The 72,089-nt window shown below is 43.5% G+C and overlaps 1 protein-coding gene across 1 annotated transcript; it reads right to left on the bottom strand.

Moving 5' to 3' along the window:
• Positions 1-28,887: 28,887 nt before the first annotated feature.
• LOC124962126 (L-selectin-like) lies at positions 28,888-65,194 on the bottom strand. Its single transcript, XM_047521283.1, has 8 exons — positions 65,107-65,194; positions 64,245-64,323; positions 62,162-62,545; positions 61,822-61,929; positions 43,913-44,098; positions 42,318-42,452; positions 38,476-38,494; positions 28,888-29,098 (listed from the first exon to the last, which is right to left on the bottom strand). The coding sequence occupies exons 1-8, from the start codon at positions 65,107-65,109 to the stop codon at positions 29,032-29,034; spliced, it is 981 nt and encodes a 326-aa protein (XP_047377239.1). The 5' UTR covers positions 65,110-65,194; the 3' UTR covers positions 28,888-29,031.
• Positions 65,195-72,089: the final 6,895 nt, after the last annotated feature.

Below are 72,089 nucleotides of genomic sequence, written 5' to 3'. Positions count from 1 at the left end.
GCTGGGAGACAGTACAGACACCTCAGCTTGTCCCAGCAGGGGCAAGAGGGCAGTCTGGGGGAGGGCTGCTCCTGCAGGGCTGGTTCCCTGCCCTTCCAGGTGGAATCTGTGGCCAGAGGAAGCGCTCCCCAAGGAAGAGCCGGCTGGAGTTTGGCGGTGATGTCACCTGCACGTACTCTGAGGGACAGACGTGGTGGGCTCTCTGCTTCCCATCATCCGGAGCAACCTCCCACACCTAGACCACACGCATTCACCATCTCACAGATTCCGGGCAGGGAGGGGAAGCTGCCGGCCCATGGCAAACTAAAGACACTCTAGTGGGCCGTGGGTGGCAGAGCGGGCCCTGGCCCACGCCTGCCTGCGCCCAGTCTGTGCTCCGGCTGCCGCTCGGCTGCTTAAGAGACCTGCGGCTTGGCCGCCCTGCCCGCTGCGCAGCCCTCAGGCCGGAGGCTGCAGGGGCTCCAGCGGCACGGCCAGCGCACAGAAGCCTGGGCCCGGCCCACGCAGCGCTCTCCATGCCGAGGCCGCTACGGGCCACCGCCCTCCCTGGTCGCTGCTGCCCTAGTTACGCTGAAGTGCGGGCACGATTCGGGGAGTCAAGACGCCGGCTTCGCAGAGGGCATTTGCTTCTCCCCAGCCCCTGACCCAGCCTGGCTTTCAGCGGATGATGCAAACCACGTGCTGACCGCACCCGGGCTGGAGTGCGTGAGGCTGGCTCCGCTGCTGGGCCCTCCTCACAGGCTCAGGCCCCTGGCAGCCCGAGAGGAAGGCTGGCGCTCCTCCTCCCGCTTTCTCACTGCCAAGGGACGCGCCCTGGGGAAAGCTGCCCAGCTACCCGAGGGTGGGCTCGGGGACGCAGAGCCAGGGGCTGCGCGTCCCGCACCAGGGGAGAGCCAGTGGTGTCGGCCCACAGGACCACGGGAGGCCCCGGGCACACAGTTGCCCTGAACTGATGCAACTCAGACTCCAGAGACAGAGCTGAGCCCTGAAGACCTGCTCAGGGAGGAAGGCCTACTTAAGCACAGAGCCTCCGCAGGGCTCCCAGGGAATAGAAGGGACCACGAGGGAGGGACCACCAGGGAGGGCAGGCACGGAAGTGCTGGGGACTGGATCCGCCAAGTCGTGCTTCACCCAGGTACCCACAGGCCACCTTGAGGAGAGCTTTATGTATGATTTTAAAACATGATTTAAAATAATAATAATAAAATATAAGGGGCAGCAGTAGAGTAGAGCAAGAGGATCCTGGGAGGACGGGAGAGAGAAGGTCCTGGGGAATGAGCCTGACCAGTTTATGCACGTGCTTGTCCACCCATGGCGTAATGATCCCCACCATTATGTGCAATGATAATGACCAATAAAACACACGAATGGAAATAACCCTCCTTAAAATATCTGAGAATTCTATGAGACGTGAAAATGGAGGCCGGCCACCATGCCAGGAGGTTATAACCTTCTACTAAAACTGGTCCACGCTAGCACAAAAGCAGGAAGCTGACCTGTCTTCTGATGAGGCCGATAGACAGAAGGGTGGGCCTGAGCCAATTTCTTGGGTAACCAGAGGGCATCTATCAGGGGCACAATTTCTTCCTTGTTTTTAATAGATTTCCCCTCTGCGGTTAGCATTCCCCTTTCCCTGTAAATAGCCCCATGAATATGGGCAGTTGCAAAGGCATAACGACTGTCCATGTATACAGTCAAATTTTTTTTTTGTCTTTTCCCATCGTTAGAGCCTTAGTCATGGCTATCAGTTCTGCCTTCTGGGCAGAGGTGCCTATTGGTAGAGGCTCAGCCCAAATTACCTCTGTCTCAGTCACTACTGCTGCACCCGCATACCTTTGACCCTGATGTAGAAAGCTGCTCCCATCTGTGAACCATACTGCATCTACATCAAGCAGCGGATGATCTTGCAGGTCTTCTTTAAGCCCATGAACCTGGGCTAGGATTTCCGAGCAGTCATGTATGGGTGTGTCCAGGTCAGGGTCAGGAAGCAGTGCAGCAGGGTTGAGGGCTGAGGGTGCCTAAGTCCTCATGTAGAGCTTCGTCCAACAAGGTGGGAGAATTTTGAATCCCTGCGGCAATCTCGTCCAGGTAAGTTGTCCATTGATACCCTCATCAATGTCTGTCCATTTAAAGGCAAATAGCTCTTGGCTCTTTGGAGCTAGAGGCAAGCTGAAAAAGGCATCTTTTAAATCCAGCACCGTATACCATTGTCTGTAAGGAGGAAGTACACTGATTCCGACCCAGATCATGCACTCTGGAGTTCCCAAGTTGTGGTCGATTACTCGGGAGTCTGTTTCCTTCTTTTTCTGCTCTCCCTCCCTGCACTGCTACTGCTAATGCTTTGGTTATTTCTCTAGTAGCCCTAAGCTGCTTTTCCTCTGGTGCATCTCTGTTATTGAATACCCGCTGGGCTATTCTCATTAAGTCTTGAATACTTTTCCTCTATTTTTTGTAACTTACGCCTTATGTCCGGTGCTGCCTGGTTAACAAAGCTCGTTACTACTGCTGCCTGATTCTCTGGGGACTCTGGATTCATAGGAGTATACCGTCTAAATGCCTCCATTAATCTTTCTAAATAAGCTGAGGGTGATTCCCGTTTTTCTTGTATCCAAAGTTACTGTAAGGTGGGCAGGAACTAGAGAAGGGAACTGATGAAACACTGGTTATCTAGCAAAACAATTTCTTTCTGCCCAAGAACTGTGTGCCTGAGATCAATGTAAGAGCTGATAGGACTCCTGTACAGAGCCTCCCCAGGGAGGTTACTGCCACAGCAGTTAGGCATCTTGTGCTCCTACACAGGAACACTCCCAGGTACCAGACATGCTACAGTCATGAAGTCAGGGACCCCAATCTCAGTCATTGTTGTCCCATTTTTGCTATTGTACATTATACTTTTTCTTAAATGTCATTTTAAGAAGTTTACATATATTGATTTCTGAGTCCCTATGAATATTAGTTAACACAGTCTAACATTATATCCAGAACAGGAATCAATCAAAGAAAGGCTGAGAGAGCTTTTAACTTTTTTTGTGTGTAGCAATATGTTTTTACCTTTTACAATGTGAACCGTTAAACAAATCAGGCTGTCACTAACTCTTAGATATACATTTACATTTAAATTTTTATCTCAGTGAAATAAGTAACCAATTTTACATATACCTTACTGATAATATGTCCCATAATAGAACATTAAATGATAGAAATAAATCCCCAATAAAATGTACTCTTTAAGTTTAATATTACCAGTACAGACAAGTTTATTCTGGAGAATAGCAGCTTGACAAATTTCCTGCTTAAAAAAACTTGTATACCTGGAAAATATGAATACATTTAATATACAAGGAGTGACCATTTTACGATTACCTTGACACTTTAATCTTACTAAATTTAGTTTTTTTAAGAAAAATGTAGACTCTGTAACACAGTACAATACTTTAACAGTTGTTAAACCATAATTGTATACACCCCAATTTTTAAGACTAATTGTTCTAAAGAATAAATCTTAATAGACACAAAGTTAAGAGTAAATTAGTGTTTCTAAGAAATCCTTGCCATTTTACCATGTCATTTTACCATGTAGATTAAACTTTGGCTTATATCAGAACATTAGTATTTCACCTTAGGAAACACCTTAAATAGCTTTAGCTGTCTCACATACACACAACCAACTTAGTTACACACAGACTTGTTGAAACTTGCCCTTTACTTACACACAGACTTTCTTAGCACTTACTTAGACCCTCATGTGTTCCATCACACAGGCACTTTCTTACCCAGAAACATTTTTTTTTCTTTTTATTAAATATATTTTTAAACCCAGAACCTTTTATTTTTCTCTTTCCTATCTGTTGACCCCTTTTTGTCCACATTCTGAAACAACTCTTATGAAATTTTTGAATTTAGACAAATTACTCCGATTTAACAAGATAAAATACTTTGTGGTTTATAGTACTCTAATTGAAACACAGTTGAAACTTTTGGGACCCTTTGTATATAGAATTCCACTTGTTAGGACATAACTCTTAATAACCTTGTTTTTAGTAATGACACAAAGCAATTTTAAACTCTTTTTAATTTACCAACTTATGAAAACACCAATAATGTTTAAGTATGTTACCCCATGTAATTTAAGGAGTTAAAAGTACTTGATGTTATTTAACAATGAACATTTTAACTTTGCAAATTAATCAGATGTCACCAACAAACACATTTGAGTAATCCCATACATGTTAACTCTAATTCACTTATTCTGTAAAAACCAAGATATCAGACAAGTGTCCTGAACAGTATTTGCTGTCTCTTTCCTGTTGAAGAAAAGTCCTAGAAACAATTGATATTAGACATTGTTTAACATCAACATTTCATTAGTTTGACCACCTGGAGACTTGCAAGTTATTTCTAAAGATATTTTACTTTTATTAGTTTACCCAATTTAAATTGAACCTTTTTAAATCACGTGAATAAAAGTATTTGGATCCATTTTTAAATTTTAATTTTAGGAGCGCTCAGTTTTGATACGGACAAAACATGACATTAGTACGACATACAAATAACACAAAATCAAAGGCCTTGTAACTTTATCTCCATTGCAATGTAACAGATGTTCAAAAACTCTAGTTGAATAAAAATAGAACTGATCAAAAAGAAAAAAATCATTAACCTAGGTATGCAGGATCAAAATTATGAGCTCAAAAATACAGCATTAGAGAAAAAACAAAACAAAACAAGAATCCTAGAGAATGAGTTAGTTCTGTGTAGCGACCCAGGAGTTTAAAACGAACACTTTTTTTTTTTTTTTTTTTTTATCTTCAGGTTACTCCCCTTTCCTGCTGAGACTGCTGCAGCCTACATTCCAATGCAGGCTTCAGCAAGGCCAGGCAGGGGGGAGGGAGGATCACCCAGGACTCTTTTAACCCTTTTTTTTCCTGGTTGAAAAATCAGGTTAGGTTTGAATGCAGAAAATCACAAAACATTATTTCTTACTATTTTTGAGGAATGGAGCTGCTGAGCTCTCTGCCTAGGGGGATTGGAGTAAATAAATCTCTCAGGAACAAGGAGAAGGACTGCAAAGTACCCTGCAATGAGTATCCCTAAGCCTAAGATTGGATTAACACAATGAAGAATTTAATAGAAGGCAAGAGTAAAGACCATATAGTACAATACACAAACAGACAGACACATAGCATGCTAAATCAAAAATTGGCTAGCTGGTACTTTGTCAATAAAAACAAACAATTTCCAATTATATCAAAGAGTTGCCCAGGCGCAACACAATGCCCAAATGGGACAAAGAGTTAACCAGATGTGACAAGTCACCCGAATGCAACAGAATTGCCCAGATGCAGTGCAAAATCTGCTCAGATGCAGCGCAAAATCTTCTCAGATGTGACAAAGTCACCAGATGCGATGAATCGCCAGAATGCAGAACAAACTGCTCAGATGTGACAAAAGTCACCAGATGCGACGAATCGCCAGAATGCAGCACAAACTTCTCAGATGTGACAAAAGTCACCAGATGCGACAAGTCGCCCGACGGGTCGAGGGGACGTCTCCCGAGACCCTGCTGGGGTCCTATAGTGCGTCCACCAGGACTATGCCAGCCCAGAACCAGAACCTGCAGGCAATTCAGACCAGAAAACACACGGCAATGCCTTACTCACCGGCTGAAGGTGTCACTTATGACTCTATGATCAGGTGTCTGGGTGGGCTTGGGGATCCCGGACGAGCCCCCATATGTTGTGCCCAAAGGCTCGAGACCCCACAAGGACCACCAGAGACCATGATCAATGCAAGCAGCAAAGAGTCATTTATTAGCAAGTTTGAACCCGGTCCTCTGCGTCCTTAACCAGTGACGCTAAGAGAGGCCCTGAGCCCTTGTCAGCAGGGTTTTTATAATCAAAGGCAAGCAGTTTTACAGTGTTCTTTTAATTGGTTAACATTTGAACAGCTAAACCTCCTCTGGTTGGGTCCGGCCAATCTATTTGATTTTCATTGGGTCCTGTCAGAACTGAACGGTCCTAGTGGAAGAAGGGAGGAGGGAAGGGGTGAACTATGTAGGAGATGAGTCGGGGCTAAGCCCCACTCCCGTTCTTGACGGATAAGGTCTCCAGGCAACCGCACATTCCTCGGACAAATATCTCTTAACAACCTTGGTAAGCACAGGGGCCCAGCAGTCCTGTTTGTCCTTGAGACAGTTAGCAGCACAGATACCACCCTGCTCTCAACAATATCTTCCTGTTGAATTGTTCCCTTTGCTAATATGAAGTGACCTTTGTCTCTTCTGATTAAATTTTGTTTGAAATCTGCTTTGTTGAATATGAGAGTAGCTCCTCCTGCTTGCATTTAGAATCCAATTGCATAAAATATCCTTCTCTATCCTTTCACTTTTATCCTTTTATCACTTTTGTCTTTGCCTGTGAGACAAGCCTCCTGCAAACAACTTATAGTTGGGTCTTGTTTTTTAATTCACCCAGCCAGTCTGATTTTAATTGGAGAGTTGAGACCATTTAAGTTCAGAGACGATTATTATTTCCTGCCATCATGGTTTATTTATTTGTTTAATTCAGTTCTAGTTCTCATTTGCTTAACTATTCTTCCTGTTAGTTTTTTACTTCTAGGAACTGTCATTGTTGTTTCCTTCTATGTATAGTATTTCTTTCTTTTTTTCCAGTCAATTTTATTTTATTTTTGTTTTTATTATTTTATTTTATTTGTTCTAATTAGTTGTACATGAGTAGAATGCATAAAATTATACATTTTATAGATCATACATAAATAGAGTGTAATCTCTCATTTTTCTGATTATACATATTGCAGGATCACACTGGTCATGCATTCATACATGTACATGAGGTAATGATGTCTGTTTCACTTCACTATCATTCCTTCCCCCATACCCCTTCCCCTCCCTTCACTCCCCTCTACCTAATATGAAGTAACTCTATTCTTCCCTATTGTGAATTGTGAATTGGCTTCCACATACCAGAGAAAACATTCAGGCTCTGGGTTTTTGGGTTTGGCTCATTTCACTTAGGATGATATTCTCTTATCAATAATGTGAAGAGAGAGCCTACAGATTGGGAGAAAAATCTTTACCACATGCACTTGAGAGAAAGCATTAATTTCTAGGATATATAAAGAACTCAAAAACTTAACATGAAATAAACAAGTAACCCAATCAATAAATGGGCTAAGCAACTGAACAGACACTTCACAGAAGATTTGCAATTGATCAACAAATATATGAAAAAATGTTCAACATCTCTAGCAATTAGAGAAATGCAAATCAAAACTACTCTAAGATTTCATCTCACTCCAATCAAAATGGCAATTATCATGAATATAAGCAATAATAAATGTTGGCAAGGATGTGGGGAAAAAGGTACACTCATACATTGCTGGTGGGACTGCAAATTGGTACAACCATTATGGAAAGCAGTATGGAGATTCCTCAGAAAACTTGGAATGGAACCACCATTTGATCAAGCTATCCCACTCCTCTGTTTACACCCAAAGGACTTAAAATCAACATACTACACTGACACAGCCACATCAATGTTTATAGCAGCTCAATTCACAATTGCTAAACTATGGAACCAAGATAGATGCCCTTCTACAGATGAATGGATAAAGAAAATGTGATATATGATGGAATATTACTGAGCTTTAAAGAAGAATTAAATTATAGTATTTGCTGGTAAATGGATGGAGTTAGTATTTCTTAAACTATTTTATGTAATGCTGGCTTGATATTCTTGAGTTCTTTTAGTTTATGTTTATCTCAGAAGGTTTTTTAAATTCTTCTTTGATTTTTAAGGATAGCTTTCCTGGACATAGGAATTTTGGTTGTCCTTTATTTTCTTTCAGGACTTGGAATACTTCATGTCTACCATCCTGTATTTTATAGTTTCTGATTAGAAATCATAAGTTACTCTTATTGGTTTACGTATAAATGTGACATGACATTTTTCTCTTGAAACTTTTAAAATTCTATTCTGGTTCTGTAAACATTTTAATTTTAAAGCATCATGGAGAGCTTCTTTTTTGATCTTGTCTTTTTGGGATTCTATATGTATCCTGTATTCAGATGTTCCAAGACTTGGAAAATGTTCAGCTATTATTTCACTACAACCCCTAACCTTTAATGCCCCTAGCCTTTAATCTTCAATTTCAATGAGTCTTAAATTTGGTTTCTTAAAGATGTTCCAGAGTTCTTGCATATTCTGAACATTTCTTTCTTTATTGCTTAGTAAAATGTTTCAGGTTCATATAACTTATCCTGAAGACCCAAAGCTCTGTTTTCTACATGGCCTAAAGTATTAGTGAGTGTTATGGTTTAGATATTAGGTGTCCCCGCGAAAGCTCATATCTGAGGCCATGCAAGATGATGTAAAGGTGAAATGATTGGGTTATAAGAGTCTTAACCTAACCAGGGCATTAATCACCTGATAGAGATTAACTGAGTGGTGACCCTAGGCAGGTAGGGTGTGACTGGAGGAGATAGGTCATTGGGGGTCATGCCTGTGGTATATATATTTTTTGTGAGCTGAGCTTAGTCTCTGCTCTCCCTGGTGCCATGTCTCCAGCTGCTTTTCTCTGATCCACTCTTCTGCCATGATGTTCTGCCTCACCTTGACCCCTGGGGAATGGAACCAGTCTATGGACTGAGACCTCTGAATCCATGAGCCCTCACACTATTCCTTCTTTAATTGTTCTTGGCAGATCTTTTTTATCTCAATAATGAAAAGCTGACTAAAACAGTAAACCTTTCAAATAAATTTTTATTGGATTTATTGTTTCTTTAATTTTCAGAATTTTTTGACTCCATTTTAGAATATCCATCTGTTTATAGAAATGCTCTTTCATATCCTATATTTTCTCTCTTTATTCATTCCTTAGATCTTTTAGTTTATTAATCATTTTAATAATGAATGTTTTATATTCTTTCCTTGGAATTTCATCCCTATCAATATCTTTAGATGCAGTTATCAGGGGTTGTAAATTTTTGGTTGGCCTGTTTCCTCATGTTTTCAGAGGTCCTAGATTAGTGCATCTGTTGAGATTTATTCTTCCTTTTTTGTGGGGGTGCTTGGGAGAAGTTATCTTTTTACAATAAGTCATGGGACTTGGGTATATCTTAGCTTCAACACATCCAATCAGCATAATCAAAGTATTATTTTCAACACCCAATATCTCTTTGAAAGGAAAGAGTGCTTGAAAGTAACAGTGGTAGCAAACCACATATCAACATGCACTATAAATGTCTTTACTAGTGATCTCCACAACTCTATTAAGCAAGGAGAAACATGAGGGACCAGTAATATAGAATAGGATGAAAACATTAATGATTAATGATTGTACACTAAATTGAACTGGAAAATGTGGTTTAAAAATAGAAAAATCAGAAAGGAAAGAAGAAAGGAAAATGGTGGGTGAAGGGAGATAGAAATTAAAATGGGGAAGGTAAAATGGATGCAGGAGAGAGGCAGGGACAGAGACAGAGGAGAGTGAAAGAGTATCTATCTAATTGACAAAATACACAAAATCAGATAGAATTCTGACAAAACACAGATTGTTAGGAGACACTAGGAATTAGTTACTATCAGTAAATATAATTACTATTATACAGAGGTTTAGTTTTCTTCTTTCTGGAGTTTTTGAAAGAGTGATCTCCCAACTCTGAGGAGGTTTCTATAATGCAAATATCCTGCTGTTGTTTTCAGCTGTGATCCAAACTGATCAAACTTGTATGGTGAGGCTGGGTGCAGTGGTACACCCTGTAATCCCAGTGACTTGGGAGGCTGAGACGGGAGGATTGAGAGTTGAAAGCCAGCCTCAGCAAATTAGCAAGGCCCTAAGCAACTTAGTGAGGCCCTGTTTTAAATAAAATACAAAAAAGGGCTGGGGATGTGGCTTAGTGTTTAGGTGCCCCTGGATTCAATCCCAGGTACAAAAAACAAATAACAACAACAACAACAACAACAACAACAACAAAAACCTGTATGGTGAGTGTATGCTTAGTTCAACCTCCTCCTTGCTTGGCTACCTCTGCTGGGGAGAAGTGTAGATGGGGAGAGAACATTGTCTGCTTCCCAAGAAACTTCACTCTAGAAATAGCTTTGTTGTTGTATCCAGGGAGAGACCTCAAGTCTGGACGTGCTGCTGGCCTTCAGTTGCTCCATCCGTAGACCACTATGGGTTGAACTACACCCTCATTCTGAGAGCCCCTGTCCATGTGCTCTGGGGAGACATGTGAATCAGTGGGTCATCCAGCTCCTGCTGGGTCTGGGGAGGTGTCATGGAGAATGTCCACTTTCTTCCTCATCCTGATCAGACTGCCAATTTCAAATGAAAGTGCTTTTTGCTATTCTTCATTCTGCAAACTGATCAACTGGCCATCTGGGTTTCTGTAAAGACTGAGTCCCAGTCTCTTTTATGCCAAGATTAATTCATGTTAGGGGCACCTGTCAATTCAGGGAAAAGTAGAATCTGACTGACTGTTTGGTCTTAGATATTTAAAAAGTGAGTATATCAAGAACAGAACTCCTATGTATGTGAGCAAAACTGAGAAACAAAGGTAAACAACAGGGATTCCTAGTCTGCTTCAGAGAGGGCAAAACAGGGTCCCTTCAAACTATCAGTGCTTCCCTAACCCAACCCCCTCTGCTGGGAAATGTGGGGTCTCTCTCCAGAGAGAGAGCTGCCCAACAGTCTCCCAGGCAGCCTCACCTAGCTTCCCTGAGTGTACCATCTGCTCAGATTGCAGATGTGTCTTCCTTAAGTGGTGGAGTGGAGGGGAGCTCCGTCCCCCACGGAGCCATAGCATGCCCAACACTGCCACCATGTGTTGTCTTTTTTGATTCTCCTTCCATCGTACAAATGATGGGTTTTTCGTTTCTCCTGGGTGATAGATCACTGAGTTGCCTACTGGCTTCTTCCCCACCATCTTCTTACTTGGGTTTGCTGCTGCAGAACTGTGTTCTCATTCACAGCCGGGGAGTTGTATGGCACTGAGCTCCTGGAATCCGCTGTAGTGCAGAGGGTGTACAACGAACCATGGAGCCCCAAACACTGATCCCTGGAATTTGTGATATGCTACATTTTATAGTGAAAGAAAGTTTGCTGGGGCTGGGGTTGTGGCTCAGTGGTAGAGCACTTGCCTAGCATGTGTGAGGCACTGGGCTCGATTCTCAGCACCACATATAAATAAATGAACTAATTAAATGTCCAGCAACATCTAAAAACTATTTAAAAATCTTTACTTAATTTGCTGATAAGATTGTATATTTTGAATTTACGAGATCATCCTGGACTCTCCATGTGGACTAATGTAATCACAGGAGACTTTAAGAGCAGAACACCTTTCATGGCTGTGTTAGCGAGAATGAGAAAGAAAAAAGAAAGGGAGAGATCTGAAGCATGAGAATGGCTCTTCATTGGAACTCATTCAAAGATAAAAGAAGGGGCCACAGGACAAGGTTTGAGGGTAGCCTTGGAAAACCGGGCCAAGTCCTCCGCTGAGAGCTGCCAAGAAAGTAGTCCAATGAGCGTGATGAACTGAATTCTGCCAACATCTCAAATAACCAAGGAAACGGATCCTCCCCTAGAAGGTCCAGAAAGGAACCCAGCCGACTGACACCTTGATTTCAGCAAGGAGGGACCTGCACAGACTTCTCGCCTACAGAACGAGGAGTCAGGGGCTCCTCTTGGAAGCTCTGCATTTGTGGTGACGTGCTACTGCAGCAATGGAGAGCCAATGCAGCTACGGGGGAGGGAGGGGCAGGGAGGGGCGCTCCTTCTGGATCATTACCCACGTCTGGCCCAGGAGGCCAGGCCTCACAGGCTGCTGGCTCTCTAGAAGATGACCACGTCTGGTCCTCCTGCTTAGGCTCCTCACACGCCAGCCCTGTGCAAAGCCCAAGCCTGACCCTGAGGAGCCAGAGGAGAGATGGAGCGCACGTGAGCCGACCCCAGGTCAGGCGGCAAGTGGCGGAAGCCCTCGCTGCTCGTGTGTCTCAGGCTGAGTCTTGGGAGTTTTTCCCTTTGAGACTGTCAGTGACGGTCACAGTAACCTGATGGAACTTGGCTCTAATGAAGGGAAAAACAGTGTCAATGGCTCCATCTTCTAGTGTCCCAGGGCACCAGCTGAACAAAGCCCATTGGAAATGAGCCTAAATGGGGAATTTCCTGAACATCATCCCTACTGTAGGGCCCCGGTTTGACTTCCTCACCTCCATCTAGGCCAAGAACTCACACTACACAGTCTCTAGGGACGGGATTAGTGATTTATTTCAACACAAGCAACGTCTTAATGACCCTTTATATGAAGAGCAACAGGGCCAGCGGCTTAGGCTCCACCAGAGTGGAACCGGCTACCCAGATGAAGGAAGGCGGGAGAGGTGGTGCTCAGGGGCCACTACACGGATCCACACCTGACTCTGGAGGTGCACTTCCTCACTTTGCTTCTCAGCACTGGCAGGGTCTTTGTTTCAGCACGTCAGCGGGACGAATATTAAGTTGTGTCTCTGGAACTTGATTGAAAGACACTTTGCTCCTTAGTGGAGGAGGACCTACTTCGGGGTCTGGAATCACGTGGTTGACGTACCTAGTTATGTGCAGTTAGTCAGTAAAGGTTCTAAATCTCAAAGTTCTGACCAGAAACAAGCACATGAGCTCATCAGATCTTCAGGGAGAGACTTAGCTGCTAATCTGATAGGGCACAACTATTAATTCAATGCCTAGATGACTTCTAGAGGCCAGTCTACAAATTATCTTAACCAACAATGGATCCGCACTGTGCCTCCTGAGGCCAATGGATGGTATCCGCACCGCCAAGCTGCTTCCTAGATGCATCGACATTCATTTGCCCAAAGCCAGGGCTCTGCCCAGAGTAGGTCTGGCCTCTACTCTCAATCTACCTCTCCATGCAGAGATTGGTGCTCACTTGGCCCACAGGCCTGGCTGTGCATGGTCAGCTAGTCTCTCTGTGCCTTACCCAATAATGTGCTGCCAACAGCCTGGTCTCAGCTTGATAAAATAGGCACATCAGGAAATCCTATGTGAACGCTGGGCATTGATGATTGCAGAATGACAGTCTATCTCCTCTTCTCTTTCAGACAGGAGAGAAAACAAGTGACAGATGGAATGTGGGAAGAGCTGAGAGAGGAGTCCAAGATGGCTGCCAGGGTCTGGCGTGGGCACTAACAGTCCTGGGGTCTAGACAGAAGTAGCAGAGGAAAGGGTGGCATGTGGGGAAGAGGAGCTTGGGTTCCAATGAGCTGAGGGCCAGGCGTGAGCCCTTCAGGTGAGTTTTCCATGCAGGCAGCTGGAGCTAAGAGATGTGGGACCAAAATCTGGAGGGACTGAAGATGGTCAGCAGCCCTGGGACTCATTTGGCAGCTTCATAAGAACCGCCATGTGTATTCACCAGGCCGATGGCAACTGCGGTTAGCATTTGTCCAAGAGAAATGGGTAAAACACGAACCGTGCGTTTACACAGAAACCTGCACTTGAATGTTTTCTGGAAGCTTTGTCCATAAACTCACTGGATGCACCTGCGGTGTCCTTAGTGGATAAACGGTTAGGAAGCAGCTGTATGGACACGAGGAGACGCCACCTGCAATAAAGAGACAAGAAGGATGGGCTTGTGCAGCAGCGTGGCTGCACCTCGGGGGAAGAGGGGAGGGAGTGAAAGGGAATCGGCCCCTCCTGCGGCCCATGCATCCCCATGCGTCCTGCTCTCCACGGAGCGGTGGCTGCGGTGGCTGTGGACGGAGGAGAGGAGGCGCCAGGGCCTCGATGTGGGGGCTGTGTGCTGTGGCTGTGGTGTGGTGGCACAAACAGCACCCGGGTTGGAATTGCAGGGGACCACACACACCTGTGCACAGCAGCGTGTGAACCCCGGGTCGACAGAGGAGGCTCTGTGACTCGTCCAATGTGGCCCCGGGGTTTCCTAGTGCACTTGGGCTGTATGGATGTCGTCTTAGAGGAAGCCCGGTACAGTGGACACAGGACGCTTTGCATATATTTCGTCTTCTTGTGAAAGCATGATTAGTAATAAATGAAACATTAAAAATAATGCATATGTCCTAAAGTTAATGCCACGAGATTGATAATAGTTACACGTTTTCTCTTACTATAACTTAATACAAAAGTCTAGGTGAATTTTAAAAATAAAGGTTTATTCAGCTTTTAATTCTGTTGGCCAGCATTTCTAATGTTAAGGAGCCACATTTGGTGGGCCTTCTTGCTACCATAGAGCCTGCAGAGCCGTGAGGCAGCACAAGTCCTCACAGGGCCACAGAGATGTGAGAGCCAAACTACAAGAGAGCCAAACTAGCTTTCATAACAAACCTGCTCCTAGATCCCCATATCCACAGATCCATGAATGCATTGATCCATGTATGAGGGCAGAGCCCTCGTGATCTATTGCCTCTTAAAGGTCCTACCTGATTCCACCTCTATGCCTCACAATGGGGGTTAAATTTCAGCAGGAGTTTTGGTGGAGACATTCACACCACAGCAATAGGTTCGTTGAAATCCGCTGTATTAAGCAAGTATGAGCTCAGAGAAGTCCCCTCCCGCTTCTTAGCTGGGGAGATAAAGCAGTGGCCAGCAACAGCACGGACAGCAGGGAAAGGTCCTCTCCCCCAGCACCCCACCAGTGACTGCAAGAGCCACTTGTCCGCAGCAGTCTCTGCAGCAGCTGAGGGAAAAGTCTGGAGTCATTATGAACTTCCACTAAGAGAGGGAGACAAGTACATTTTTGAAGAAATCTCACCAAAAACCCCTCCTCTTATTCTAGCTCTGTAAAGGCCTGGAGGATGCTGAGAACCTAGGGATAGCCACAGTGCCTGAGAGAACATTCTAGGTCACTCAAGGCCTGAGCCTGGGAGCCTAGGGACAGCCACCATGACTGGAGGGCACAGGAGGAGGCTGGAGAGGCAAGAGGGCTTGGCCCGGACATGCTAAGTGTTTTCATGTGCACGTCTGTTGTCCATCAGTTCAGAGGAGGCGATTCCTCAGGAGGGTTCAGCCTGCACAGCTGGTGGTAAATTCAACCTCCCCATGCTTTGAATGCCCACACCAAAACTTCCCAGACAAGGGGGTCCTCTGGTCTCTCTGCCTGTAGCGTCTGGCCCTGTCCTCATGTTCCCTCCCTCTTAAGCGGGACAGAGGTGCCAGCTCTCTCCATGTGGCTTTAGGAAGATATCTTGCTCAAGCTTCATGAACTGCCAACTCTTCCTGTTGAGAGTCTATTTAAATTGGTCTGTGGTGAGATGCTTAAGCATTTCTATCTCTGCCCTGCAGTCTTTGAAAGGGAAGGAAAGTCAAGGAAATCAGTCAGCTTGGCAAAGGTCCCAAGCAATAAACATGAGCTTTCACAAGAACTTGCACCCACGTAACCTTAAATGGAAACAGGATCCCAGCTCCATGTTCACACCCACGTATCCCACCTGAGGATCCTGTGTTCATCCTACATATTTTGGTGAGAGCAGCTCCATGCTATAACGTAAGCTACTCTCTGACACAGTCCCTTTCCTGAAGGGGCTCCGAGACCAGTGGAGAGACAGGCACATAAAAGCTAACTATAAGCCATGTGGCAGCACCTGCATGGCTGTGTGAGACCTGCAGGAGGGTGTCTGATGGTCTGATGGTGGGGGACGGTTCTGGTCAGACGGCTGCTGGAGGAGATGACCCTCGGCTGAGTGGAAGAAGTCAGAATCTTTTGTGCAAGCTCAGTGGAAATGCTCCAAACACAGTCGATGAGTTAGGAAGTAAGTGGTTTTCCTTATGAGCAGTATTTTTACTCCTCCAAAAGCACATTGGTTCTGGGCCCTTTGAGAACCATAGGCTGTGGTAACCATAAAAGGGTTATCACCTACACCAGAGCACTAGAAACAGCTAAATGGGGTGACCTGTTCACAAATAACACCATGAGTCAGCTGTTTAAAGCCACTGAGGAAGTGAAGCAGATATACTCTTTGTTATATTTTTGAACTACCATTACTGAGCATTTATTGGGCCAGACCCTGTGCTAAGCATTTTAAAAGTTGTATTTCATTTAATGCTTACAACGATTCCATCAAGTAGGCCCTGTCTGCACCAGTCCATTACTCAAAGATTGTTAAGATGTGCCTTTTATTAAGAAGGAAATTCAGGACTAGAGACTTCAATGTTTTGCTCAAGGTGACACAGCTGATTAGTGGAGAAGATGGGATTCAAATTCAAGTTCACCTGCAATGACTTTATGACGTACTAAAGTGGATAGGGGTCATCAGACTCATTGATAAGTGCTTTCTGAAAGAGAAGTCCTTCTGACCCCCTTCTCCTTATTTCTGTATGGTATTCTATGCAAGAAATCTCTGGTGTTTGGTTACATGCACTTGAAAGGACCATTGGGACCCTGAAGCATCCTCTTCCTCACTCTTTATCTCTTGGTTTCCACAAGGTAAAGGGTTTCCTCCCTCATATAAGCCCTGCATCAGGTACTGCCTGGCCAACAAGCCCAGAAGAAATGGAACCAACTGACCATGAACTGAGAACTCTGATGCTACGAGTTAAAATGAACCTTTCCTCCTTAAAAATTATTTCAGGTATTTTGCCATAGTAATAGAAAGTTGACTCACACAGACCAGAGCAGACATTTCTCCAACCACATTTCTCCAAAGGCCTTCAGGTATATGAAGAGGTGTCCAACATGCCTGCACATTCGCTTTGTGTATATGTGTATGTACTCTTTCAACTATAATGACTTTCTGATGAATTTGGTAAACACTGATTTTTTTTCATTTGTCTGTAACATTTGCCCTGATTGTCGGTTCCTAGGACTTGTATGTTCTGAAAGCCTGAAAGGGACACAGAAGTGGATAAAGGTGCACGTGGGCAGCTGCAGGCTCTGCCAGGACTGCAAGCATGTGCTCTCACCTGGTGCCAAATGCCCTGAGCACCCACGACCCTGCTCCGTCACCAGGCCCCGCCTGTGGGCCTCCCTCGGGGGGGTGGCGGGTTCCTTGACCACTGGATCCACGTCCTATTTTTATATTCTCTGCCCTGCCTACACTAAAAGCCAGTTCAAGTTTATCCGGTGCTCTACCCCAGCTACCCTTCCTTCCAAGGAGCCTTCTGTTCAGGGCAGCGACGTGCTCCCTACTGCACAGCCCAGTGGGACGACGCCTTTTCACTGCAGCTCAGGAAATGTCCTTGCGTTCAGGTCCTGCTGAACCTGAGAAATGTCCACCTCCCAGGTCCTGCTGTCCCCACCACACACACCTCCCCAGGGATGTTACCCATTCCACAACTTTCCAATTTGAACAAAAAAGTAACGAAACTGGAGTAACAAGAGAGTCTGTCCGGAGAGACCTGGAGCAGAGCTTTGGAGGCGGCCTCCCGAGCAGCGGCTCCCGCGGCTCCCGCAGAGGCTGTGGTCAAGTCACCCGGATGCCGCGGACCCCGCACGGGCCTCCAGAGCGCAGGCGCCCTGCCCGCAGCAGCCTCCGCCCCAGCGGCTCCGCGTCCTGCTGGGGAGATAGCTCGTGGGTAGGGTGCTTGCCTTGCAAGCGCGAGGCCCTGGGTTCGATCCCCAGCTCTGCAAAATAATTAATTAATTAATTAATTAATTAAATAAAAGCCGTGACCTTGGCTGTACCTGGGTCATAACGCGGTGGTCTGTTGAAACACCCGAGCCCACCTGTGACGGCGAGCGGCGGACCGCGGTGAAGTAAAGAATGGAAAAAGAGCGACGTTCGATCAAATCCAGTCCAGGTGTCAAGTCCTCGAATGATTCTGTGATCGTGGCTGCCGATAAGACGGCATCGTGCCACCAAGAGGAAGAGTAGCCTCCTGGGGACACGCTTTCCTCTGGGCCATCAAGAGGCAGGAAAAGGCGCCCGCGGAGCCCTGGGGACCTGCTTGAGCTCCAGCTCCTCTTCAGGCGCTTTCTCTCTCTGGAACCGGGTCTGTTGTTATTAAAGCAAAACTCTGTCATTAAAATAAAAAATTCATTTTGTAGCTCCTCTGTCAGTTTAACAAAACCAAATTTCCACAAGGAAACATTCTTAATTGCTAACTTGAGTATATAAAAGTAGTTTTTATAAAAGATCCATGCCATAGAGAAAGGCATAAAGAAAAAATAAAAACTACATATTAAACCCTCCCCAGAAACCACTCTTAATGCATCAGCATATCTTCAAAGTTTTAAATTTATATATTCTTAAATAAAATTCAAGAGAAGTCATTTCAGTCTTATTTTTGTGCTTTAGTTTAAAACTAAGTCATATATTAAGGACTCCATTTAGGTTGGTGCATTAAAATTAAATAGAAAAGTGGGGCATCAAGGTGCATACTCACACAGCACATAACACAAGTCCACCAGTTCAAACCCCAGGGCCTCCCCTTCCTCACCCCTCCTCCCTCCCCCAGTCCCCTTCCACTCTACCAAGCGTCTCCCTCCATTTTTAATGAGATCTCTCCCCACCTGATTTTTCACTAGTACCCACGCACAAGGAAAAAATCCATGACCCTTGTCTTTCTGAGTCTGACTTATTTTATTTTAACATGCTGCTTTCCAGTTGCATCCATTTTCTGCAAATGACATAATTTAGTTCTTCTTTATGACTAAATAAAACTCCAAATGCCACACTTTCTTTATCCATTCTTCTGTTGATGAACATCTAGGTGACTTTCATAACGATTTTTGTGAATTGTGCTGCTCTAACATGGGTATGAATGTTTTTCTATAGTATACTACCCTTAATTTTTTTAATAAATATTAAGGAGTGAGATAGCTGGATCATATTGTGGTTCCATTCCTTGTCTCTTGAGGAATCTCCATACCGATTTCCACAGTGGCTGTACTATTCTGCAATCTTACCAAGAGTGCATACGAGTTCCTATTTTCCCACATCCTCGTCAACATTTCTCTTGGTATTCTTGATGACTGCCATTCTAACCAGAGTGAGATATAATCTCAGTTTGTTTTCATTTCCATTTCCGGGATGGCCAAAAATGTTGAATATTTATTTTTTCATATAAGAGTTGATCATTTGTACTTCTACTGAGAAGTGACCATCTAGTTCATTTACACTTTTATTGAGTGGGTTGTTTTTTGAGTACGTAAGGGAAACACTCCAATGTATAAGCACACCCAGCAACATCCTCAGTAGAACTTCAGAAGCTCAGGAAATCAAACCAAGTGTCAGTAAACAGGATGGCATCCAATTTTAAAAGTTTTTGCACAGCCAAGGAAGCAACAGTACAAAGAGAGAACCCACAGAATGGGAGAAAATCTGCCAGCCACCCTCTGACAGAGGATTCATATCTAGAATATATAAGGAAATTAAAACAACACCAAAAAAGGACAGTTTTCACGTTCATGAATATGTCAGTATCATCCTTAATAATGGCTGCACAGTGTTGTACAATGTACCACAATTTATTTAGGACATTCCATATTGATAAATATCTTGCTCTTCACGATTTCTTAATACTATAAAAAATGCTGAAAAATATTCTAGGCTATTTATCTTTGCCTATATAGGCCTCATAATTTCTCTAGGAAAACTGGTAGAAGTGGATTTATTAGACCTAAGCATATATGCACTAAAAGCTGGGCATGGTGGTATATACCTGTAATTCCAGCTACTTATGAGGCCCAGGTAGGAGGATGACAAATTCAGATCTAACTTGGGCAACTTTGTGAGGCCCTGTCTCAAAATAAAATAACAAGAGCTAGAGGTCAGGTTCAGTGGTAGAGCATTTGTCTACTCTGTGCAAAGCCCTGGGTTCAACCCTACACCACAAAAAGAAAAAGAAAGAAAGATAAGTATATGTACACTGAAAATGCTGTTAGATATTTAATTTTCCTCCAAATAAGAGTGAAAATTTGAACTCTTGCCAAAACTGTGTGGAGAGGCCAAAGACCAGGACAACCAACAAAACCTGGAAGGAGAGAAACAAAGCCAGAGGACTGGTACTACCTGACTTCTAGATTTGTATAAAGCTTGATTTATCAGGCCATGCCATGCTGGTGCAAGAATAGATAAGTAAATGAAGCAGAACTGAGAGCTCAGAAATAGACCCATGAGCACAGTCAACCAATCTCTGGCAAAGAAGTAAAAGCAGAACCAAGGAGCAAAGATAGTCTTTTTAACAAATGGCACTGGAACAACTGGACATCCATAATTCTTTAAAAAATTATACACACAGTTGACACCCTATGCAAAATTTACCTCAAAGGGATCACAGACCCAAACATCAAATACAAAACTATAAAACTCTGAGAAGATAACAGGATAAACCTAGATGACCTTGGGTTTGGTGTTGACTTTTTTGGTGAAATATCAAAGGCTTAACCCATAAAAGAAAAAATTGATAATCAAGACTTCATTAATATTTTTTGTAAAAATTTAAACTATTCTGTGAAAGACAATGTCAAAAGAATGAGAAACCAAGCTACAGACGAGGAGAAAATATGTGTAGACAACACATCTGATAAAGAACTATTACCCAAAATATACAAACAACTCTTAAATCTCAACAATAAACATAAACAAATCCATGTAAAAATTGGCCCAGGACCTTAACGGACACCTCATAAAATAAGAAATGCAGATGGAAAATAAGCACATGAAGAGCTGTTCCACATCACACGTCATCAGGGAAAGGAATTTCTTACTAACTCCGTATTTATTGAATACCTAGTCCTCACCTGCCACCGTCCTAGACAAGGATATGGCAATGAGCAAACATGAGGTCCCAAGCTGAAGGACGTTAGAGTGGTAAGAAAAACTATCTTGAAATAGCAATTATTAGTGTGTTATGAAGATTATGAGCTGCGTGATTGCCATTGTACAGACGATAAAATTGAAGCTTAAATAAGTGAGTTGCTTTATCAAAATCACAGAGTAAATATCACAGACAAGTTTTCACACAAAGTTGATAAGTGACATAAAAATCCATTTCCTTTCCATGTCCATCAGGCAAAGTTCCCAGACTCCATTCGACTAAAAACTCAGTCAGATTTTGGTCTCTTTGGACCCAAAGCACAGTTCATTTCTAGGTGTGCCTCCATAAAGCCATGGATGTCCCTGAAACGCCAAGAAACACACACCACGTGGGCACAGAGCTGCAGAAGTCAAGGGCAGCAGCAGTGGCATGCAGGGTGTGTCTGTGAGGCCAGCGTCCCCGGGCTCTGTGTGGAGTTCAAGATGGCCAGCTGTGATGTGGTTCTGGGCAGCTGGTCCTCTAAAAGCTGGTCTCCCTGCCCTGTCTCAGTCTTGGAGATTCAGACTGCAGGGTTTCTGGGAAGACTGTGGAATAAGTGGCAATGACAGCAACCTTCTTGTCTCCAGTGCAGTACTTTAAATTTTTCAGTAACTACAGTGATGTGGACATGAAGGCCCTACACCACCCTACAACCTAGTCAATCTGCCACCGTCCAGCCAGGCTCCTGATGTGACTGACCCTAGTAAGCAGATGTGCCATGGACAACACATTCATGCAAACCTCAGAAATGAGGCCCAAGACCGTCCCTCTGCCTTAGCAGATGGAACCCTGGTGACCCACTTGGCCAGGTCCCTGCCTGCCACTCCTTATTGCCTCCTCCTGTGGCCTTGTTCTAGGAAGCTTCAAACATGTTGTCCAAGAGGAATGCTTAAAATTCTTTTTCAGATTTGTGAATAACAGCAAGGATCAACAAGTTAAAATCATGGAGACTGAAGAGTAAAGAAAGCAAATGCTTAGTATCAGAGAAGCACAAAGCCATGAGCTGAGGAATGCCTTCCCTCCAAGGTGTACATATGAATTGGGACAATATTTTACACAACTACCTATTTGCAGGGCACAATGAAATAATAAAGAAATGACATCAGAAGCAGGTATAAGCAATTGCAGTTTTAATGAAATATATGACATAGCAAAAAAAAAATAAAGGCTGTAAATAGTAAAAAACAGAATTGTTAATGCAGACAAGTGAATATATGATATAAGATAACAGTCTCTATAGTGTGATGATTGAAAACTCACAGGCAGACAGACTTGGCTCTGAGTTACAATTCTGCCACTTTTCCATTGTGTGAGCTTAAGCAGATTATTAGAGTTCTATGATTCATCCATGCAAAGAGAATAATAGGAAAATCAAACAAGAAAATGCCTTTATGGTGTTTAATGTAGTACCTGGCACTTAGGAAATGCTATATAAAATAATGCCTATTCTTATTTTTTATTCCAAACAATAAGTTTGATATTTATTCTTTGTATTGAGGCAAATGGAATCCTCATTACAATGCCAATATCTCTAAGTGATATAGAAATGGCAATAGCATGGTTATTGCTGAGCATATGCTTTGTGTAAGGCACATACCAAAAAATGAAGTAAAGGGAAAGACAGCCAATATTCTGAAGTGAAGTAAGATAAGTTTCCCCACCGTGACCTTGAGTAGACCAGGTCAAGGGACACACAGAAGCGTCAGGTTGTGACTCTTCCCACTGGCATGAGCATCCCAGAAGAATGGTGACGATACCAGCAGACCCTAGTCTTTGGCATGGAATTGCATTTGTCAGCTTTTCTTTACCAACAACCTAACAAGAACTACTTAGAGGAGGAAAAGTTTATTTTGAACTTACGGCTTCAAAATTTTAGTCAGTGGTCACCCAACTCCAATGCTCTGGGCCTGAGGTGAGGGAGAACATCGTGGGGGAAGGGAGGACAACAGGAATGACAGAGAGAGAGAGAGAGAGAGAGTGTGTCAAGGACAAAATAAAGTCCCCAAAGTCACCCCTTGTGACCTACTTCCTCCGCCAAGTCCACCTGTCCACAGTTACCACCCAGTAGTTCTTTCAATTTGTTAGTTCATCCAATGGATGGATCTGCAATCTGCCGATGAATCTACATTCCTGATCACAACCTAAAACATTCCCCTCTGAACTTCACTGCATTGGGTATCACACGTTCGAAACATGAGTTTTTCAGTGGACATTTGTACATCTAAACCATAACAGGAATTACACATTTCATTGCCTATAAAAATTCAATTACTAGGATTCCCTATACATTACTAGGTTGGTCAACTTATATTCCCCTCTTTTGAAGATGTTTGATCTCCAGATATTTCTAAAATGAAGAAACACTGCGTACAAAGGGTCTAGGAAATTAGCCTCATTTATACCACCTGTGAGATGCCAAGGGGGGTGAGACATGGTGGAGAAACTCTCACCGAATTGAGTCCCTTGTAGGTGGCCTATCCCTGTGGATGAAGAAGAGGGCCATAATCGCAGGCTCAGCCTCACAAAGCCCTAGGAGACAGACAGCAGCTGGGGATGCAGGGAAGAGAGTGGGAGACAGAGACAGTTTAATCATGCCGTAGGGGGCCTGGGCCTGGCTTTGGTTTGGGCACCAAGACAGGAGCAGCCGGCAATAGCATCCCTTCCTGTCTTCAAGCACCTAGGGATTTACACGGGAAGCCAGCTGACTGGCATGGCAAACTTGAAGATAAACTGAAGAGACCTTTCTCAGGCCTCCCATTGTGGAAAAATCCAAACACCAGGACTGACGGGAATCCAGCATCTTCCTTCCTCAAGCAGAGTCCCCTTGCCGAACTTTTAGGAAACTCCACTTGGGGGTGTACGAAATTGGAAAAAGAGATCCTTAGCCTCAGTGCATATCCATCTTCAACGATGAGTGTTGAAAATGAATATTTGATCAAAAATTACAAAAACAATAGGTTACTACACAGCAAGGATGGTAGGTGGTCCACACACAACAAGATAGATGATCCCATATATAGAGTGTTCAGTGAAGGAAACCAGCACAGAGGACATTCTGGAAGTTGACATAAGTAAACCTAGAAACCAGTGGGCCAATCAAAGGTGCTGCTGGAAAGCAGAGGAGGGCTGCCTTTGGCAGGCAGTTAATGATGGGAGAAATGGCAGGGGAAGCCCCTGGCAGGTATGGGATCTGTCTCTTAACCTGGGTGCAGGTTACAGATGGGTTTGGACCATAAACCCTTATATAACTACATGCTTTTGCCATGAGCCCCTTCTCATGAGTATAGGAGACTTCTTAACTTCTGTTAGAATGTTGTATATTTTTTTGTGGTCCTTTTTTTTGGTTGGGGAAATTGAGTGACAGGAAACTCAATTCAGCTACCATGCTAATGTCACCATGATTATCATTTGACAGGTATCAAAAATGAGACATAAACTGTTGACCTGAGTTTAGACACAAGCCTTTTTTGAAATTGTTTTGTTATTTTTTATTTTTACAGACTGCATTTTGATTCCTTGTACACAAATGGGGTACATAATTTCATTTCTATGGTTGTACACAATGTAGATTCACACCATTCGTGTAATCATACATGTACATGCAAGTCTTTTAAACTCCACATGCATTACGCTCTAAAACCCAGTCAATACAACGAGAGCAGGGAGAAGGTCATTCAAGTAACCCCGGAATAAACAAGTCGGGTGCCCGTCCTGCTCTCAGCCTACTTAGCGTTCACTCACTATCTGGGACAAACTCAGGGCCCAGGAACTGACTTCATCCCATGCCCCATCTCTACCCCGTATCCAGGTTGGATTCGGTCCAACTGGTACTTTCTGAGCAGAGATAGACACAGCAGGACGGAGACACTGGGTACAAACGGAGCCTCCTCTGGTTGATGAACAATGGATGAATCAGCGTCTAATCAGATAGCAGGAGTATTTGGTGATAACAAGTTGCTGCTAAGGAAAATGAGTTTCTTGGCAAGTTGCTTGTCGGCATTACAAAGCTGAAGCCAAGCTTATCTTCCATGTGTGCTAGTCCACCCATGGCACCAGTGTCCCGTCTGTTCCCGTCTGTGTGACTACTGGCTGATCCATGATCAGGGCCCAGGTCACAGCTTCCCTGGGCTTTCTTCCCCAAGCCTGACTTACAGGCAGCATCTTCCTGCGTTTGGTGAACAGGCTGGTTAGTACACAAGAGGGTCAACCTGGGGAACTGCTCGGGCTTGTCCCTGGAAGCCTGGCCTGGTCACTGCATTTCAGCAGAGCAGGAAGGGGAGTGGTGCCTGTAACCTCAGGGAAGCCTGCCAGAGGCCCACTCCCTTCTCTGTCTGCTCTGAGGAAGTGGCCCAGCCTGGAAGAGCCCCACACAGGGCAGAAACGCAAACCTGCACCAGCAGAAGCCACTGCCCCTGTCCCAAGGGACACATTTTCTGCATTACCCCAGCTTCCGTTAAAATTGTTGAAAGACTTAAATATGGTCAGGAAAAAATGCTCATGGGATCATGGTTCCTAGAGCGCTGGCTGTCCCTCCATGACGGCCGGCCAGTCTCATCAGCCTGCATCAGTTCCCCCAGAGAAGAACATTCGGGGTATGGCAGCAAGAGGGATTCGAGCTAGGTAAACAAGAAAACAACTTCCTGAATGCCAGGTTAATCACATGTTGAAACCATTCTGGGGGGAAGCCTTCTGTAGGGTCCTTCCTGAAGAAAGTAGAAGGTTAAAATGATATGGAGGTTAAGTGGAACTCGGAGGGGTGGGATCCACCCTGGTACTGTGTTCGTTCTAGCATCCCTGCAACGAAGGCTGGTGGGCTGAGAGAGAACGTTCCTATTGGTGTGTCTCAGGGTCAGGGTCAGAGATTGCTGGGTAATGCCCTGGCAGACGCCTGGCGCCTAATGCAATGTTGGACAGAAGCAGTTACCGTTAAGGTGTGTTATCATCTGGTCCCCAGGGCAGTGGTGTTTAGAGTTGGGGTTTTGGGAAATGACTGCGTAATAAGATTTCTGATTGATCTGTTGATAGACTTGTACTTGGATGGCACTGGATCAATGCATTGATGAACTCCTAATTGGATGGCATTATTGGGAGGTGGTAGAAACTGAAGAAGGCGGGGCTTTGTTGGAGGAACCTGGTTTCTGGAGGAAGGCCGTGGGAGAGCATATGGGGCCCCTGGCCCCTTCCTTGCTGTCTCTCTCTCTCTCTCTGTCTCAGACTTTCTCCTTCCCAGTCTCCATGAGGTGGACAGCGCTGCTGCAACAGTCCCTCCCAGTCTGATGCTCTGCCTTCTCTCAGGCCCAAAGCAGTGGAACTTATTGATCTTGGACAGCAACCTCTGAAGCCATGAGTCAAAATAAGTCTTCCCCCCTAAGTTGTTCCTCAAGTATTTTGTCACAGCTGATCAATACAACGTGCTGGTTCAGGCTTTCTAGAAACAGGCATCAGCATTACTGGGCACTGAATAAATGTGCAGGGAGATATGCCAGTGAAGGACAGAAGCAGTAAAGCAGGGTGACCTTCCGACTGGGCGCATGCGTGACGCCTGCCACGGGAGGAGAGGAAGGAGCAGGAGGCTGAGGAAGCGCTCCATTGTCCTGCAGTCCTGAGGCGGTTTTGACCAGGCCGCTGGGAAGTCCTTGAGGTAAAAGGTTCACTGGAGGAGCTCCTCGCCCACACGAGGGGCCCCTGCTGGCCTCCCAACGGTGCCTTTCACGGCCAGAAACCGCCTAAAGAGAGGTGCAGCCTCCGCTGGAAAACGGTGGTCGACCACGGGGTAGTCCTGGGCTGTCAGTCCCTCTGCTCCCAGGGCACGAGGTGGACTGTGCGTTTCATGGCCGCCATGGTGGGCCGGTCACCGAGTCGCTCCTGACGCAGAGGCGCAGATTCAAGCAGACCCTGTGCAGGGTGATGTTTGCTGCAGTTTTGGGAGGAACCCTTGACTGGCTAAGGAAATTCCCTCTTCTGACTCGCTAAATGCTCCTTCCTTTTTAGAAATCACCAATTCCTTTTTGGCAATATTGAGGTGATTATGCTTTTTTTTCTTCTAACCAGTTAACATGATTATTTGTGGTCAGCAGTTTTCTAAAAAGTTCCTCTCTTCTATTCCAGAAATAAATCTGAACTGAGCATCATGGATTATGCTTTTTTATTTGCTACCATGTTTGGTTTACTACCTATGTTTAATATTTTTCACAAATATTCATAAATGAGATTGGAGTGTTTATCTGGTTTTTGGATCAAGGGTATTCTTGACTCATAAAAATTGAAAAATAGGTCTTCATTTTCTCTCTCTAGAATGTGTGAAATATAATTGGAAGAACTCACTTGGAAAATTATCTGAGCCTGATGTTTAACTCCAGATTCAAATTATTTCATTATTATAGGATACCATCGTTCTTTCTATTTCTTCAGTAGCAACTTTAATAAAATTTTTTTTTATTATTGTAAACAAATGGGATACATGTTGTTTCTCTGTTTGTACATGGCATAAAGGCATACCATTTGTGTAATCATAAATTTACATAGGGTAATGTTGTTTGATTCATTCTGTTATTTTTCCCCTTCCCCCCCACCCCTCCCACCCCTCTTTTCCTTCTATAATAAAATATTTTTGACAAATGTATTTATTTTGTCTATTATCAAAAATATTTTTATTGTTTTCAATGTTTTCTTAATTAAAAATTATCTGTTATATGTTTGACACATTCTTTAAAAACTTTTTATTTGTTCTAATTAGTTGTATATGACAGTAGAATGCATTTATACAGTTTGATAAATCATACATAAATAGAGTGTAATTTCTCATCTATGGAGGTAGGAAGGATAGGAGAGTGATATGTTCTTTTCGTACCATAACATTTTTTTGTTCTACATTTCTTTTGCCCTCATTGAGTCTTGCAGAGATCTGCATATTTCTTTGACTTCTTTGATCCTCTCTTGTTCTTTGTTTCTATTTAACTTCTGCTCTTAAGTGTATTACTTCCTTTTTTTCTTTTAACTTTCTTCAGCTTCATTCTATCATTGTTTTTTTTTTCAACTAAAGATGAGAGCCTGCTATCTTTCAAGTGGGCTCCTAAAAGTACTGCAGAGCGTAGGAACAAGCAATGGTTTCTAATCTCTGGACCTTAAGTTTTCTTGTTTTTAAAGCATACACATTTGTTTGTTAGCGCTCTAAGCAGGACTCAATCTCTGGAAACAACCGCCTTAGGGAAGGCAGTAGGTCAGAAGCAGCTCTCCTGCATGTGCACTTTGCTCTTCTCTGCTGCGGACTCTTCCCGGCTCCCGTAGGCCTTCTGCAGGAGACCTGTGCTACAGGAGGGGAGCAGGAAACGTGGAGGTCACACAGCACGCCTGGCTCCTCCACTTTCCTCAGTAACTGTGTGGTAGCATTCTTTTACTTTAATGAGTGTTCCTCATGGTAGAGAAGCTCGGAGACCACTGCTGCGGGTATGTGCTTTCTAAGGAAATACTGATTTCTCTAGAACATTCCCATAATGCTTCAGAAGTGATAAGCAAAACTGTGCAGCTCACATACATGGTCCGCCAGGCGCTCTGCCTGCTTCCTCTAAATCCAGGTGAAACCAAGTGTATCTGAAGGCGATGGGTTTGCTTCTTGGTGAGTCCAAGGCCAGAGCGTGAGCAGAGGACCAGCGTGGAGAGAGACTTACTCTCCCACAAGTAGGAAGACACCAGAGTCATCAGCAAGAGCAGAAGGCCGGGGGTTCACTCGGGAGCCTGCAGATACTCACTTTAGGAGCAGATGTGTTCCTGAGCATGCTTGGCTTAAGGTATGCATTTCTGGGTGAGCTCATCTTGTTACTGGGAATGACGTTCCCATTACTTGGCTGTACAAAAATTGGGAAACAAGGTGGTAAAGGAAAACAGCTTTATTTAAAGCCAGCCTTGAGGAAGCTAGAAGAGGCCATTGTTTCTCCAATCTCCATCTTAAAGGGGCTCAGGTGTGCAACAGCTTTCATAAGAAGAGAAGTGGATGGGGGGGCTAAGGGCAGGAAATGCACCTGTGTAGATTCAACTGGGCTGTGCTAATCAGAAACATGTCACAGTTGATTTCATTAGTACCTGCTGGGGCTAGACAGTAGCTTCCAGTGTCCATTCTCAGCAGGAGGAAACTCCAGATGCAGGAAGCAGTTATCAGGAAGTTCCGTTTAAACTTTTTTTTTTTAATTTTAAAGGGACTGTTTCAGTTTGCCCCTGTGTGGTATCCCTCAATCCTGAGGGTCTTGGGGTGCCATGTCACCTGGCCCCAGTTTATTGTTGTATTGGTGTGTAGATCCCATCAAGGAACTCCAACGTGTAAGGATCCAGATACTTGTTCCTAAAGGAGGCAAAGTCTAAAATATTTAAAAGCTCTGAAAGATAGAAAATAATAGGAACAAAGCAAACCCAGTTGGCATAATAGATTTGAAATAATAATCTCTTTCGTTCTATTGTATTTATCAGATCAAAGAAAATCAAGTTGTCTCTAAAAGTAGTTCTGTCAGAGATTTGCATTAAAGAGTGTCTGTTAGCCAGAGACCTGATGCACACAAAGGTCAATTTCCATTTGTGTAGAAAACTCGAAAACTCATCCTCATATTTATATCTTCAGAATTTAGGTACATTACAGAATTGCAAAGAAAAAAAAAAGTAAATACAGGCTATAAGAATCAACATTTATTTACCAATTAAGAATACATATATATGTCATATATGTGCATAGACATATGAGTATATATTTAAATGTCCTTTGTAAACCAAGTTTCAATGGAACCAGTATAACTGAGAAAACCCTTTTAAAATAGCCAGTCTCACACGTCGTATACCAAAACATTTAACCTTAAATTCTTCTTGAGATCGCAGATGAATAAAGATTGCCCCTAACTCTAGAGACATGGCTCATGTTATCTAAAATGACAAGAATAGTACAGAAGATTATTATTATTATGTAGAGAGCTTAGCAACCTACCAAAAAGATTTAGTTGCCCTACCAGTATGTTAACAATCATGATTTACAGCATTATATCCAGACTATGGGGTTTTTAAAGTTTTAGAATATTTGTTTCAACAAAACCTATCCCATCACTATAAAAATAGTAGTTCATTTGACTAGAGTCTATCAAAAAGAGACTATCAGACAAATAAAGATGAATAAAAAACTCTTAAAGTATTTCGTTTTTCTTGAAAGCAATTAAAAATTTGGAACAAAACCAGTAGGAAACATAAGCAATTAAAAGCATTGTTCTTTAAGTTTTGTTTTGTTTTGTTGTAAACTTTGTCAAGATCGGGCCAATATTTTTAAAAAATTCTTATTGTTTTAATTATTAAGAACTAGCTGGGTGCAGTGGCACATGACTGTAATCCCAGTGACTCAGGAGGCTGAAGCAGGAGGATCACAAGTTCAAAGCCAGCCTTAGCAACTTAGCAAGACCCTAAGCAACTTAGTAAGACCCTGTCTCAAAATAAAAAATAAATAAATAAAAAGGGCTGGGAATGTGCCTCAGTCACTAAGTGCATCTGGGTTCTTCTACTATTACTACTACTAATAGCAAATATAAAGAACTAGTTTCTGACTATATCTGTACATTACATTTTAATTTTAGAAAGTCCTATAAATAACTTTTTATCTATGACTGACTTCATTACCTATAAACCTCAAATGAAATTCTTTTGGTCTAACGTATTTTTCCTCAAATTGACTATCTCTAACCAGAACATGTTTGAATGTTTTACATGAAAGACATATGTGACTGTTACATTGTTTTTATAGTTTTACAGAAATATCAGTTTTCTCTGTCTGTTATAACTGCAGGCATTGCCAACCTACTGAATACTACCTATAACTGCATTTTAAAAGTTTCTCTAGTATTTAAACATTAATCAAACAGACCAGAAAGATGAACTCTTTTCTACATTTTTCACTCAATGATTCTACATTTTTCACTCAATTTTTTTCTCAAATTTCCCCAGAAATTCCATATCCAACATGCTTATCTGTGACAAAGTATGTGTGTTCTGAGCTTAGATACTCCCTAGTAACACGTCATAAGCTCTCATCACTGCTTTGGGAAACTCCAGTTGTTTTAATCCAATACTTACTTGTGTGTATGTGGTTCTGGGAATTGAACCCAGGGGCTCTTTACCACTGAGCTGCAACCCCAGACCTTTTTGTTCTTTAATTTGAGACAGGGTCTCACTAACGTGCTAAAGCTGGCCTTGAACTTGCAATCCTCCTACCTCAACCTCCTGAATCACTGAGATTACAGGTGTGTACCACCACAGCTGGCTAATACTCATTGTTTTTGAAGTCTCATGTCTATAAGAGAGACATACATCAACCCTTAAAACTCTATTAATGTAAGATTTTAGCAAGAAACTCCAAAACCTAGGAGATTTGAGAAGGTGGATTAGAGGAAGGCTGAATTTCCAGTCTATCTGTGGCTCAGAATCCAAACAGCAGGAGTATTACCTGTCAGTGAGGTGGGGTGAAAGAGGGAATTCATTGAAATTCAATATTGGAGAGAGACTCAGGGACCCAGAAATTCAGTTGCATTGAACAAAGGACATGAAAGATTTGCTTATGCAGTTATATAGCTATATATGTTTCCTTTTTACTCATTTTTTTCATTTTTTGTTTGCTGTTTTTCTTTGTTTTGTCTTTGGGGCTTAGAGGTTTTATTTAATTTTCATTTACTTGCTTCTCTTTCTCCTCTTTCTTCTCCCTCTAATGGCCAAATGCTCTTGTTCTCCCTTTTTCTTTCTCTTTACTTATTCTTTTCCTCCTATTTATTTTAATTTTTTCTCCTCTGTCTTTATAGCCATCACTTGCTACATCTCTTCGGCTTTCTCTGTTCACATTCGGAACATTCTATACTTTAATTTACCTTCCTACCCCATTTTCTTTTCTCTTAATGAGCTGTACTTTTACCCTCTTTTAGAACTATTTGGCTTATGTAAGTCCTGCCCCACCATCCATGCTGTTGTAGGTATTAGTATGGTGGATGGCAGAGTTGACAACTACTGTTCACTCTGCTGCCGGATCTAGTTCAAAACTATTATTGTTTCTGTTGTCAATTTCTGACCCTCCATTCCTGCTTTTTTTTGTAATTAGTGTTATAGGTGTCATAGTAGGCACTGGAAATTTATTTTAATTATGTTAAGTTATCTGCTGCTGTTGTTTCTGTTATTTGTTTCTTTCCACTCCTATGAGGTGCTAGGCATCTACTGGGACACTACAAGTTCACAGGGTAGAGACTCTGCTGTTGAACTTCACCCAAAACCTATCCAAGAGACACTGCACCCTATTCCCCACACAAACTAACCATGCTCAAATTTCAAGGATACTTGAATACAAGGAATAGGTGAGACAAGACCCCAAACCAATGACCAGTCCCCAAGTAAGAATTGCCCAGTGGGGCACTCAGGTCCCACTCATGGACATGACTCATACAGCAAAACAGAATTAGTACAGCCTGTGGAAACCATACCTGTGAGCAGTCTCGGTTCAGACTGCTACCCCCTATAATACACAGAGTATTGTTAACCGAAGAAGAGTAACCATGAAGGGTGTGCCCTGTATAGCCTACTGTATACAACACAACTGCCAGATCAACAAGAAAGACCCCACTCTGTGAGACCAGCAGGAAAGTGGTATCTTCAACTCTGACACAATACACATTGTATCAAATACACTAACCATCACCAAAGAAACTAGCAGGGAGACTATACTACAAAATCTACCTGGAAATATATTGAAAATTTCACACACATACATCCCAGAACACTTTGCCAAGAGAAGACTGCGCCCCTAAAAGGTCTACACCTAAGAGTAGAAGAGAAATGCTTTCCAACAGATGCACAAAACCCAACATGGGAATATAAGAAATGAAAATACAAAGTAACATGGCATCTCCTAAAGTTCATAATTCACCAGTGACTGGCTCCAAGGTATTTAACTGGAGGAAATACCAGATAAGGAATCCAAAAAAATGGTTATAAAAATGATCAATGAATTCCAACAGAATGTATGAAAACAACTGATTGAATTAAGGAGTTACTACAGGATATGAGTGAGAAATACAATGAGATAGAAATATTAAAAAAGCAAACAAACAAATCTTGGAAATGAAAGGCACAATAAGTCAAATAAAATGTTCAGCTGAAAGTCTGTCTAATAGAGTAGACCACACAGAAGACAAAGCGACTGACCTTGAATATTCAGACAGTATTAAAGAAAAGAAAATAAGCAACCATGGCCTAAATATATAAGAACACTGGGATAATATTAAAAGACTGAATTTAAGAATCGCTGGAACCAAGAGGGTTGAAAATGTAGGCAAATGGCATGGGTAAATTTCATTTTTAGCAGTAACAAATATAGAGTCTTTATATTAACATGAATCTTTTCTAACAAGGGGGTTTTGAAAATAAAACAAAATAAATAATTTCAGTTCACAGAATCAAAAAGTGTATTAAGCAGAGTCAACAAAACAGGAGTTCAAACTAAAGTGACCACAGATATCCCAGCTAGAGATATTCCCAGGACCCTGGGGCTGTTTGCTCTGGTATGTTTTAATTACATTTTGCCACCCCCCCTTTTTTTTTGATAGAGGCTTTTCTGGTGACGGAAGCAAGAGTCAAACTCAGGCAATGTCAGAAGTCTTGGGTCAGGTAAAGGTGCTGCTTCTAGGAATTCCTTCCCAGTGTGTCTCCAGGGCTGGCGATTCCTTCTCTGCCTCTAAGAAAGCCCTACACACAGAGGGGTACGTGTGCTGGCCCAGGTGTCGGGGACCCCTCCTGGATGAGCAGCCAGAATCTCCAGAAGCTTTAGGTGGACAGCTATGTTGCCGCCGCCGTCACATGTTGGCCCCTTGCAAGGCACTCAAGGTGACAACCCCAGCAGCTGCCTTCCATCAGAGCGCCCTTTTAGACACCAGGCCACGCAGAGTGCAACGGCCTACGGACTCCTTTCTAACCACGGAGAAAAACGAAAAATGAACCCCAAATCAAACCTAATGGGTACTCTCCAAGAAGACGAAAGAGCTGGGAAGGCAGCGTGGGCAGTTTATGCCACACCAACAGGCAGCCCCAAGACGCCCTGCCCAGTGGAGGGAAGGGCTTATTTCAGGCCCTAATGGTGGAGATCCAATTCTCAGGTGCATCCTAGAGTGGCTACCCGACTGGAACCCACCAGTGTTCCGAAAAATTTTCCTCTGACCAGCCAAACTGTATAGGTATTGGATGCTTCGGCAGGCAAGAAGGGGAGAACCCGGGATCAGAAGTGGTCGGGCAGCTGCTGGGATTTCCCCTGAAATGCCCACTGCAGGTTCCTCTGGCCATGAGCAGTCCCTCCCCTTCTTCCTGAAGTGTCACCATTGATCTCCTCTGTGGAGGCTGGTCAGGGGCCAGGAGGCGGGGAGCTCTTTCTCCCTGATGCTTACCAAAAACTGTTACTGGGAACCAAGTTTCTACCACTTGACTAAAGGTTGGTGAGGGAAAGAGACTTATTCAAAGCAGACCTTGAGGAAGGTAGGGGAGGGTCTGTCTCAAACCTCATCTCTCTGGGTTGGGGATATGGCTCAGTTGGTAGAGTGCATGTCTAGCATGCACAAGGCCCTGGGTTCAACTCCCAGCACCACCAGGAAAAAAGAAAAAAAAAAAAAAAAAAACTCATCTCTGGGGGCTCAGGTGTGTGGGCATCTTGTGTAAGAGCAGGGGAGCACAGTGGGACCAAGGGCAGGAAATTCCCATACATAGTCCACACTGATCAGAAATGCACCCCAAGCCCTGTCCTGGGCACCTGCAGGGGTTACCTGGTAGCTTCTCAGTTTCCATTCTCAGCAGGAGGAAACTCCAGATGCAGAAAAGCAATTGTCAGGAAGTTCCCTTTCATTTTAAAGTTGCTTTGAATAATAAAGGGCTCTGTTTCAAGCTCAAGGTCATAGAACACAGAGTAAAAGGTTAAAATGACAGACACATTAATGTAGTGGACACCGACACTTCTGGGCACGATCCAAGTTTATCCGAGGAGCCCAAAAGGAAAAGTTAGAGTGATCTAATTCTCAGGATCTTGGAGATCATGGCTGGATCTTCATGTTTTTCCACAAAATTTTAGGTGAAACAAAGGAACAGACCCTTTTAAGGTGCGTTAATATGTGAGCTTACCCTGAAGTTGCCTGTCTGGCTTAGTGGCTGACACAGCCACATGGTCACAAGTGAGACCAGTGGACAGGCACTGGGCTCCTCATCACTGACCTGGGCATGAGGGTTTTAATCAAAGGGGCACTGGCAAAACTAAACTGAGTTTGCTTTAAGGGGTCAGAATTGAATCAAACCCACACCTGTAGAAGCATTTAGACACGGGCTTTTCCTATTCCCAGTCTTGGCTAGTTCTTGGGCATTTTGATCATATTCTTGACTCCATCCTTTGTTAAGAATAAAAAAGGGGCTGGGGTTGTGTCCCAGTGGCAGAGCAATTGCCGAGCATGTGTGAGGCACTGGGCTCAATTCTCAGCACCGCATATAAATAAATAAAAACAAAGGTTCATCCTCAACTAAAAAAAAAAAAAATTAAAAGAACAAAAGCAATAGGTTCACGCTGAAGAAAAACAGCAAAGGATGGGCTTTCCTAATAGATCTTTGAAACAGGAACATTTGCATATGCCATATTTAACCATAATCTTTGTTTTGTTTCTCGTTTCTAAATGCCTGTGTCCGCCCGCCCTTCAGTTCTGTTCACCTGTGCCTGTTTCTTTCTTTTCTTTCTTTCATTTTTCTTTCTTTCTCGGGTCCTCAGAGAGGCAGAGGCTAAGTTTTCTTCACTTTGTCACCCAGAGCACCTGAATTCTGTACTTGTAGTTCATTGGCTCCAACACTATGGGCTCTTTCTTCCTGTCGGTTCCATGGGACTTGTGAGCAGGAGGCAAGAATCAAGTGGCCGAGTCAAGAGGGAGAGCTTAGGAAGCTTTGGGGAAGAGAGGCAGCCAGAGGCACGTCAGCTGGCAGAGAGCAGTCAGCCTGGAGGATGGCTTTCTAAGCCACGCGTGGCACTCCCAGCACGCAGTCTGCACTTGCCCTGCGTCCTAGTGAACAAGCGCTCACGGTGAGGGCAGCGAGCGTGAGCGGTGAGTCTGTGCGGATTGGGCCCCGCACAGCCTCAGGGATGCACCGTAGGCCAGGTGAATGTGATGAGGAGGTGGCGCGGGGAGGGCGCCTGCCAGGAGCCAGAAGGACTGAGTCTAGGAAGGTGGGTAGGAGACCTGGGGGCGGGGGCAGGGGAGCATTCAGCAGGGGCCAGGGAGTCCCTCTGCCTGCTTTCCCTCGCCTGATAGCCCTGAGGGGTCGTCACGTGCAGCCAGCATTTCAGGATGCTGCTTACTTATCAGCTGGCAGTCATAAGAAGCACCGACCCAGAGAAGGGCGGGTGGGTCTCACAGGAAGAGACAGCAACACCCACAACCTCAAAAGAGCACCACCATCGCTATGTGCTGTCCTTTGGTGCCTAGATGCTGCGTGTGGAAGTTAGCCAGCGGAGAAGGGAGGTGGCCCAGGAGGTGGGGAGTCTGCAGGTGGCTGGATAGGGTGGCTCTGCTCACACAGGCAGAATACAGTGCAGTGGGGCCCTTCGGCTTGAGCAGAGCCCTCTGGTTTACTGCAGTGGGAAAGCAAGGCTAACACCAACTCGATGAGTTTTCTCTGAGTGTACCCCACAGTGTATGGAAGACAGAGGAGATAAAGCTTGACCTGCAATAAGCTGAGACAGTAGTTACACATGTATCAGATTTTTACTGTACTGTTTGTTGTCATATACAGCACGGAATTGAAGCTGGAAACAAAGAATTAGGAATGAGCAAGTCAGGTATCTTTACATTCCATAGTCACCCTTTACCCCACAGAGGAGATAACAAAAGACTGAGCTGCCGAGGTGGTAACACATGGTGGTAACCCCAGTGACTCAGGAGGCTGAGGCAGGAGGATAGCAAATTCAAGGTCAGACTCAGCAACTCAGTGAGACCCTATCTCAAAATAAAAAATAAAAAGGACTGGGGACATGGCCCAAGAGTAAAGCACCAGTACCAAAATCTCCAGCACCAATACAAAAGAACAAAACAAAACCCCAAAACTATAAATACAGTGGGCTTGGGTAGGTGATGAATGTGGGGCAAAATGGGAGCAGAAAAAGCCTTTGGCCACATAGAAGTCCCTCCACAGGGACGCAGAAGGAGAAACTGCATCTTCCATGTAGGAGACACCACATGCAAAAATAGAAGACCTGGTTCACTTATCCCCACGGCTCCCCTTGAGAGCCAGACTTGAAAGTACACAGGTACACGTTCTGCCTCCGCCTCCTCCTCCCAAGTGGCTGCTACACCCTTTGCCCTCGGACTCTGTCGTGGTGTCTGCACGGGCAACGCTGTCCCCAGGATGCCATGGCATAGCCCCTGGGCACTTGCTGGTTCTCCCGCCACACCGAGGCCATTTCCACTTCCTTCTTCCTTAGATCTGTGGCCCCGACTCTCTCACCTTGCTCTGGCCACCTGTCCTCGCTCTCCTTCCCTCAACCGACTTAGATACCCATGGTCCTCTGGCTCCCGCCCTCTCCCAGGCCCTCTTCCTTTCCCGCGCTCACACTGTCCCTGGGTGACTGTGCACCCTCCTCCGATGGTCGTCACTTTCTGAAAGGAGAGAACCCCCGAATCCACATCCTGTCCCTTGTGCACAGACCCAGCGCACCGTGGGGGAGCACGGACACTGACGCTCAGCAGGTGAGACCTGAACTTGTGATGGTCACCTCCCAAACTGCTCCTTCCCTCGAGTTCTCAGCACAAACAGCACCACCCGCCAGTAGTCCCCAGTCAGCCTCATGCACTCTGTTGCACTCTGAGCTACAGCCTGCTGTACTAAGATCTTCTCAGTGACAATTTGTGACTCGTAGGGAGCTTGAGTAAGCACCCAACTTCTTTAGGAACCATCTTGCTTCATTCGCAGCATTTTGAAAAGAGCTAAGTTATCCAGCTGGGTGCTTAGCACCTCAGCAAGGTCTCATCTCCATCTTTATTTTTACCTACCCTCTCCTCCTGCAATTCCAAAGCAAGCCACCAAATTCATAAACCTGAAATCTGTTGCCATTCTCATTGCTGCCAGATGGACCGTGCATTCTCACATGTCTGCATCTCTTCTCAGTATCCTGCAATATTTCTCCAAGTGAAGCACTGGCATTTCAAGACCAAAGCTTAAAAAAAATTTTTCATCTTTGAGGAAACTGGAGGGAAATTTGGGGGTCTGGGGCTGTACCTTCTTCCTAAGCCCTGGGGTATATTAGTTGCTCAATGAGTGCTTGTGGAGTGGAGTGTTCCTCAGTGACTGTGTGTAGCCTCCATGTGTGTTCACACAGGATAGAAAAAGACAACACAATGCTACTAACACTTAAAGAAACTTCAGGGACAATCAGGAAAAGCTCCCTTTACATAAACTGCTCTTCCAATTAGAAAATTACTTATACATCTACTTATTTTGCTTCATAAGCACACACACAAAAAAAAACTTTAAGAAGGCTAGCAATTCATAACTTTACCTGGAAACTTCATCTAGACATGACTCACATAGTGTTAACCATGGAATTAATGTGACCAGCCATAACAAAAAGTATTTCAAGAAGTATTGTCTACTTAGAAAAGGGATCAACAGATATGGAAATTACTCACTGATAAAACTTACCGTATCTGAGATTTCTTGCCTAAAAATAGAAAAGAGAAATGGCATCAGCAAAAAGTAGACAATTTCAATTTTTAAAGTAAGGGAAAAGGGAGAGTCCTACCCTCAAAACTCTCTTTTGAAATATATTGTGCAGTGGTCAGGAGGACCGCATGTGTGTCCAGAGGCACCTAAGGCCCCTGCAGCACGGTGGCCGAATTCAGTGGTCGACGCCCACGTGCAGCAGGCTTGCTCATGCAGAGGCCTCAAGCCCCATTCCCTCATCTGTGCTGCTCACAAACACAGACGTCTGGGCTGAACTGCCTGCGGTGACCCCAATATGGCCACTCACCTGTTAACCCACAGCTCAGGGCAGCTGCTCACCATATGCTGCCTTTTCCCAGATTTTTGAACCTAACAAGCCTATAAAATTCACAGAAGCCATCTATATATAAAGAGAATTATTATTTTTCACTTTCCACCCTAAACACCATCAGCTAAAGCTCTGTGAATTTAGGTTGGAGACCAAGCCATCATTTCTAACATTGCCTCTGAGGCAAAAATATTCTCCATACTTTAGAGAAACAACTGACAAACTTTTGGAAGATAAAGCCACTTACTTGCAAGTCGGAGATCCTGGAAGACGATTCACAAATGAGACCATCTACATGTTGCATTAACTCTGCCTCTCCTACAGTGTCAGTGATCTCTGGGGCTCTGTCTCTTGGTGGCATAACTGTAACTAGCCTAAGTGCCCGTTATCTGTTTCCTGTTTGCCCCACACTGATTCCACAGCAGGGCATGCAGTTTTTAAGTTATCAGTTTGAGATCTTGTACAGAAATGACTCCCAGGTAAAAAAAAAAAAAAACTCACAAAACGATCCTACTGCTTTTCTCACCTTGCTTATACAAGAGTCTTAGCCAGCTAACCCTTCGTGAAAAACGCATGAACTTGATTCTGTTCTTCAGATTCTAACAAATGTTGCCTAAAAACTAAGAAAACTGGAGACAAGCATCCTCCTTACAAAGGTGACTTTCAGTGCCAAAGTCCCTGAAGTTACTGAGATAATAGCCACCACATCCCAGAGCAGGGCACAGGGTACAATTAACGCTCTATTCTCCAGCCCTTCAGCTCTGCCACCATCACAAAGGCAGGAAGGAAGAAAGGACAGTGAAGTCAGGCTTCGAAGTCTCCATGGAAGGAACGGTCAGTGGTGACAGACAACTGTCACTCTTCTTCCCCCAAGTACTGAGGGACTTGGTATAGAGCTTATGATGGTGGAATCCAGTCTCCCGGAATGTACAGCCACAGGAGTGGACACTGTGACAGCTCAGTGCTCTCAGGTTTTAGTTGATGGGGTTCTTCCACACAGATAGTGCCCCCTCTGTTGTCTTTCACATTGGTGAGAAAATGAATCTGGCAACTCCTTCAATATGGATCACGATTGGATCATAGTGCAAGACCATTAGGGACTGGATGATATAATTCCTGGAATTGCCAGTGCAGGCAGGGCAACCTTGACATAGCATGTTCAGTGAACAGAATACATGCTACCTTATTTGAAGGAAGGGAAATTTAAATTTCAATTAATTGATGCCTCAGAAAGCACAGAGGAGTTGATCTGCACTTGTTTTGAAGTTGCCCATGGCCCCTGAACTTGAAACAGGTGTATCTTAAAGGCTGCCCCATGCCTGTGAGTTGTTCAGTTTTTTGGATTTTTTGTTTGTTTGTTTGTTTTTGTTTTTTGTGGGTTTTTTTTTTTTTTTTTTTTGGCAGTGCTGGGGATTTGAACCCAGGGCCTTGTGCTTACAAGGCAAGCATTCTACCAACTGAGCTATATCCCCAGCGAGTTGTTCAGTTTTGAATGGTTCTGCCAAGTAAGTCTGGCCAAATGTGCAGTGCCCACCCAAGGCCTGGTGCAAACTAGTGGTCCCACCTTCAGGGGTGGACACTCTGGGGGCGGGGGCAAGGGGAGTGACCCTGTGTGCCTCTGTGCTGGTGTTGGACCCCAATCCAGGCAGCAGACGGTAGCTGCTCAGGGCAGTCCTGCTCTGCCCTCTCTCCAGCCCAGGCTGGAGGGAAGGTGTGCATGGAGTACTTGTCTCCAGCTGTGGCCTTGGTGGATAGACAGCAGGGGGAGGACAGGGGGTTTCTCCCCAGGACCGTGCGGCTCCCACAAGTCCAGAGCCAGACAGGACTGGGACTCTTCAACAAGTCAGATCTCTAAGAGCAGCACCTGTAATCCTAGTGGACATTAGATTCACTTCCTAGTGCAACTGTAAGACTGAAATCAGAGGCATGTGGCCTCTTAGAGGACAGAGATTATGCCTCCTTTCTAGTAATTAAATAACAGTAAATGTCTCACTTATTTTTTATCCCCTTAGCAAGACATCTTCAAGATAAAAGGCCTTTTCAAAAATTTGCCTAGTTTTCTAAGGAATCTCCACACTGCTTTCCAGAGTGGCTGCATGAATTTGCAGCCCCACCAGCAATGTATGAGTGTACCTTTTTCCCCACATCCTCGCCAACACTATTGTTGCTTGTATTCTTGATAATCGCCATTCTAATTGGGGTGAGATGGAATCTTAGGGTAGTTTTGATTTGCATTTCTCTTATTACTAGAGATGTTGAACATTTTTTTATATATCTGTTGATCACTTGTAGATCTTCTATGAAGTGTCTGCTCAGTTCCTTAGCCCATTTGTTGATTGAGTTATTTGTATTCTTGGTGTAAAGTTTTTTGAGTTCTATACAAATTCTGGAGATAGCGCTCTATCTGAAGTGCGTGTGGCAAAGATTTTCTCCCACTCTGTCAACTCTCTCTTCACACTGTTGATTGTTTCCTTTGCTGATAAAAAGCTTTTTAGTTTGAATCTATTCAATTTATTGATTCCTGCTTTTATTTCTTGTGCTTTGGGAATCATGTTAAGGAAGTCTGGTCCTAAGCCTACATGATGAAGATTTGGACCTACTTTTTCTTCTATTTAGTGCAGGGTCTCTGGTCTAATTCCTACATCTTTGATCAATTTTGAGTTGAGTTTTGTGCAGGATGAGAGACAGGGGTTTAATTTCATTTTGCTGTATATGGATTTCCAGTTTTCCCAGCACCATTTGCTATCCCACTCCTTGGCCTATACCCAAAGGACTTAAAATCAGCATACTACACTGATGCAGCCACATCAATGTTTGTAGGAGCTCAATTCACAATAGTTAGATTGTGGAACCAACCTAGATGCCCTTCAGTAGATGAATGGATAAAGAAACTGGGGTATATATACACAATGAAGTATTGTTCAGCCATAAAGAAAAATAAACTAATGGCATTTCCAGGTAAATGGATAGAGTTGGAGAATATGCTAAGTGAAATACGCCAATCCCCAAAACCCAAAGGCCGAATGATTCTCTGGTAAGTGGATGATGATATATAATGGCAGAGAGGGTTAAGGCAAAAATGGAGGAAGGATGGATTGTGCAGAAGAAAATGAGGAGTGAGTTAGGGGGTGGGGGGGGTAAGGAAAGATAATAGAATGAGACAAACATCATTACCCTACTTACATGTATCATTACACAAATGATATGATTCTACTTCATGTACAAGCAGAGAAATGAAAGTTGTACCCCATTTGCGTACAATGAATCAAAAAATAAAAAATAAAAAGTTTGCCTAATGAAAAGCAAACCAACCTCCCTGTTTTACTGGAGGTGTGTCCTGGACTGATTTACATTTCCAGGGACTGATGTCTATAGAACTTTAAGCTTGGAATTCTGCTTCAGTTGAACAAATTTCACTTAATTTCCTGTGGGTTTCTTTTTTTTTTTTTACTTTATACCTCTTTTATTTTCTTATTAAGTTAAATTCACATACCTTTTCTTAGTTGCCTTGTGAGACAAATGATAAACACCAACCCGGAGAATGCAGTGACAATGACTGCCACTGAAACCAAGAGTGAGTTATGGAGAGTGACAATTTCCTTGATCTTTGACAAACTTCTGTCTGATTCTGCAACAGAGGCAGTAAGGCACAGAGTGAGGCCGCAAGCATCTCGGCCTCCCTGCAGCTCAGGATTCTTGGCATTGTTCCTCCTGCCTTCCCATTACAGCCACCGATGCTCTTCACACAGGGATGCATGGGAAGTCCCCAGAGTCTACCGCAGAGGCAGACCGGCCCAGCCTCTAGCCCAATGCCCAGAGTCTCAGTCCCCCAGGGAGGACTGGTGGGATTCCTGGGAATGGAGACAAAATCTTGGCAAGGAACGGTTGTCACTGTATTTAGCTCCAGGGCCTCGGTCTATGGTTGGACCTCCAACACAGAGAAGATCTACAAGGTCATATGCAACTTCAGGAACAAGAGAAGCCAAGGATTTGACCTGGGCAACTTGTCAACGGAAACTACTGCTGCTCTTACTATAAAGCAGACGTGGAGAAACGAGCAGCACGTGTTTGTGTGCCAAGGACCTGCACTGACCCATCAACTGTGCAGACCCGCCACGTCCCTCCACCTCCTTCACCAAAATGAAGAGGACTCGCTACACAGGCTTCGTGAATGTAAACTCAGTTCATTTGCTGGCGCTTATTGTCAAAGTCCTAAGTGGGAAAACTGCCCTGCATACCTCCTGCTGAAGGAGGCTCCTTCCCCATCTTGGCACAGGGTCCGACCGGGGCCCTTGGTCCTCACACTGCTTTGCCGACCCCTTTCACGGTGCCTCCATCCCACACTCAGAGGATGCAGAGGAGTCTCCGGTTCCCAGAGGCACCCGTTGGCTTGAGGAAGGTCAGGGAATGGACGCTTGCCAGGCCACAGAGCAAATGTACCCGACAACCTGACGCTCAGAGGCCTCCCTGCCACCCTCTGCTGCCTGCCTCACTCCACACTAGACACACAGAGCTCAGCTTCTCTTCTCTAGTGGCTTCTGCAGATCCCACCCTCAGAAGGCCCCGTCACCCGTGCAGATGGCGTGTGGGGCAGACATCGTGCCTTGTCTCCTATGCTAATTGAATGTGCCTTTGATCCAGCGAGTGTTGGGGGCACCTGTCAGGTGGAGGAAAGATGAAGGTGAAGAAGGCACACTCCTGCTCATGCTCAGACTTGGGAGACATCAGCTGAGTGACAAGTGAGAAGAGTCTATGATTTGGGGAATTAGGTGGCCCTGGGTGACCTCCGAGGAGGCATTGCAAGGGACTGACGGAGAAGTCAGATTGTAGAGGAACAGAGCAATGCAGAAGAGGTAATTCACTAGAGACAGCAGGTTTCGTCTTTAAGAGTTAAGGCAGGAAGAGTTGAGAATGAAAAAAGAAATGTTTGTCACTAGAGGAGGAGACAAGGACAGCCAAGCACTTTATAGTAAGTTAATGTGGACAAACTTCTAGTTAGCAAAATGAAATGTCGACTTTAGTATGTGTCCCTGCATCTGTGTGTCCATCACCCCATCTTGAAGTCTTCTGTGTATTGGGCAAACTTACGTTGACATATCGGAGGAGGACTGGACCAGAGTCCAGATGATCCACAAACGGTTCTCTTCTCCCCAATTAGCTCAGTTCCCTCTGAGCAGCTGAAGGTGCACGTGGAGGTAAAACTGAAGTTGGCCAGAGGGTGAGTGCAGTTCATGGACCCCAGGTCAGGCGCTGTTGGAGGCTCACACTGGATCACTTCAGTGGAAAAGAAAGAGAACTCAAGATAGTGTTTTTGAGCAGAGAACTCTCCTTTGGCCGAAGACTTTTAGCCCAAGCTGCCCGACTTAAGGTCATCCACATGTCTGTAGGAGTCCTCATTTCTAGACGCTACTTCTGGTCATGCTTCCTGACTGTCTTCTTGAGATGATGATGAGTGACAGGTCGAGGATGAAGCCCAGCATGGTGGCTTGGCAGCCCTGATGAAGCACTAGGCCACACGCCTGTGCCTAAGAGTCCCTGGAATACCCTCATGAACGTGCAGAATCTCCACCTTCTCTCCTGTTGTAAAGCCCACCCAGGAAGCTTTGAAAACCATCCCAGTTCTGCAAAATCCCAATTCTGTAAAAATTGGGAGTTGGGACAATTTCGTTCTAGGATTTTGATAAAGGATGTTGATATTTCTTTTGTGAATTGAACTACTTAAACTAGTGATTGAGGAGTATAAATGTAGAACTTCCCAAGTACATACAACCACCAATATTCTCCCGTGTGGGGATAATCTTGGGAGTTATAAAGGAAAATAATCTACTGTACTTCAAGTGTGAAGAGATGAAGAGATTGCTTTGTGTTTTTTTATGGCTGTGTTACTCCCTTGGTAGTTCATATGAGAAGCAAAAAATTGTCTTAAGACACACCAGATAAAACAATCAAGAAAGACCTGCAGCCCTAGTGGAGAAAACTGGCTGATATTAAGTAGGACACCATATAAAATAAGTGTTAATAAGAGGTGAGGAACAAAGTTGGACTCTTCAGCAAGGTGGACTGTTTACATGATAGCAATGAGAAAAATAAAATGAAAATGTAATCACATTGTATGGTTATGACCCAATTGCACATTGATGGTTGGATTTAGAGGCAAACAACCCTTTGTTTTAGGGGTTTCTTTCTTGATGTTAGTTAGGATGACTCTTTAGAAAAGCATTACATTACAATCTATGGTATATTAAATTGTAATCCAAAAGCAGATACAGACTTCTCATGTGACTCTGCTGCATTTTCTAAAACCATAATCACAATGCCTCTGATGTTACTCACCTACACAGGTTGGTTCTAGGGATGACCAGTTTCCAAGTGGACCACATCTTGTTCTGTCATGACCAAGTAGCTTTGTTCCCTCAGGGCACTTGAAGGCACACTGTGAGCCAAAGCTGAAGGTCCCAAAAGGGTGAGTGCAGACCATGCTGCCCAGCTCCGGGGGCTCCAAAGCCGCACACTGGACCACTTCAGTAAGGAAAGAGAAGCATGGGGAGGGGTTCAGAGGGCCTGCTGCAGGATTTGAATCCCAGCTAGCCAGCTGACAACCACGGGCCTTCAAGCAAGGTCCCTTAAAGCCTGAACCTCAGTTTCTTCATCTGTAAAAGGTCAGCAATGATGACTGTATTAACCTCCTGAAGTTGGTATAGGAAGTACATGGCATTCAAATACTGTAGGTCAAGGACTTAGAATAGAGCATGACTTCATAGAAGATCTAACTAAATATTAGGTAGTTTTAACATTGATATCATTTATTAGTATCCATTAGTAATTGGATAAGGAATTTTAAAACCAAAATTGCATTAAAGGTGACTTACCAGCTTAGCTGGGAAATAAGTAACACCAACCCCAGAGTATGTTGGGCTGTGGGAGCAGGAGGGTGGGAGAAAGAGCTGGTCTCCAAACTGAGTCTTCATGGAGGGGAAAAGGTGAAAGTTCAGCAATCATCTTGGCCTCCTTTCTGTCTTTATTCTACTTTGCTCAGTTGCAGAAGCTTAGCCTTTGGAGTTTGGCCAACTTCTCAAAAAAGAATATCAATTTCCCTGCTCTGATAGCACAGAAAAGCAAGTGAAAAACTGAAAATCAAGGGGCTCATTTCAGGCCCTACCATGACATTTGAAAAACTATCACATTACAACTCTCCTATCTCATTCCTTTTCGTTTTCTTCTTTTTTTATTTAAATTTTTTATTTTTTTTATTTATTCTAATTAGTTATACATGACAGTAGAGTGCATTTAGACACATTGTACACAAATGAAGCACAATTTCTCCTTCCTCTGGCTGAACATGGCACAGAGTCATACCATAATGTAATCATACCTGTACATAGGGTAGTAATGTCTATTTCATTAACCATTCTTCCCATCCCCACACTTCCTCCCCTCCCCTCACTCCCCTCTGCACAATCCAAAGTCACTTCATCCCCCTTTTCCCCTTTATGAACCAGCATCCGCTAATGAGAGAAAACATTCTGCCTTTGGTTTTGGCTTATTTCGCTCAGCATGATATTCTCCAGCTCCATCAATTTACCTGCAAATGCCATAATTTCATTCTCTTTAAGGCTGATTAATATTCCATTGTATATATGGACCACATTTTCTTTATCCTTTTATCTGTTGAAGGGCGTCTAGGTTGTTTCCATAGTTTAGTTATTATGAATTGAATGGCCATAAATATTGATGTGGCTTCATGTAGTATGCTGATTTTAAATCCTTTGAATATAAATTTAGGAGATCTTACTCCTTTCCAATCAAAAATGAGCCATAATTCTGACATTCCTATTAAGATTTTAATGAAGATTGGTCTCAAGCAATTAGAAGAATGTTTCTATTTTCCACACTTAGTACAAGACCAAATGAAGGGAAATTGAATTTTCCAGTCAACTCAGGTGAAAAGAAAGTATCCAATACATTTCAGTCATAGTCTGCGTACTACATACACAACCATGAAGAAAGCATTATTGATCTTGGAAATTCAAGATGGTGGATTAGAGGAAGGCTGCATTCCTAGTTGCTCCATGACTCAGGATTCAAGTATTGCCTTCAGCAAGGTGGATAAAACAGAGATTTCACTGAAATTCAAAACTGGACAGTCAGAGGGTTTCAGAGACTCAGAAATTTGGATTCATTGAACAAAGAACATGAAAGAGCACATTGGACCCAAGTCAGTTGCAGTACTGGTGCTGGTTCACTACAGAAGAGAGGGATAACAGAGAGGAAACACAATGGACAGATTTGGTGTGAAAAAACCTGTAGATCAGAAAAGCAGCCTGACCTTAGTTATCCATAGGCTGCACAGCAAACTAGTACTCTGTACTTCTCAACTGGCAGGCAGAGAGCTGAGGCGGGAGCCATCTTGAAGCGGCCATGCTGCAGTGGCTGCGGCAGGAGCTGGGAGGTCACAGCACACATTGCCACACTGCCCCAGCAAGTGCCTACCTCAGGCCTAGGGTGTGCCTATCAGAGCACAGGCGAATCAGGCACAGAGAAGAGTACCCCGGGGATTCAGTCAGAAAAACAAAGCAGAGCCCGATTCACTTCTCCTTTGGGTCCGGCAACTCACATGACCAGCTGAAGCAGGTCAGGAATCTGAAAGGAGGGTGTGAATACACTTAGGGGCTAAGCCTGGGAAGGCCATGTTTGTGGAATGTGGGGAAAAATTTTGTCTTTCTCTTTCCCTTTACTTTGGTTTTCCTATTTTCCCTCCTCATCCTTATAAGCATCACTTGCTAAATCTCTTCTGCATTCTCTCTGTTCACTTTTTGAACACGGTAAACTCTCTTCTACCATCCTATCACACTTATTTTTCTCTAAACAAACTGCATTTTCACCATCTTTAAGAACTAATCAGTTTATATAATTCCTACCCCTGCCGTTCATATTGTTGCAATTATTACTGCTGTGGGTAACATGGTTGACATGTGCTGCTTTCTTTAATGTTAGGTCTAATTCTTGGTTACTTATTATTTTTGCTGTTGGTAACTGCTGACACTACCATTCCTGTGTTTTGTGGTACTTAATGTATTTGTCATAGTAGAAACTGAGGTTTTATTTTAATACTACTTATTGTTTGCATAAGTTGTTGCTACTGTTTGTTCATAGAGTAGAGACTCTGTTGGTGAACTGAAACTCAGGTAAAAGACAGCACACCTTCTCCACACACAATTTAATGACATTCAAACTTTAACTATACTGTAGTACGAAGAATAGAAGATATGAAAGCACAAACTAATGACCAGGAACTGCTAGGAGTGGACCCTCATGCTCCACTAAGAGATATCTACTCCTACAACAAAAATAGAATGAATACAAAATCTGTGGATACCACACCTACAATGGGGTCCCAATCTAGATCACTTTAGGACACTTTGACAAGTAAAGGCTGTGCCTTAAAAAGTCCAAAATAAGGGTAGAAGAGGAATTCATCCCAAGAGATGCATAAAACCCAACATAGATATACAAGGGAACACAGCACCTTCTGAAGGTCATAGTTCACCAGGAACTGACCCCAAAGAGAATGAAATATCAAGTAAATAATTCAAAAGAATGATTATAAAAATGATCAATGAATTCTAAGAGAACACAGGAAAACAACTGAATGAATTAAGGAGGTTAGTACAGCATGTGAATGAGAAATCCAATAAGGAAACAGATATAGAAAAGGAACCAAACAGAAACCATGGAAATGAAAGACACAATAAATCAAATAAAATATTCAATTGAAAGTCTCTCCAAAAGAGTTGAACATGCTGAAGACAGAATCTCAGAACTGGGAGACAAAGTGCCCAGCCTTGAACATTCAGACAGTATTAAATAATGGGAAATAAGTAACTATGGTCAGAATGAATAAGAACTTTGGGACAATATTGGGAACAAACTTAAGATTTGGAATTGAGGAGGGTTTTGAGATGCAGGCTAATGGAGTGGATAGCCTCTTCAGAGAAATAACAACAGAAAATTTCACAAACCTTGAGAGTGAAATGGACATTCAGATACAAGACACATTCAGAACCCTAAATAAACAAGATCAAAAAAGAAACTCTCCATGACACATTATAATTAAAATTTCTAATATATAGAACAAGGAAAGAATTTTTAGACCCTCAAAAGAAAACCTAAGGTTAAATTTAGAATCAAGCCAACCAAAAGTACTTCTGATTTCTCAGCACAAACTTTAAAAGCCAGGAGAGTTTGGAATGTGTTCCGAGTTCTAAAATAAATAAATGTCAAACAAGATTACTATTTAGCAAAGCTATACTTCAAAATCAAAGAAGAAATAAAAACATTACAAGATAAGCAGAAACTAAAAGAATTTATGACTACTAAACTGGCACTACATAACTTACTTAAAGAAATACTCCAAACAGAAGAAGTAAAAAACAAACCCCAGAGCTCACAAATAAACAAATCTCATTTGAAGAGTAGCTAAGCAAATGAGAAACAGGACCAAATTAAACATTAGAAATCAATCAAAACAGCTAGAATTAGTAAACATCCCTCTACAATAACATTGAATGTAAAAGATCTCAACTCTCCAATTGAAATACACAGACTGGCAGAACAGATTTAAAAAAAAAAACAAGATCCTCTAGATTATTTTCAAGAGACTTACCTTACATGCAAAGACAGCCATAGACTGAAAGTGAAAATATCAAAATTGATACACCATGTGAATGGAGCCTGAAAACAAGCAGGATTAGCCACTCTCATATGGAGATAAGGCAGAATTCAGGCCAAAATTAATGAGAAGACACAAATAAGGTCATTTCATACTGGTAAAGGGAATAATCCAACAAGAAAATATAGCAATAATAAATATTTATGCCCCAAACTGGATGTAATTAATTACATAAAAGAGACACTACACAAATTGAAGCCTCAGATGGACACCAATACAATAATGCTGGTGATTTCAACACACCTCTCTCAACATTAGTTAAGTCACCCAGACATAAACTCAGTTAAGATGCTTTGTACCAGAAAAATACAATAAATCAAATGAAATTAACAGACATCTATAAAATATTTCAGCAAATACAATTTCTTCTCAGTGGTTCTCTTAGCAAATACAAATAAAAATTGATATAATTCCTTACATCTATCAGATTATAATGGAATGAAATTAAAAATCAACATCAAAAATCCCTATTTGGACTATTTTGAAAACAAATTGTAAAACCTAGAAGAAATGGATACATTTTTAGACACATATAATCTGTCAAAATTGAATCAAAGGGACATAGAAAATTTAAACAGACCAATAACTAGCAATGAGATAGAAACAGTAAAATTTTTTTTAAACTTCCCAAACAGAAAAATTCAGAATCAGATGAATTCTTAGCTAAATTCTATCAGAACTTTAAAAAAGTTCTCAAATTATTGTTGCTGCCCACAGCAACAATCCCACAGGAAGGAATCGGAGGTGGACTGGGAATGAACTACTTCTATTATCTTTCTCTTCAGTGGGCTACTTTCTTGCTTGCTTGCTTGTTCACTAGTTTATAGAGGAAGAGAGGCTTTGCTTAGAGGAAGAGAGGCTTAATTTTAGAGGTGCTACACTTTCAGAGAGGCTATGCTTTCAGAGGTCTGCTTCTTAGAGGCGAGTCGCTTCTTGTAGGTGCGGGGTGTGGCGTGCGGCGTGCAGCTTGCAGCCTGCGACCTGCAACCTGTGACCTAGAGGTTTCGACTTAGTCCTGCGTTCTGCGATCTGCGATCTGTGACCTGCGACCTAGAGGTGCGTGCTAGAGGTACACTCTTAGTCCTGCGTCCTGCCATCTCTTCCCAGGTGAAGAGAATGTCTTATATACACTAAGGCAGCCAATCAGCTTAGGATTAACACAATTGAAGAACGCGCCACGGTACCAATCAAGAAAGAATGAGGAACATCTGTTGACCACTAGCGCAGAGGAGACATTAACTAATCAGGCAAAAGGTCATAAGAGATCACGCCATGTTAACGCTAATTATGCACCACCTCTTGGCCCAATGCCAGCCGCCATCTTAGGGCTGCTTAAACATGTCTCTACAAATTATTCCATGAAGTAGAAAGGAATGGAACACTTCCAAATTCATTCTATGAAGTCAGTATCACACTCATACCAAAAGTAGATAAGAACACCAGGAAAGAAAACTTCAAACATTCCTGATTAACTTAGATGTGAAAATCCTTAGTAAAATATTAGCAAATAGTGTTCAACAAGATATTAAGAAGATTTCACATCATGATCCAGAGATGCAAGGATGGTTTAACATATGCAAATCAATAAATGTAATTCATCACATAAATAGAATAAGGGACAAAAATATCTTCATCATCTCAATATACAGAGAAAGCCTTTGACAAATTTCAGCACCCATTCACAATATAAACACTGAAGAAGCTAAGAATAGAAGGAACCTACCTCAACATCATAAAAGTTATGTATGAAAAAGTCAAAACCAACATCGTAGTAACTGGGAAAAAACTGAAAGCATTTCCTTTAAAATCTGGACCAAGACAAGGTGTCCACCATCACCACTCCAATTAATATATTACTGGAAATTCTAGCCAGAGCAATTAGGCAAGAGAAGGAAATAAAAGGGATAAAAATAGGAAGGAAAAGGTCGAAAATCTGTTTGCAGATAATGTGATCCTATACTTAGAAGATTCAAAGAGCTCCACCAAAAGACTGCTCAATAATCAAATACAACAAAGCAGCAGGTTACCAAACCAACACACAAACACCAGTAGCTTCCTGTATACCAACAGTGAACACACTGAGAAAGAAGTCAGGAAAATAATCCCACTCACAATAGCCTCAAAACAATAAAACAAAATATGTAGGAAAAAATCTAACCAAGGAGGTGAAAGACCTCTACAATGAAAACTAGGGAACACTGAGGAAAGAAATGGAAGAAGACACAAGAAGACGGCATTGCTTAATGGCCATATTACCAAAACAATATACAGATTCAATGTAATCTCCATATACCAATGACAGTCTTCACACAACTAGAAAACACCATCCTAAAATTCACTTGGAAGGATAAAAGACCTAGAATAGACAAAGCAGTTCCAAGCAAAAAAAGCAAAACTGCATGGTACCAGCATAAAAACAGACACATAGATCAATGGTACAGAGTAGAAGACAGAAAAAACCCACTCAGATATGGTCATCTGATCTATGACAAAGGGCCAAAAACATACGTGGGAGAAAAGGCAGACTTTTTAACAAACGGTGCATATTTTTAACAAATATGGAGAAGAATGAAACTAAACCTTTATCTCTCAGCCTGCACAAATGTCAACTCAAAATGAATCAAAGACATAGGCATTAGACCAGAAACTATGCTATTGCTAGAAGAAAATGTAGGGTCAACACTCCAGCATACATGCACAGGCAATAGCTTTCTCAGTAAGACACCCTGAAGCTCAGCAAATAATGCCATGTTTTAATAAATGGGATGGCATCAAATTAAAAAGCTTCTTCACAGCAAATGAAACAATCAAGAATGTGAAGACAGAACGTACAGAATGGGGAAACCTTTGCTATGTACTGTTTTGACAGAGTTTTAATATCCAGAATAAAAAACCCATAAACTTAACATCAGAAAAAACAAATAACCCAATTATTAAATGGATAAATGAACTAAGCAGACATTTCTCAAAAGAAGAAAATACAAATGTTCAAGAAATTTATGACAAAATGTTCAATATCATTAGCAATTAGGGAAATGCAAATCAAAACTATACTGAGATTTCATTTTATACCTTCATCATCAAGAGTCTTAAATCACAATCATCAAGAATACAAACATAGCTGAGCATGGTGGCATACACCTACAATCCTAGTGACTCAGGGACTGAGGTATGAGGATCACAAGTTCAAAGCCAACCTCAGCAACTTAGGCCCTAAGTAATTTACTGAGACCCAGTCTCAAAAAATAAAGGCCTAGGGATGTGGCTTCATCGTTAAGTGCCCCTGAGTTTAATCCCCAGTACAAACTAATAATTAATAATAATAGTAATAATAATAATAATGCTGGAGAGGATGATGTTGGGGAAAAGGAACACTTTTACATTGTTGCTGGGATTCTAAAATAGTATGATCATTATGGAAATCAGTATGCAGGTTCCTCAAGAGACTAGACATGGAAACCATATGACCCAGCTATCCCACTCCTCAGTACTTATCCTAATAATGTCAGCATACTATAGTGATACATGCATACCCATGTTTACAGGAGCACAATTCACAAAAACCAAACTATAGACCCAGCTTAGGTGTCCACTGATGGATGAATAGATAAAGATAATATGGTATATGAACACAATGATATTTTATTCAACCATAAAGAAAAATGAAATAATGTCTTCTGCAGGAAAATGGATAGAATTTGAGAACATTACGTTAAGTGCAATAAACCCAACTCAGAAGGTCAAGTGGGTCAAGTGTCACATGGTGTCTCTCATATGTGGAAGCTAGAGAGGAAAAAGGAAAAAAAAATGGTGGGGAATCTTGAAAATCAAAAGGAGATCAGTAGAGTAAAGGGAAGGGACGAGGGGGAAGGGGGAGTGGAAGGACGGGAAAGTTAAACAACAACAACAAAAACCTTCTGCTGATCTCAAGAAGTCTTCAGAACCAGGGAAGACAGATTACCAAACTCAAAAACTATGTGATGAATGAGAACAAGACAAGTGCAGCAACTGGAACACAGAGTAGCAAGATTCTTCTGCATTTCCTCAGATTGTAGGCCCAGGACTACCACAGCAAGGCCTCCAGTCGGAAGTCACTCACCTACACAAGTTGGTTCTCTGGATGACCAGTTTCCAAGTGGGCCACATCTCGTTCTGTCATGACCAAGTAGGTTTGTTCCCTCAGGGCATTTGAAGGTACACTGTGAGCCGAAGCCGAAGGTTCCCATAGGGTGAGTACAGACCATGCTGCCCAGCTCTGGGGGCTCCAAAACTGCACACTGGACCACTTCAGTAAGGAAAGAGAAGCGTGATGAGGGTTCAGAGGACCTGTTGCCTGCATTTGAATCCCAGTTCAGCCATGTGTCTTCAAGCAAGGCCACTTAAGCCTACCTTCAGTTTCCTCATTTATAAAAGGTCAACAATGATAAGTGCATTAACCTTATAGAGTTGGTGTGGGAGCTACGTCATTCAAACACTGTAAGTCAAGTACTTAGAACACAGTAGTGCTCTTAAGAAGTCCTAAGCATTGGATTTCTTCATATTGTTATCTTTGGCATTATCTGATAATTTAAAAGGCAGATTGGAGCTCGGCAGGGAAATAACTAAGATGTAAGTGCCACTCGGTATTCCAAAGAGTGGCCTGGGTAATGGGTTTTTTAGAAGGGGAGAAGGAAAAAGCATTTGAATCATCCTGGCATTAATTCCATCTTTACTCTCCTTAGTTCAGAGGCAGAAGGACAGCTCTTTGCATTTTGACAACACTTTCCAGAAATCATATCAATTTCCTTGCTGTCAATGTTAGTCCAAGATCAAATTCAGACTTGGCAACCAAAAGCTACACATTTCAGGTCCTTTGATGCCATTTGGGCAGGTACTGTACATCTCATGTCATTCCTTTTTGGCCAAAGGCAGGCCATCCTTCTGACATTCCCCTTAGGATTCAATGAAGATTAGACTCAAATTACTAGAATTTTTCTTATTTTCCATACAGTACAAGACCAAATGAAGAAAAACTATCATCTAATTCACCTCAGGTGCACAGAGAGATCTGACATATTTCAGTAATAGTGAGCCCCTCCAGAAGAATAAGACACAATGGATCTTAAGAAGGCTTCATGCCAGGGCACGTGGATACCTGAACTCAACAAGTATGGGTAGAATAAATAATGCTGCAACAGGGACACAGAAGAGCAAGACCCCTCTGGGTCTTTTCAGACTGTAGGCCAGGACTACCATGGCAAGGCCTCCAGTCGGAAGTCACTCACCTACACAGGTTGGTTCTAGGGATGACCAGTTTCCAAGTGGGCCACATCTCGTTCTGTCATGACCAAGTAGGTTTGTTCCCTCAGAGCAGTTGAAGGTACAATGTGAGCCGAAGCTGAAGGTCCCAAAAGGGTGAGTGCAGACCATGCTGCCCAGCTCCGGGGGCTCCAAAGCCGCACACTGGACCACTTCAGTAAGGAAAGAGAAGCATGGGGAGGGGTTCAGAGGGCCTGCTGCAGGATTTGAATCCCAGCTAGCCAGCTGACAACCACGGGCCTTCAAGCAAGGTCCCTTAAAGCCTGCAACCTCACTTTCTTCATCTATAAAAGGGCAACGATGATAAGTTTATTAACTTCATAGAGTTTGTGTAGGAGCTACATGTCATTCCATCACTGTAGTCAAGGACCTAGAACAGATCCTGGATCCTCAGAAATCCTAACTAAATGTTCACTAGTCTTCACATCATACCATTGGAACTACTGGGGAGAGAATTTTAAACCCAGATCAGTTTAAGTGGAGTGAAGAGCTTGACTGAGAAACAACTCTCACACCAGAGCCTGAGTATACTGGAGTGCTGAGAGTCAGAAGTTCAGAGGAAGCAGGGATCTACATACGCGGTCTTCTTGGATGGGGAGTGGTAAAACTTGTGGAATCCCCCTGGCCTCTGATCTGTCATTATCCTCCCTAGGTCCCTTGCAGAAGTATAGCCCCCTGACTTTTGACTACCCTCTCCAGAAACATTATCAGTTTTCCTGCTCTGACTGGTGGTACAGAAGATCAAACTCAGACTTGGAAACCAAAGCCCATACATTTCATGCCCTTTCATGGCCTTAGAAAAAGTGCTGCAAGTCTCATGTCTTATTCCTCATAATCATCCTTCTGACCTCGTCCTGAGATTTCAGTGAAGATTGGTTCAAGCAATTAGGAGAACTTTTCTATTTTCCACATTCAGTACAAGTCTAAATTTAGGGAAATTGAATAGTCAGTCCAATTCAGGTGCACGATGTATTCTAGGCATAGTCTGAGTCCACAGGCACAACCATGAATAAGATATTTAGTGATCCTAAGGTGCCTTCAGTACCAGGGTAGATGGATTACCAAGCTCAAACACTGTGGGAGAAATGAGAATGAAACAGATGGAGCAACAGGGACACAGAAGAGCAAGACCCCTCTGGGTCTTTTCAGACTGTAGGCCAGGACTACCATGGCAAGGCCTCCAGTCAGAAGTCACTCACCTGCACAGGTTGGTTTTAGGGATGACCAGTTTCCAAGTGGGCCACATCTCGTTCTGTCATGACCAAGTAGGTTTGTTCCCTCAGGGCATTTGAAGGTACACTGTGAGCCGAAGCTGAAGATCCCAAAAGGGTGAGTGCAGACCATGCTGCCCAGCTCCGGGGGCTCCAAAGCCGCACACTGGACCACTTCAGTAAGGAAAGAGAAGCATGGGGAGGGGTTCAGAGGGCCTGCTGCAGGATTTGAATCCCAGCTAGCCAGCTGACAACCACGGGTCTTCAAGCAAGGTCCCTTAAAGCCTGCAACCTCACTTTCTTCATCTATAAACAATCAACTATCACACCAGAGCCTGTGTGTTGGGACTATTGAGAGCCAGAAGTTCAGAGGAAGCAGGGATCTGCATACGCGGTCTTCTTGGATGGGGAGTGGTAAAACTTGTGGAATCCCCCTGGCCTCTGATCTGTCATTATCCTCCCTAGGTCCCTTGCAGAAGTATAGCCCACTGACTTTTGACTACCCTCTCCAGAAACATTATCAGTTTTCCTGCTCTGACTGGTGGTACAGAAGATCAAACTCAGGCTTGAAAACCAAAGCCCATACATTTCATGCCCTTTCATGGCCTTTGAGTCTCATGTCTTCCTCCTTAAGATCAAAGTTGAGCCATCCTTCTGACCTTGTCCTGAGATTTTGTTGAAGATTGGTCTCAAGCAATTAGGAGAACTTTTCTATTTTCTACATTCAGTACAAGTTTAAATCAAAGGAAATTAAATGGTCCAGTCTAATTCAAGTGCATAAGAAAGTGCCTGATGTATTCCAGGCATTGCCCGAGTCCCCAGATACCATTATGGATAAGATCTTAAGAAGCCTTCAGTACCAGGACAAATAGATAACTGCAGATGACCTCAGGAAATGTGGCAGCAATGAGAACAGAATACATGGAGCAACACAGAATAGCAGGACTTCTGCATTGTCACATGAACCCAGGACTACCACGGCAAGGCCTCCAGTCGGAAGTCACTCACCTACACAGGTTGGTTCTAGGGATGACCAGTTTCCAAGTGGGCCACATCTTGTTTTATCATGACCAAGTAGCTTTGTTCCCTCAGGGCATTTGAAGGTACACTGTGAGCCGAAGCCAAAGACTCCCAAGGGGTGAGTGCAGACCATGCTTCCCAGCTCTGGGGGCTCCAAAACTGCACACTGGACCACTTCAGTAAGAAAGAGACAGCATGGGGAGGGTTAAGAGGGCCTGGTGCTGAGATTGTAATCCCAGCTCAGCCAGTTGGTAACCATGTGCCTCAGGCAAGGTCACTTAAGCCCTGCAACTTCAGTGTCTTCATCTACAAAAGGACAAAGGTGATAACTGAATTCACCCCTGGAGTTAGTGTGAGAGCTGCATACCATTGAATTGCTGTATGAAATGCTTAGAACAGAGCATGGCTTGTGCTAACTAGATATTAGCTATTCCTCACATTGTTATTATTGGCATTATCTGGAGAGAGAAACTAATCCTAGATGGGTATCAGTGGGAATGACCAGCTTGGCTGAGAAGTAACTATTACATCATTGCCCCTGAGTTGTCCAGGGTTTTGGGATTTAGAGTTTCTGAGAAAGAGCACACCTCCATACTCAGTTCTCTCACAAGGGGAGAACATAACGTTTAGGAATCATTCTGCCTTCTAGTCTGCATTTATTCTCCTAAGCTATGTGGCAATTCAGTTCTTTGGATTTTGACAACCGTCCTCAGAAAATATGTCTATAGTCTGCTCTGAGTGATAGCACAGAAGACCAAATGAAGACTTGGAAATCAAAGGCTATGCATTTGGAATGTTCTATGTCATTCTGGCAAGAATTATAACATATTGTCTTATTCTTTATGAATCAAACAAAAGCCTTCATGTGCATATTGCTCTTCAAATTTCAATGAAGAATGGATTCAAGGAATGAGCAGAATTTTTCTATTTTCTACAGAGTCCAAATGAAGGAAAATTAAATTGCCTGATTCAGTTCAGATGCACAAGAAACATGCCTGAATCCAGGCATAGCCTGAAAGCAGCATATGCTGTCACAAATATGACACCGTAGATCCTAGAAAGTTTCAGTACTGAGGTGAATAACTACAGAGAGGAGCTCAACCACTGTGGGAGAATGAAAAAGGAACATGAGGAGCAACAGGGACACAGAAGAGCAAGACCCCTCTGGGTCTTTTCAGACTGTAGGCCCAGGACTACCATGGCAAGGTCTCCAGTCGGAAGTCACTCACCTGCACAGGTTGGTTCTAGGGATGACCAGTTTCCAAGTGGGCCACATCTCGTTCTGTCATGACCAAGTAGCTTTGTTCCCTCAGAGCAGTTGAAGGTACACTGTGAGCCGAAGCTGAAGGTCCCAAAAGGGTGAGTGCAGACCATGCTGCCCAGCTCCGGGGGCTCCAAAGCCGCACACTGGACCACTTCAGTAAGAAAAGAGAAGCATGGGGAGGGGTTCAGAGGGCCTGCTGCAGGATTTGAATCCCAGCTAGCCAGCTGACAACCACGGGCCTTCAAGCAAGGTCCCTTAAAGCCTGCAACCTCACTTTCTTCATCTATAAAAGGGTAACGATGATAAGTTTATTAACTTCATAGAGTTTGTGTAGGAGCTACATGTCATTCCATCACTGTAGTCAAGGACCTAGAACAGATCCTGGATCCTCAGAAATCCTAACTAAATGTTCACTAGTCTTCACATCATACCATTGGAACTATTGGGGAGAGAATTTTAACCCAGATCAGTTTAAGTGGAGTGAAGAGCTTGACTGAGGAAAAACTCTCACACCAGAGCCTGAGTATACTGGAGTGCTGAGAGTCAGAAGTTCAGAGGAAGCAGGGATCTACATACGCGGTCTTCTTGGATGGGGAGTGGTAAAACTTGTGGAATCCCCCTGGCCTCTGATCTGTCATTATCCTCCCTAGGTCCCTTGCAGAAGTATAGCCCACTGACTTTTGACTACCCTCTCCAGAAACAGTATCAGTTTTCCTGCTCTGACTGGTGGTACAGAAGATCAAACTCAGACTTGGAAACCAAAGCCCATGACCTTTCATGGCCTTTGAGTCTCATGTCTTCCTCCTTATGATCAAAGTTGAACTGTCCTTCTGACCTCGTCCTGAGATTTTGATGAAGATTGGTCTCAAGCAATTAGGAGAACTTTTCTATTTCCCACATTCAGTACAAGTTTAAATCAAAGGAAATTAAATGGTCCAGTCTAATTCAAGTGCACAAGATAGTGCCTGATAGAGTCCAGGCGTAGCCTGAGTCCCAGAGACGCAACCAAGAATAATGCAATTATTGATATTAAGTTTTCAGTATGGATCTCAACAAGTATGGGAACAAAGAGGACAAATACATGGAGCAGATGGAAAGATGGAACACATATTAGCATTTTCTCAGAGTATAAATCCAGGGCTATCATGATAAAGTATTTAGTTGGAAGTTACTCACCTTGACACGTTGGTTCTATAGAGGACCAGTTTCCAGATGGACCACAACTTGTTTTATCAAGACCAAGTAAATTCGTTCCCTCAAAACATGTAAAATCACACTGTGAGTTGAAGCTGAAGTCTCCCAAAGGGTGCTTACAGACCATGGTGCCCATCACTGGAGCCTCCAATGCTTCACACTGGACCACTTCAATGAGGAAAGATACGGTGTTGGGATGGGTTCAGAACCTATCATAGTACCCTTGAAAATATTCCTGGAAGGAATGATTCCTGGACTATGTTTTGAAGATTATTAGTTACGTCAGCCCCATGTTAAACATGATAATGAACTCTTGAGAAAATTCAGTGTGATAAAAAACACATGTGGCAAATGGAAAAACACAAGTACTTTGATGTTACAAGAAAGAAAGAGGTGATTAGGGAGAAATATAGAAACCCAGATTACATACATACTCTTCTCCTTTTAGTTAATATAATGAGGACCTATAATAGATGGATTTTATGTTAGGCCTTGAAGGAATTTGATTTCATCCTGTAAGACAAATGTTAAGCATACATATTAGAATGGATGCTCAAATGTGTGGGCTGTATATTGATTATTTTTAATTGTCAGCAGGAATAAGCAATATATTTGAGGGGAGCAAATTTAAAGGTATGGATCACATCAAGAAGGATACTGCAATAATTTAGAAGAAAGACAATGAGGGCAGTGACAGAGTTGACAACAGGACACATATTGGAAAATCATCATTTCTGAATACTACAGTGGATACCTTGCATGCATGTTGGGGGTCGTAAGCTGTCACAGCAGTGCCCACATATATGGTAGCTCCACACACAGATAAAGTCGCAAAAAGGAAAGCTAGTTGGGGACAATGGACTTTATATTCTTTTGGACATCCCCAAAGAAATCCTTAGCATATTTGGAGATGAAAGCTAGAGACAGATTGGTCAGTCCAAAGAGAAATCTGTGGGTCCACAAAAGTCAGTACGTTTGACCACAAAGAACATGTATTCAGAAGAGCCAAAGGCAAAAGACAGAATTTGAGGATTAATAGTAGTAGGATTGGGATTACTGCCTACGTAGGAACACAGAAGAATGATCCTAGGTAGAAACAGAACCAGAAAAGAATAGTTCGATGGAAAGCTAGACAAAAACATACTTACAGTGTTTGAAAGGAGAGGAACAAGAATACCATTATGTAAGGTTTGAAAAATCAAGTTCCAGAATAGGAGTAAAATATCAGGTAGGTGTACTGGCTCAGAGATTAAGGAAGATGAACTGCAGCTATTCCTGTGGACTGATATTCCAATTCATTTTGAATTTAAGTCATTATTATTTACAAGTATTGCTTTTTCAATAACTTTCTATTTTATACATCGGACACGTACAACATTCTGAAATGACCAACAGCTTCCAGAGTACTGCGTGCCTCCTTCCGTGGGTGACTGGGTCAAAGCCTGACTTTAACCTGTGCCTTCTCTCCTTTTCATTGCCACCTCCTTGCTCTGAGTGACTAACCAAGACCAGGAAGAGCCTCTCCACCTTCTCTTTCTGTCCCCAGTCTCTCCCCTGTGCTTCTGGGATAACTGCCCAGATGCCCGTGGAAGACCCCAGGGCCTCTCAGTGCAGATACGGCCGGCCTCCTTCACTAGGCGGCTCCAGTCTCTAGGCTCACTGCAGCTTGTCTTGGGTTCCATCACAGTCGAGGAACTGTGAACAAATAAGATTTCCCTTAACTAACCAAAACCCTGTAGGGGAAGATTATACATAGATTTCCCGTTGTGTTCTCCTGAAACACTTAGCACAAATGAACATGTAGAATTTGCTATTACCCATCTCTGACATGCGCTGTGTACCAACATGAACTTTTCTCTTTGGCATTCCTTGTCATCACTTTGTAAAAACGAGAGATTACCTTCTGGGTAACTCTCTCTCCTAATGGTAAAGGTACAGTTGCTTTCAGACTTCAGATTCCATTAATCCACCAAGCTCACAGATTGTGAGTCCCTGAGAGCTGGAGTCAACCTCGCCTGGCCCCTTACTGTGGAGCTCAGTGCTATCACTCCACGCCTGGTCTCAGGTGGAAATCAAAAACACTTGCAAAGTGAATTGAAACTTCATGCTGATTTGTGGAATCTTTGCAGAAAGATAACACCTTGCAAAAGCATAATTGCTGACCACAACTTCCCATTTCTCAGAACGGCTAGTATCATTTCATCCCAACCAACTTCCGTCATAAGCTACAGTGAGCCCTGGGACTCCCAAAGGAAGAAGCAAAGGAATGGGAGGGGCTTACCAAACTGACACTGGGGCCCGTAGTGTCCAGCATCACAGCTGCAGGTGTGATTGTTGATGGTCTCCACACATTCTCCATGGCCACTGCATGACCCGGCCTGGCAGGAAGCTTCAAGAGGTCAGAGAAAAAGTATTTCGATTGACTGCCTTTCAGGATTAATAGTCATTTGTTCAGTCGTAGGTAACTGTTTGTCCAGGCTTCACACACCAGAAGCGCTCAGAAGCGACCTGAGACTAGCCTAACTGGAGGAGGGGAAGTAGGGCGGGTGAACTAGCTCCCGCTGCCCTCCGGAACTTCCCTGGGGCAGGTCTGACCACTTCAGCTCAGTCTGATCACCCACCTGTGTAGCAGAGGGCTGCCTTCTGCTTGTAGCAGGCTTCGTCGTTCCACTTGCCCCCATTAGTCATCCTCTTGATGTAGATCTCCACGCAGTCCTCCTTGGCCCTATTGTTGGGTTCTCCAGGTCCCCAGTTCTCGGCTTCTTTAGTGAGAGGCTTGTTGGTTCCCACCCATGTCCATGTATTCCCTATCTTCCGGATTCCTATCCAGTAGTAATGACGGTTGAAGGGCACTGTCTTCTCCAGATACTCAATTTCTCTCTTATTTTGTATGGCAACTAAATCTGTGTACCTTTCTTGGCAGAACTTTCTAGCACTTTCCCAGTTCATGAGTTTTTCAGAATAATGGTAAGTCCAACAGTCCGTTCCATGATGGGCCAGGAATTCTGAAAGACAGAGCAGGAAGCATGTCTACTCAGAGTGTTTCAGCTGAGAAGAGCCCACCTCTTATCCAGGCTGAGCCTGCCACTCAGGATGAGGAGCTGAGGCCCAGAGGGTGAGTGAGTGCTCGGGATCACAGCCTAGTTGTCAGCCGCTGGACAGCAGGACCCGGACCACCGCTTGAACATGGATGCTCCTCCTCATGGCTTTGCTTTATACAAACATGGTGGTTTTCTAGATCTATTTTTGTAACAAGTTTTTTTCTCTAAATTCTTTCACGTGAACTTTAATGCTCTAGAAATTCAAATTTCATCGTCTCATTGATTGTCAAACATTTAAAACTAATTGAAGCATAATATCATATAACATTAATATTTAGAGTCTATTTTATTCTGGGATGACTTCCTAAATGCCAACATGTATTATTGTTGTCCTAATACATGAATCCATTTTCTTCTGTCTTCTCCTGAATGAGAAGCAAAATTAGAACAGGAAGAACCTTGACGGACTTTCCCACCCTTTCTATGTCAAACCCCACCCCCTTTTTTTTAAACAGGGAAAGCTGCTTCTGGCACAAGCCATATAGACCTAACCACGTAGTGAGAACGGCGACTTTACAAACTGAGTGATGTAGAACTGTAACACTGATGGCACCAGGTTCTGTCTGCAGAGCAGCTCAACTCCTGGTGCCTCTTAGACACACGGGCACTTCAAACATGAGGGCGTCAAAGAAACCAAACAGAACACACAACAGACACCGTCCCCAGGGTGTGCACCACGCCAGGCACAGCGGGGTCTCTGAGCAGTGCTACTCTGCAGGGGGGAAGAGCCCCACAGCCACCACCTGTTTGTCACGGAGGGCAGGTCCTTGGAGAGACGCCAGCTCAGGTCCCGTTCTCTCATTGATCTTGGTCACATATGTCAGAACTGATCAGAGGACTCGGAAACACGCGAGCAGTGGACAAAGACACCCGGGAACCCTGAACTGTGTGGGAACAGCCATCCGCTGCGATGCCCACCCTACCATGGGAGAAGCTGTTTGGCCACTCTGACCTTCAGTGCCTAAAATAGTGCCTGCACATTGCAGGGACTCAGAGAGCCCTTGGAGAATGAGGGGATGCTAGGCTCCGAGTCACCAGGCGACTGGGTGTAAGGGGACAGGAGGAGCCGCCAGGCGTGCCTGCTTGGTCAGAGCAGAACGTCCAGGTGAGGGAGGGGACATCATGTACCTGGGAATGGGAAGGGTCCCGGCTATGGCTGGAGCATCGTGAAGACTCATGAAAACTTACAACATCCTTGAGAGGAGGACCAACGGGGGACCTATGTCCCCTGCCCTGAAGGAGTTCACCCTGGAACTGCAGAAATTGCCTTGAAGTACACTGGCATATTAAGAGGAAGGCAGTGCTAAACAGAGGTACAGGTCACGAGTGCCTACCAGAGATTTCCTGACCTCAGTCCTTCTCAGTCGAAGGCTTTGGGGGTTGTTGGGATTTGGAGTCTGCAGTACAGGCTGTGGCAGGCAAGGGTGGGGTTCTGGGGTTCTGGGGAAGTACCAGGCCTTGAAGAAAAAGAGAGAGGTCACAGAAGGAATGGAACTGACAGATGTCCACCTAATAATTCCCCTGCGTCTATGAGCACTCAGTGGATATCTTTTTAGTGAACGTAAGTTAAAAGGCATGGCAAAGTGTGAGTATCACAACATACCCCAGCAGAGCACTGTCCAGATCCACCACTTGGTGATCCACAAGCCCCTCTGTGCATCCTGACATTTCCATGGAAACATCTGCAACAAAATACAGGACAAATTAGACTGGAAACAAGTTTAAAGCATCTTTAGGGGGTACCTGCAACTTTCTTAAGGTTCCAAATTAAACACACATATGCATTTACCCTGTTCCCAGCCATAGATTTCCCAGACAAGGGAGAAAAAGTCACATCAAATCAACCCAAGCCTGCTGCAGTTTTGTTCCATTCTGATTTCAGTTTTGGTCTCAAACTGCTGATCGTTATTGCTCTCGTGTTCTTCTGCATTTCAGTAATTTTTGTGCCTGCTTTTCTATGCCACTTTCACGTCAAACTACTGAATATTTGGTGTGCATGATGGCCAAGTGTTCTTTGGCGCTTAATGCCCTATGGTGTTTAGATTGACCGCTGTCTTCTCACACTTGACCACGATGCGTCAATACCTCAAATACCTAAGAGAATTAGATAACCAGGCTCCAGAGAAGCAAGCAGGTCATTTTTTAAAAATAAGAAATAAATTTCTGAGCATCTGCCCGACAGGGCCCAGGCTCTCTGCAGACCTGAGGGCCGAGTTTTCTGCAGAGGACACTTCTCTGGCAGCTCTGCGTTGGGTCACCCAAGCACCTCACCAGAGACTGGCAGGGGAGGACGTCGCCACCTGAGGGGAGAACCCCCAGGATTGCACTCTGAGACTGGGAGCATTTGTGGTTTCTGGCATGCTTAAAATCAGAAATGAAATGACTTGTTCCTGGCCCCACGCCACCTGCCTCTAAGCCCAGGACAGTCTCTCTGCACGTCTAAATCTGGAAGGCCAAAGGCTCACCATGGCTTTGCTTGTCCTCCTCTGGCTCCACAGCGCTCAGCCTCTGCAGGCAGCACCTGGCCTCTCTGGGTCCTCACGGAGGGGAGCCTGCTTGCCCGGGGGTGGGGAGGGCTCAGAGTGGCACAGGCAGGCTTCTCTCCACCCAGTTCACTCCTCCTCCCTCCTCCCTCCCCTTCCTCCTCTTCTCTCCTCTGCCCCACCCCCTTCCTTAGCTGCCTCTATCACCTCTCCCTGAGAACAGTGGTGTTGGGGTTAGATTCTCCTTCCTCTCCTTCTTCCATTTTCCACCCTTCTTTCCTTATCCTGGGCATCCTTCCCTGCCTCTTCTCCCCTCCCGCATAGTTCTTATTGCTGTCCTCCTCCTCCTCCTCCTCCTCCTCCTCCTCCTCCTCCTCCTCCTCCTCCTCCTTCTCTCTCCTTATTAATGCTTGGCTAACTCCTGACTACCTGTTGTAGGTGGCCCTGGCGATACCACAGATCAAAACTCTAGTTCAGACCAAGGTAAGGTGCCTGTCCCACTTCAGTACAGCTCCCTGGGCCACTTGACAAACTCCAGTTCCTTCTCCTGTCCTTGCTCGCCTCCTAGTGGAGGAGCCTGTGAACGGCACCTACTGAGGCGAATCCCTGAAGTCCAGCTTTGTGCCCCAGGAGGTTTGGGCCTCCACACATTCCTGGAGTATAAAACACCTTTTAGTTGCTTGATTTTCTGAACTATAAATGTATCTTATTTCTCAAATATAAAATGTATTTTGTTTTATTTCATTATTTGTTTGTTGTTCTATTTTTTTGATGGACATTTCTGTTCTTTTAAATCCATATACAAATGCAGCGTTCTCTACAGAAAGCCAGTTTGTCTCCTGGCACATAGACAGGTTGGTTCAGGCCCCAGAGGTTTCCTTCGGTTCAGGTGTTGTCAGGCAGAATGACCTAGATCCAGCCAAACTTTGCAGGGGAAAGGTGTGTCTGGGAGAGGGAGGTGATTATCTAGTGAACACCGTCAAACACACATGCAGTTGATTCACTTTTCTGTACAATTTGAATTCTGTCTGTATATCGAGTTAGATTTCTAGCCACTTGGACCACTTTTTTCTTGGGGACACAGTGAAAAGTCTGGTTTAAAGTTAGAACACGTACGTCTGGGCTATGGAATCTCATTCACCCACACAAAGGCATGCCGCACGGCCCCTGGCATAACAGGAACCAGAGCTGAGAGCGTGCTAAGTGACAGACGCCAGACAGGGAGGCCGTGCGTTGGACGAGTCCCTTCTGGGAAATCCACGACACAGGCAGACCCACAGAGACAGGAGTCCGAGTGGAGGCCGCCGGGGTGCTGAGGGAGCAGGAGACAGGACTTCTGATGGAAGTATTTTGGAACTGAGTACAGGAGGTGGTCGCACAGCACGGTGAGGTCCCAGGTTGTACGCTTTAACACGGCCGCTTTTACTCACATAAACTTCACCTCAACATGAAAAAGTGTGCCTGCAGCCCGAAGAGAGGAACCGGGGCAGCAAAGGCCACAGGCCTGTTAGCCGCTCCAAGGGGCCAGGAGAAGGGCTTACCGGGCTGTGCCCCCAGGTGGGTCCGGTGGGCACTGCAACCCACCCCACACCTGGAGGGAGCAACACTGCTGGAAGGCGGGTGACCAGCCCAGGGCGCAGGGAAGAGCCCCAAGTGCCTCTGGGAGCAGTGTCCCAGGTCCACAGAAGCACCACCGCCCCCGCTGCCCCTGCTGCCCCGCAGAGGCCACAGCTTGCTGGACCCCTGCCCAGCGAGGCTGCTCCCACTGCAGTCACCTCGGGTCGCCCCAGCGAGGGAGAGTGTGCAGCCCACACCACAGCCCGTTCTCCCTCCAGCCACCTGAGGCCAGACGCCACCCCTCCACAGCCCCGTCCAAAGGGACCCGCCCGGCTCCCAGCTGCTTCCCGACGCCTGGGGTCAAGCCGTCTCCCGGACGGTGCACCCACACCCCTGTCTCCACACGGCTTCGCGTCCTTCCCTGATGCTCCCTTGCCATCCCAGAATTCCTGCTTCAGCCAGCAAACTCGCCCCCATGCTGCAGGTCTCCCCAAAACCTTCTTCCGCCTCCTTCCTTCATCAGCAACCGCCGCCTCCTGAGGCCCTGCACTTCTCTCCGACAGTCTGCAGGATGGGGCTCCTCCTTCCTGAGGGGCCTGGCGCACGTCCCTGTTCCCCACCACACTGTAAAGAAAAGGAAGCAGCAATACAATGGCCCAGCGTCCCTGAAGCTCACAGCACTAGGATGCGTCACCCTGTCACTGTCCTCATTGTGGTGACCAACTCCTCATGCTCTGGTGGCTCTGCCACCTGGCTGCTGGTCCTCCTGTATCTGGAAGCACCTCCCACACCGTTTGTGACAGCACTGCACACCTGTCCACAGCAGGAACTGCACTGTCCATTACAGCCTCCCCCACTCAAGGTCAGCCTCCTCCCCTCCACACAGCCTCCACCTCCACGCAGCCTCCACCTTGACATCTCGGGAAACTTCAGCATCTCTAAAGTCACACGATCAAGTCTGCCCCCAGGCCCATCACCTGTCTCTTGTTCCTGCTGGCTTATTGCTCAATATCTCATGGTGATGCTCTTTGTTTTTAGCTCATTGAGTCCCCAAGCCCTTAACTCATCTCCACTTTCCTTTTTATTTCACATTGTACTCATTTTATTTTTTATATTTTTTGTTACACATTTTAATTGTACGATTTAATGTGGTTCAGTGTGATATTTCCACGCATGCCATATGGCATTGACTGATCAAATTCAACCTCCCTTTGTCCACATCCTCCACACACTTCCCAATCTCTAATAATCATTATTCTTCTTTAAGACCAAATTTTTTAGCCTCCGAAGGAGAGAAAACATGTATCTGGCTTATTTCACTTAGTACAATATCCTCCAGTTCCATCCATTTTGCTGCAAATGACAAGAATCTATTCTTTTTTATAGCCAAATAATATTCCATTGTGATTAGACACCACGTTTTCCCCACTCATGGGTTGAAGGTCACAGGGACGGTGCCACGCCTTAGCTATGGTGAGTAGCACGCAGCAAACAGGCTGCAGGTGTCTCTGCTGTGCTTACTTCATTTCCTTTTTTCATGGTGAATGATCTTTTGATGTATCAAGGAATTTGATTGTTTTCTTGAGAATTTTGCATCTATGTTCATCAGGAAGGTTTGTCGATACTTTTCTCTTTGTGCTATGTCTTCATCTGGTTTTGGTAACCATGCAGAGCTAGACATAGGATGAGTTTGAAGGGCTTTCTTCCCTTTTAATTTTATGGAACATTTCAAGAAAAATTGATGTAAGTTCTATTTAAAAGTTTGGTAAAATTCAGCAGTGGAGCCCTCTGATTTGGGTTATTCTTTGTTGAGAGAGCATTTTTTTTTTCCTTATTGATTCAGTCTAACTACTTGTTACTGGTCCGTTCTTTTTTTTTTTAATTTCCCAATGTACAATTTTGGCAGGTGATAAGTGTCTATAAGTGTGTTCATTTTTTCTAGATTCTCCAACCTATTTGTATATAATTTTTCAAAATAATCCCTAACGATCTTTTCTGTGAAATCGGTTGTCATGTCTCTTAAAAACTAATTTCATTTATTTGGTTCTTTTCTCTTTTTCAAGGTTAGTCTAGCAAAAGTCTTGTTGATTATTTTTTATTTCAAAAAACCTACCACTTGTTTCACTGATGTTTTATTTGTTTGTTTGTTTTTAGTCTCTATTTTGTTTATTTTCATCTGCAATATGAATTTCGGGTTTGGTTTGTTCTTGCTTTTCGGAGCTGGTGAGATGCGTCATGACTGTACATTTCCTCCTTCCTGTCTTGCGCATGCGCTCATTGCTGTGCGCTGCCCTCTTCTTTTTTGTTTTGTTTGTTTTTGTTTATGTTTTAACTTTTATTTATTTATTTTCATTAACTATTTTTTGACAGTGATAATTTTTTTTATTTTTTTCATATGTGTATATAGGGTAATAACGTCTGTCTCAAACTACCATCCTTCTCATCCCCACTTGCCCCACCTCTCCCTTCACTTCCCTCTGTACAATCCAAAGTTCCTTCATTCTTCCCTACCCCCTACCACTAAGCATCAACATTCACTTATCAGAGAAAACATTCACCTTTGGTTTTTCACTTAGCATGATCTTCTCCAGTTCCATCCATTTACCCGCAAATGCCATAATTTCATTCTTCTTTAAGGCTGAGTAATAGTCCATTGTGTATATGTACAGCATTTTCTTTATCCATTCATCTGTTCAAGGGCATCTGGGTTGGTTCCAGTTTTGCTATCGTGAATCGAGCTGCTATAAACATTGATGTGACTGTATTGCTATAGTATGCTGATTTTAAGTCCTTTGGGGATAAACAGAGGAGTGGGATAGCTGGGTCAAATGGTGGTTCCATTCCAGGTTTCTTCAGGAATCTCCATACTGCTTTCCAAAGTGGTTGCACCAATCTGCAGTCCCACCAACAATGTATGAGTGTACCTTTTCCCCCACATCCTCACCAACACTTATTATTACTCCAATTCTTGATAATTGCCATTCTGACTGTGGTGAGATGAAATCTTAGAGCAGTTTTGATTTGCATTTCTCTAATTGCAAGAGATGATAAACATTTCTTCATATGCTTGTTGATCAATTGTATTTCTTCTTCTGTGAAGTGTTCAGTTCTTTAGCCCATTTATTGATTGGGTTATTTGGATTTTTGGTGTTTCTTGAGTTCTGTATATATCTTGGAGATTAGTGGTCTATCTGAGTTGCATGTGGCTAAAGATTTTTTCCCATTCTGTAGGCTCTCTCTTCAAATTGTTGATTTTTCCTTTGCTGAGAAGAAGCTTTTTAGTTTGAATTCATCCCATTTATTGACTCTTGATTTTACTTCTTGCACTTTAGGAGTCGTTAGGAAGTAAGTTCCTAAACCGACATAGTGGAGATTTGGGCCTACTTTTTCTTTTATTAGGTGTAGAGTCTCTGTTCTAGTGCCTAAGTCCTTGATCCACTTTGAGTTGGGTTTTGTGCAGGGTGAGAGATAGGGGTTTAATTTCATTTTGCTGCACATGAATTTCTAGTTTTCCCAGCACCATTTGTTGAAGAGGTTATCTTTTCTCCAGTGTATGTTTTTGGCACCTTGGTCTAGTATAACTGTATTTATGTCGGTTTGTCTCCATCTCTTCTATTCTGTACCATTGGTCTTTGTGTCTATTTTGGTGCCAATATCATGCTGTTACTATGGTTCTGTAGAATAGTTTGAGGTCTGGAACTGTGAGGCCTCCTGTTTCACTTTTCTTGCTAAGCGTTGCCTTGAATATTCTGGGTCTCTTATTTTTCCAAACAAATTTCATCATTGCTATTTCTTTGTCTATGAAGAATGTCATTGGTATTTTAATAGGAATTGCATTAAATCTATATAATGCTTTTGGTAATATGGCCATTTTGACAATATTAATTCTGCCTATTGGAAAGCATGGAGATGTTTCCATCATTATGGTCTTCTTCAATTCATTGTGTTCTTTAGTTTTCATTGTAGGGATCTTTCACCCCTTTTGTTCAATTGATTTGCAAATACTTTATTTTTTTGAGGCTATTATGAATGGGGTAGTTTTCCTAATTTCTATTTCACTGAATTCATTACTGATATATAGGAACACATTTGATTTATGAGTGTTAATTTTATATCCTGCTACTTGCTAAATTCTTTATCAAAGTTTTCTGGTGGAATGTTTTGGGTCTTTTAAATATAGAATCATGTCGTCAGCAAATGGTGATAATTTGAGTTCTTCCTTTCCTATTTGTATCCCTTTAATTTCTTTCTTCTGATTGCTCTGGCTAGAGATTCAAGGACAATGTTGAGTAAAAGTGGTGAAAGAGAGCACCCTTGTCTTGTTCCAATTCTTGGAATGCTTTCAGTTTTTCTCCACGTAGAATGATATTGGCCTTGGGCTTAGTTTAAATAAGTTTTACACTGTTGAAGTATGTCCATGCAATCCCTAGTTTTTCTAGTGTTTTGAACATGAAGGGGCACTGTATTTTATCAAATGCTTTTTCTGCATCTATTGAGATGATCATATGATTCTTGTCTTTAAATCTATTGATGTGATGAATTATGTTTATTGATTTCTGTATGTTGAAACATACCTTGCATCCCTGGGATGAACCCCACTTGATCGTGGTGCATTATCTTTTTAATATGTTTTTGTATGCAGTTTGCCAGAATTTTATTGAGAATGTTTGCATTTATGTTCATCAGAGATATTGGTCTGAAGTTTTCTTTCTTTCTTTTTTTTTTTTTTTTTTTTTTTTTTTTTTTTTTGCGATGCTGGGGATTGAACCCAGGGGGCCCAGGGCCTTATGCTTGCCTTGAAGTTTTCTTTCCTTGATGTGTCTTTGTCTGGTTTGGGTATCAGGGTGATACTAGCTTCATAGATTGAGTTTGGAAGAAGTGTTCCCTCCTTTTCTATTTCACGGAATAATTTGTGGAGTATTGGTGTTAATTCTTCTTTGAAGGTCTTGTAGAACTTGGCTGAGAATCCATCTGGTCCCGTGCTTTTCCTCATTGGTAGACCTTTGATGGTGTCTTCTATTTTATTGCTTGAAATTGATCTGTTTAAATTGTGTATGTCCTCCTGATTCAGTTTGGTTAGGTCATATGTCTCTAGAAATTTGTCAACATTGTCAAGATTTTCTATTTTATTGGAGTATGATTTTTCAAAAACAATTTCTGATTATCTTCTGTATTTCAATAGTATCCATTGTGATATTTCCTTTTTCATCATGAATTTTAGTAATTTGAATTTTCTCTTTCTCTGCATTAGTATGTCTCAGGGTTTATCAATTTTATTTATTTTTTTTGCAGAATCAATTTTTTTTGTTTGTCAACTTTTTGAATTGTTTCTTTTGTTTCAGTTTAATTGATTTCAGCCCTTATTTTATTTCCTGTCTTCTGCTTTTGATGTTGATTTGTTCTTTTAC

Source organism: Sciurus carolinensis, chromosome 12 (genome assembly GCF_902686445.1).
Source record: "Sciurus carolinensis chromosome 12, mSciCar1.2, whole genome shotgun sequence".
Classification (NCBI taxonomy): Eukaryota; Metazoa; Chordata; class Mammalia; order Rodentia; family Sciuridae; genus Sciurus; species Sciurus carolinensis.
Note: the sequence above shows the minus strand (reverse complement) of the source record. Positions and strands in the feature narration are given on the sequence as shown.

Coding starts and splice junctions, on each gene's coding strand:
- LOC124962126 (XM_047521283.1), bottom strand. Junction 62,546..64,244: donor CTGGACAGTGCTCTGCTGGG/GTATGTTGTGAT, acceptor TCTGTCTTTCAG/AATTCCTGGCCCATCATGGA. Junction 44,099..61,821: donor CGGGCCCCAGTGTCAGTTTG/GTAAGCCCCTCC, acceptor TTTCCACTGAAG/TGATCCAGTGTGAGCCTCCA.